Below are 72089 nucleotides of genomic sequence, written 5' to 3'. Positions count from 1 at the left end.
TACCACAGCCGACAATCTCAGCAGGGCTTCCGTATTTTCCCAATTAGATTATACCTGAACATCGGAGCCCATATGTCTTGCAAATGTATCAGCTGCACCTGCTTTCCTGAAAAGTTCACCAATTTTCTTAGTATACATTTTCCTTAATATTATTAATTATATTAATTATCCCACTTAATTAATTAATACCCAGAATGTATACTTTATGAGCACAAAAGTAATCCCCTTATTTTTGGCATTCCTAACTGGTTTGTTCAGTTTCCACCCCTTGGAATATAAATTTGCTGCAGTATTGAACAAACCTTTCCTTTTAAACTATTGCTATTGTGACTAGCCTTATTATTGCATGACTTGTGGACTTGCTTCTCACTTAAACCCCAGTAAGTGTCTTTTTTTTCTTGCTGTCTCTTCACTTCCTCTTCATGTCTTTGTCTTTGGTCTTTAGTCTTTACATGTTGTATCTTCTTTATTCTGCTATGTAAGCAGGTCTGCAAAATGGAAGGTGACAAAGCAGTTTCTGTCCATCTCATTTTTCTTGGCTGTCGACCTGGTGCCAACACTCAAAATTTGCTTCTAGGCATTCATTGGAACAGCTTAGCCGCTAGTGCCATGCCACTCCAATGTGCCAATGGTAACAATCTCCGCATGGATTTTACTCTGCTAATTGCCTTCACTATTTATTACCTGCACCAAACCAAAGTCCATAAAACCATATTTCATTGCCCGTGTGTCCTTTTTTTATTGTATGGTAACTGCTACCTGAAAGTGTGGGCTGTAGCCTCTCCAAAATCCAAGTGCTAAATCCAGCATCGCTTCTAAAACTGACCCATGCTTTTTACTAAAGACCAACTCACTTTTCTCCATTTTATTGCATGGAGAGTCATAGGCTGTCTTTTTGAACAACTGGTCAGTCAGGTTTCGAATTACTGAACCTAAGTGTGTGTGCTTTTTAATTACAGCTGGGCCTAGCAGAGCTGTTAGGACCTTCACACCCCTGTGCATTCCTGGCTTCCTGCCTGAGCTTGTAAAACTTCCTGCTGCACCATCACCCATCCTTTGTTCTTTGGTTTGTCCTGATCCATTCCAACCAACTCCTAAACTGGTGCACTTTCTTTCTAACTCAGCCACTCTTGCACTAGCACATTCAGAACTTTCACACACAAGCACTTGAATTCCTTTCATTTCCATTGTTCTTTGTTTTAATTCCACACTTTCTTTACTCAGTATCCTTAAGCCAATATCCAGTTCATGCCCTCTAGTCAACAATTGCCATTCACACTCACCAGCTCCTCTGCCTTCTATCTGATTTCTTTGTCCTAAATCAAATTTCAATGCAGCACTGGTTACCTTTTCTAACAGTGGTGAAATATCTATCAGTGTAGCATGTTCTTTAAATACTGGACAGGCCTCAGAATTACTTGGAGATTGTGGTGCAGTGGAGAATAAAGGAAGAAAACACCCTTGCTGTTTTCCCTTCCTTTCATCTCTCTCCTTTTCCTCACACTCACATTCACACTCTTTATCTGAGCACTCATCTGTCTCATGTAAGTCACCCACCCATGTTTTAGAGTTCCAGTCCGATCTGGTTACTGTTGCCCTAACTTTTACCATGGGTGGTTTTCTCTCTTTGTTTCCAGTTCTTTCACTGCTTTCTACTTTAGCAGCGGATGTTCTACATGCTAACACTTCACAATTATCACACCAACTGTTACATCTTTCAAAACTCTCACTCAACATTCCATAACTTTCACTTTCATTCACTTTGCTATTTTCTTCCTTATCATGATCTTCCTTATTACCAATAATACAAGCTAGTAAACCTCTTATAACAGCAGCTGTCTTCTTTAAACCTGATCTCTGTTTTCTTGCTTTTAATCCTTCCAGCCCCCTTCCATTTTGTGGCACACTCAGCTCAGCTTCTGCTTTCTCTACCTGAACTACAGGTTTCCTAGCTTTGGCCTGCTTCCCTCTGCCACTCCACTGGAAGATGGCTGACTTTAAAATGAACTTAGGCATTTCTAAGTCTACAATTTACTCTAATACAATTTGCCAAATTCGTTATGGGTTGGCCTACTTTTGCCCCTGTAAGCAAACATACACATACATACACAAAGATCATAAACGAATAAGTACCGTATGAATGACGAATGCATGTCCCATCACTCCCTAGCACTTTAACCACTTAAATGCCGTATGAATGACGCATGCATCTTTCACCACTCCCTAGCACTTTAATTAGGGACTCACTACGACCAGCACTAACAAACTTGCGGGTGTCCTTGTGACACACATGAAGTCTCTACACTTTGTTGGCTATATTCCATTCAGCAACCAAATAAAGTTTTACTTCCACCGCATTTGTACACTGGGTGCCCTAAAATTCACATACATAAACAAACACATACATCAAAACAGTATTTGCAAACAGGGTGCAAAACGTGGTTACCCCAAAATCCTGCCGACTACGCCAATTGTTTTATCTTGGTAGAGTAATATATGTATTGCTCTACTTTCCCCTATTGTATTATTAATATGTAGCCTTAGAATACCTAATCTCACAGACTTACCACTGTATATAACTTATCCCCACCTTCCCTTCAATATCTATAACCTCAGGCAATTAGATGTAGTAAAAAGACAAGCAGGAGTTAAGTTACACATAAAATAATGTATTACTGATAATATTCATAAATAATAACAAAATGCAAAGTACATTTGAATATTGGCAACCATACAACCTGATCAAATGGTGGTGTGTAATTCAGGTGGCACACAGACTTGCAGTTACTTAAAATGTCTCTAGTTAAGGCATCGTTGGTGCTCAGCTTTCAGCCACATGTCTGTTCAATATGGCTGCTGAGCTGTGCTCTTCATTGTGTTGTCTTCATCATCACAGGTTAGCAAGAGAGATGCTTCTTCATATGTGGGTCAGTTAGAGAGAGAGAATGTGGTTGAGCAAGTACATTTATAGATGTTCTCTCCAATTCCTAGAACCAATAGGATATCATGGTACTTGAAGGCCTCTGAGACAAGCCAATTCCAAACAGCCATACCTCAGACCAATGGGTGAAATAGAACATCTTATCTCCTGCCCAACCCCAAGACCATATATTACACTAACCTGGCTTTGTGTGGGAGATCAAACTGGTTTAAGACACATCCCCCCAAATCCTGTCATAAAATTACAAAGAGACAGTCGTAAAAAGGGGGATGGGGGAAGGCAAACATGAATACCTCACACCACTTGGTTTGCCTAAATTATAAATAAAGACATACAAAACATTTATCAAGTTATATGCAAAATCCTACATCACAACACTGAGTCATATCCTATTTCAGAACGGATTTGAAAAAAAAGACGACTATAGATTTAAAGGTAAATTTTTAAAAAATTAGTAAAGGGTTCCTTACGGCCTGCGTTGGTGGTATAGTGGTTAGCATAGCTGCCTTCCAAACAGTTGACCCGGGTTCGATTCCGGCCAACGCAACACTGCAGTTTTAATACGAGCCCTGGCCAAGTTAAATGCATTGCTACTAAAGTCTTACTAACTTAATTACGCGTTATGTTAAGTCTGTACTTGGTATACTGCATATTGGCAACAAATGCAGTCTTAAGTGTAACTATCAGCAGGAATGAAATATCTGACGTGTCAAATCACTCATAATTCTTTTCAGACGTTTTGAAGATCCTTAATACTACAACGAAAAAAAAATAAAATCGAATAAGTTACTTCTGCTAAATTGGCTAATTTACATGAAAGGTGAATTTAAAAATCAAGTCAAGTCAAGTTGGGGAGCATTCACTGGTACAGTGCATTGCCACACCCACTACACGATGAAACAACTTGGGATCCCAGAAATTACCCTCTATATGCCATATATGGTCCAGCCACTTTCGGGTCCCAAACAATGAGGGATCTTATCACCCTCCAGGAAACACGCCACATGACCGTAGTGCGTAACTGCAGGTAATGTGCCTCATTGAACTTAATTAATGAGCAACACAAAGTCAAACCAAAGGTTCACAAGGATTCTCCGAAGAGACACAGTACCGAAGGAGTCCAGTCTTCGTCTCAGGTCACCTTGCCCAAAACCTAGTCCATACAAGCATTGAACAGAGAAGAAGCAGAACACACAGCTACGAACTCCAAAATTAACTGGGAATAAAATACTGAGGTCCTGCCTCCACTCTGTACAGCACTCACGGTCCCAGTGTGCAGGCGCCATGATATCCAGCAACCTCGAGGGATCCCACGAACCCTCAGGATGTCCCACATGGTAACTCGATCTACTGAGTTGAACGCTTTGCGAAAATCAACAAAAGCTGCAAAGAAACTCTGCCGATGTTCGCGTTTGTGCTCCATGAAAACCATCAGTGTCAGGATGCAGTCGATGGTAGACTTCTTAGGCCAAAAACCAGACTGTTCTGGTCGGTGGTAGGGGAGCAAGTGATCACAGATCCTATTGAGGACGACCCTTGCTAGGACCTTAGCTGGCATCGAGTGCAGTGTTATCCCCCTGTAGTTGCTGCAATCCAGGCAATCAGCCTTCCCTTTCCAAATAGGGACGACAAGTCCCGTTTTCAAGTCAGTTGGGATGGTGCCAGTCTCCTAAATGGAAGCAAAAATTGCTTGCAATGCCAGGAAGACAGCCTTACCACCAGCCTGGAGAAGTTCACACGGATACCACAGATCCTGCAGCCCCACCTCCCTCAGCTGGTTCACCACCTGTGCAATCTCAGTGAGATTGGGTGGTTCACAGCTAATGGAGGATCAGCCTCAGAACCGTGGACCCAGAGATATCCAGCGTCCTAGCCGGAAGATCAGCTTTGAACAACTGCTCAAAGTAGCCAGCCCAGCGGGTCACAACTGCAGTGTCATCCGTAAGGACCGTTCCATCAGCTACCCTGACTGCGACTCTCCGAGGAACAGATTCAGATATGCGTAATGCTTCTCATTCCTCTGTAAGTGGGATGTGGATCGCTACACCACAGATGGTGTGTCACTTGCTCACAGACTCCTCTAACAAACACCCCTTTATCGGCCCTCAGAGCCCTTGCAGCCGTCCTTCTCAGTTCCCGGTACAGAGCAGAGTTGCCATTGAGCTGTGCGCTGTGACTCTTCTCGATGATATCCAGGATGCCCTCCGAGTTGAAACATCTCCTTCTGGTAACACCAGTAACACTACGTCCTGCATTCACAGTAAAAACAAAATCCATCCGGCCGTTACTGAGTCAAATCCTAAGTCAGAGCGAATTTGAAAAAAAAAACGGCTATAGACTTAATAGAAAATTTTTGATATAATAGTAATGACCTCCTTACGTTCCGCATTGGTGGAATAGTGGTTAGCATAGCTGCTTTTCAAGCAATTGACCCTGGTTCGATTCCCGACCCATGCAATTATATTATTCAAAAGGTGATATTAAAAAAAACTATTGTGATTATTCAACCTGTCGCTTAATCTGGATCGATTGCCCTTCAATTTTCATTGAAAGACTTCCTCCTTGAATATATATTCTGTCATCTCATACAATTTTGTTGGGAGAAGGTGAAACATCGGAGCCTGACTGGCAGCTACTCCCCTAACGTTCAGCTACACTGTGAAAAATGATGTGTTGGATTTACCAATTACGTACTGTATATTCAATATATGACTATATATTTAAAATATACCAAAAAAATGTGTTTGTGTGAGCTCATCTAAATCCAAAAAGCAACACTTTTTGATTTCAATTAACTCAGTACATTTGGTTTCCTTACTGCACTTGATTAAATCAGCCAGCCAACACAGGAACAAACCCTGGGCAGGGTGCCAGCCCACCACAGGGCACATACTCACACACAGCAGGGACAATTTCAGGATCGCCAATGAACCTAACCTGCATGTCTTTGGACTGTGGGAGGAAACTGGAGCAAACCCACACAGACACAGGGTGAACATGCAAACGCCACACAGGGAGGACACAGGAAGCAAACTCAGGTCTCCTTAATGCAAGGCAGCAGCGCTACCACTGTGCCACTTGTGCCAGCCTAGCACGGAACTCAAAGCTAAATTAATTTAGTAATTTGGACGCAAAGCATTGCTTAAATTTAAATATGTACTTCTAACAAGTTGTCTGTATTGTGTGGACTGCAGGAATAGTAAATGTCATTCCTATTAGTACTTATTGATATTAAAAAAAAACAATCACACAAACAATTAAAAAACTATAAACATAACAAAATAGCCTTTTATTCTTAAACAGATTTTCCATTAGATCAGATATTAAAGAAATAAAAACAGCAAATAACTTAGAATTTAAGCAAGAATAGTATGAAACCATTTCTCTGTGCAAACTTTATAAATACAAACTTTCCAAACTAAAGTTATTGATGGTATCTTTTTTTTTCTTCATAGATGACACTTGACTTCATTAAGCTTGCAGGCAGACCACTATTTGCATTGATTACAACTCCACTGTTGAGATTATTTCTATTGTGTTCACTCATTTTTTGTCTACCTTTTCTACTTCTGTCATAAACTTCTTCTCCTCACTTTTCCTACCTACAGTATGTTACATTTGTGTATTTTAAAAGAACTTTTGGAAAGTTGACAGTACAAGCCATAGAGTAAAATAGATTTAGGTACACAAAAAATACCTGTGTAAATTGACATGGTCTGGAGATAAAATCAGCATCTCAGTCGGCAAGTGTGATATACCCAACGACTAGAAGTCACATAATGTCACACTGAATTTACATGAACGTTTCAGTGATTTTTAACCATAGACTTTAAATAATCTTAGTGAGTTGCAGACAGCGCTGCTATATAGCGTACATGTTTTGTATCATTTTTGTAAATGATAATCAATAGACCAGTTTTGTGTTTCATAAACTTTTTAATATGAGGACTGAGATAAGTAAATCAGCACCATGCTGGGACCATGGAAGTGTATGTTTACCATAATGACAGCAGAGTCACACATAAATAACAATGGCTATATATATGTAAAGAGTAAAAATTTCGTTTTCCAATTAAAGCTCATTTCTCACATTCATAAAAGAGAAGAGGAAAGCAAACACATTGTTAATAAAACGATAAGCTTTCCAAACAGGGAACAGATTCCTGAGGTATATCACTACCATTGTAAATTCTTACTGTAAGCTTTAGTGATTGTGAGAGAAATCAGTTCTTCTAGCCTGAGGATATGATGAGGATATTTGAATGCATGTTGTCTATTTGCTATTGCTCCTGTTCTTGACATGTGTTGCTCAATCTTATCCTTAATATTTCCTTCAATTGATTTATCTGTGATGCATATTAAACTAACTGGTGTATTTATGTGGATCAGCCTAATCATCCTTTTAATAAAAAGTGGTAATATTTACTAGCTTCCAATTCTTAGGAACGTCTCTAGTGTGCTGAGATGTTTTGAAAGCTATGTGTCAAGGGTTTCTATCCACACTCCCTAACATCTTTAAATACTTGAGGGTAAGTGTTATTTGGTCCTTGGGATTTATTAGATTTTACTCAATTTAATCCCTGTAGCAGTTCTCCCTGTACAGTCTTCAAATTCCTAAATATCTCCTTAGCAGTCCATGTTACTTTTGGGAGGCTACTGTATCAGCTTTGTCACATATATAAACTTCAATAGAATGAAAATTCCAAACATTTTCTCTTTCACTGTTTGTATATTCTAGTTCATATTTACTGTTCTAAATACTCTTCACATTCTCCTTGACTGATGATTTGCTATTATTACTACTACTATATTCTGTGGAGGTGTTGGACAATTAAGTTCAAACTTGTAACCTCTCTGAAACCTTAGATGCTGTTACTGAATGTGACTCAAAAGTATATATACAACTGTTGCCTCTCAACTCATCACTCCACCTTCTCCCACACTGGAGTACACATAAAATTTGTCCTTACAGCCATGTCTTGCCTCCAGCTGCTACACGGGTCTGGGTATAAAGCCCTCTGTGTTGAAGAGGGTGCTGCCCCAAGCCGGATAGCCCATGGGTAGGGCACTGTTATATCATTGCTCAACAAAGGGAAATAGTTTATCATGTACAATTACACCAGAAGGCAAGAAACTTGTTGCTCATCAAGATTGGCTTGCACCATATTTGGATGCCAGTTAGTTTCCTGTGCAGTGGAGCATAATGATGGCAGGGATGGAACTCTGGAACAAGCCTCTTCATGACCCAGATATAGAAGAAGGCTACCAAGACATTTCTTGGATTTTGTGTTCTCTAGGGGCGAGGGGCTGCGGAGAGGACAGCGTGGTGTCTTATAATTAATGTTTAGGATGTTTTCTGTTTATTGTGTTCAGGGCACCACACATCTCTTAGAAGAGTCTCTGGGATGATTATGACAAAATAGAGAAACAAGAAAAGTACGCGCTGTAGGGTCAGAGACAGAAAGGAGGAGGTGTGAGTGTGTGTCTGGCTGAAGATAGAGAAAGAAGCTTTAAGAGTGAACAGGGAAAGTAATTAAATGTGCATTGCAAAAGTAAGGGGTGAAAACAGCATAGTGGTGTTTGTTGTTTAAGAGGTGTGCCTCGCGACCCCAGACAGCGGGCAGGGAAGGGTGTTTGCTGTTTTCTTTAGTTTCTTGTTTCTCAATAAATAAATATAGAGCACCACATTTCAAGGACCCATTTTGTGTTTTACTCTTGTTAGCCACTACATTATTATTGTGAACAAATGAAGTGTGAATTTATTGGACTTCCATGTACTGTAAATACAGTAGTTGTGTTATAATGTCCATGATATGTACAAGAGACGTGGTGTGAACACTGAAAGGGAATGACAGTGGAGTCAGTTTAAATTTAGTGGCGTACATTTCTTGTTGCTTCATACAAGGAATAAAGAATCAAACCAAGTCTGACTGCTGTCTGCATTTTACTTTTACAAAACACACAATGCAGAGGGCAAACACAAAGTGGTCTGCTACACCCCCAAAGTAATAAAGACAATCACCCGTGTCAATGAATAGCAGACCTAAAGATGTGGGAAGCACCACAAGATGTCCAGAAGAACAGACTTCTGATGAGTGATTATTGCCAAGTGTGAGGGAATGAGTGACAGACACACAAATTGACAGAAGCAACCACCTCATGCGTTTTATTTTTACATTATCTTAAAGTCTATAAATATTTTTCTGACATCTGATGAAATCCAGATTTACAAAGTAAACAACATTCTTTAAATAATCAAATTTAAGGCATAATTAAAAAAATTCTTTGAATGCCATATTTACAAGCTCACCACAGTTACTCCCCTCACCACTGACATTCAAACACCGTCGGTGTAGAGTATGCAGTAAGTTACTGCCTGCCAAAGATTACAATCCCACGACAGACATGACATTCATGTAAGTCATCATACACCTGGACGGCATGGAAGTCTTAGTTCAGAATTCAAGTTTTTGTTATAATAATTTAACGTCAATAGATTTGGTTTCTTGATATTCATGCTTCTCAGTATACTGAACATGGCAGATTGAACAGACTGGAGAAGACAGAAGGGGTTGAACAGAGCAAAAGGTTTAATACTTTAGGCATAGGAGTTAAACACTTTTAAAATACTTGTTCATGCAGTAAAATGCATAATAAAACTTATTTACTTAACTTGTCAAGCTTATGTATTTCAGTACTAGCTCAAGCCCTTGAAGGCACAGAATTAGCACTACAATTTTTATGTATCTTTTCCATGTAATACTTCAACTGGAAAATGCTTGCAATTTGAATGCCATTTCTTCCAAAGTCCTCAAATGGATCCATGAAATGAAACCTTCAGGATTTGTCTGGTGAATCCATTATGCAGGCATTTCATGGTAAATGATATTTTAGAAGGAAAGTTGCCAGTTGGCCATGGTAATGTTTTGTTTTTATATTTATTGTTTTTTACCTTCCTATATACTTTGTACCTGCCTATGTTGTAGTTATTTTAATAAACGCTAAAATACATACCTCACTGGTAATTAACAGGAAGTGCATTCAAGATGGAAACCAAGAAGCTTGGGTGAATCTGTGCTGATGGCGTCAGAACAATTATGAAATGTGGCTACATGAGCTACTGTGACACTTAAGCTAACAGCTAAACAAATTCATCCAATGGGTGTAATGGTCTACTCATTTTCAAACTTTATTATTTATCTTGCTTTTTTTTTTCTCTTTCTGGAGGCCTACTAGCTGTGATCTTCTGAACAGGTTACACTTTCCAGAAATTCTGGATCAGCATTAATTCTATTACAGTCCTCTTTTTTGTTAAATTAAAATATTATGACTTATTTTCTTCTACACACTCTGTTACACAGTAAGTACAAGGCAATAACACCTAGTTACTCTGTAATTATACAGGTAATTACATAGTAAGTACAGAAGCAGTGTGGTGTTAAGCTGGTGTCATGAAACCATGGGTGAGTTTAGCACTTGCATGTAGAAATCACTTATTACATGCTCTCCACTGATAATAACTCAGAAGTCAGGCTCTTGACTACTCAGATTTTCAAGATTAATAAAGGTTTGTAAAATCATCAAATATTCTGGGCCTAAAGAGAAAGCTGGGATGGTGGAGAGTGGACCCATAGTCGTCACCTTTCAAAACATATGAACTGCCTGCTGGTGAAGGCAAACTCATCTTATTTGAAAAGATGCTGTGTAAAGTCTATCCATCCATCCATCTATTATCCAACCCGTTATATCCTAACTACAGGGTCAAGGGGGTCTGCTGGAGGCAATCTCAACCTACACAGGGTGCAAGGCAGGAAACAAACCCTGGGCAGGGCGCCAGCCCACTGCAGGCTGTGTAAAGTCAATTTTTAAGTTATTCATTCAGAATATAAATAGGTAATAATTATGCATTTAAAATTCATAGAGAAGATCGTCAACAGATGATCAATTTGTTTATATATCACTACCTGAAAGCAGAAGATTTATGGACTCAAAACCCATTGCTGGCTTTGGCACAATCTCTGACAGTGGGTAGTTCATGATTACTGTTTTCATGGACACTTTTACTGGTCCTTACATTTTGTAATCATTTTCCAGGCTTAGTGTAACCACAAGGCACAGAAAAAGTATTTACATATTCCTCATATTTCCTCTTATTATTGCAAAGTTTTAAACCTGAATGTTTTTAGGCTTTCGCTTAAATTCTAGTATCAGATAAACCTAAGTGAACAAATCAGACATTTCTAATTGTCCCCTTACACTTAAGTAACTGGTTGCATTGCCTTTAGCTCATATTTTTTGCAAATAAACTGTTCCTCTAATTTGATGGCAAGCTTTCACGTTGGTGTGGTGGAATCTCAGTCCACTCTTCTATGCAGAACCACTTTAGTTTAGAGACATTGGTAGGTTTCTGAGCACAGGTCTGGATTGTGACCGAAATTAGTAAAAAATTAATTTTGCTTCTTTTCAGCGCATTCTGATGTGGCGGTGTATTTGAATTTTGGAACACTATCTTGCTTCACTCAACTATGCTTCATCTTCAGCTCACAAATGAACGATTGGACATCTTGATACAAAGTGGAATTCACATTTACTTCAGTTATTGCAAGTTGTTCGGAAAAGCACCCTATCCCACTACCACCATTACATTTAACTTGTGGTATGGTGTTCTTACTGTGGGATTCTAACATTTTGTCTTGCCAGACATAATGGGATCCACATCATCATTTGAGTTCTGCTTTATTTCATCTGTCCATAGAATCTTCTTCTCAAAGATCTTAAGAATCCTTCCATTGCTTTCTGGCAAAAAAATGACAAGCACTGATGTCTTTCTTGGGTAGCAAGTGCTGCTCTACACTGAAGCTCACTTTTGCCCAGGGCCTGTCTGATTTTAGAGTCATGAACACTGACCTTTGCAGCTCTCTGGGTGTGTTTTCAGGATCCATTGTGATTTACCGGATGATATTATTCAGCACCCTTGGAGTCATTTTGGTAGACTGGCCACTCCTGGGAAGATTCCATGCTGTTTTCTATTTGGAGATTACAAATTTAATGTTATTTTCGTGTTGTTTCAGAGGGTTCACAATGGCCCTGTAGCCCCCAGACTGCCACTGAAGATACTGTACCACCTTCTGGAACTTACTTTTATTGGGGAATTAATTGTTAATTCATTGTGCTGGTAACTTAGTTTTGATAGTAAGTGAGGTTCATGTTTAGCAGGGCTGGCTGTAATCAAGTGTCGACTTCCAGACAGTGTTCAGAAGCCATTAAGAAGGCTAACAGAATGTTGGGATATATAGCGCCTTGACGTGTGGAGTACAAGTCCAAGGAGGTTCTGCTCAACCTTTATAATGTACTGGTGAGGCCTCATCTTGAGTACTGAGTGCAGTTTTGGTCTCCAGACTACAAAAAGGACATAGCAGCACTAGAAAAGGTCCAGAGAAGAGCGACTAGGCTGATTCCAGGGCTACAGGGGATGAGTTCTGAGGAACGATTAAAAGAGCTGAGCCTTTACAGTTTAAGCAAAAGAAGATTAAGAGGTGACATGATTGAAGTGTTTAAAATTATGAAGGAATTAGTCCAGTGGATCGAGACTATTATTTTAAAAAGAGTTCATCAAGAACACGCGGACACAATTGGAAACTTGTTAAGGGTAAACTTCACACAAACATTAGGAAGTTTTTCTTTATACAAAGAACGATAGACACTTGGAATAAGCGACCAAGTAGTGTGGTCGACAGTAAGACATTAGGGACTTTCAAAACTCGACTTGATGTTTTCTTGGAAGAAATAAGTGAATAGGACTGGCGAGCTTTGTTAGGCTGAATGGCCTGTTCTCATCTAGAGTGTTCTATTGTTCAAATGTCTATAAAAAGTATTCACCGCTTTGGCATTTTCACATTTTCTTGCTAGATAACACCGAATCACAATAATTAAATTTTTTGTTGGTTTGTGCTCTTCTGGTGCAGATCATCAGAAAAAGTCTCCTTAATGTCATATCTCTGTGACATGGCCTGAATTAATTACAAATAACACACAATAATTGGTGGCATAAATATACACCCCTAGATTGGTTTCAGAAGTCATAGAATTAGTTTAATGGAGAATACCTGTCTGGGGTTTAAACTCATTTTTGTAGTCTAAATGCACCAGTGTTTGGAAGGATCAAATTTTGATAAATCAATATGGTGGGCAAATCTACACAATGAAGACAAACAGAACACGACAGGCAACTCCATGAAAAGTGGACTGAAGAGCGCAAGTCAGGGGATGGAGAGAAGAAAATCTCCAAGTCAAATAATATCTGCTTAAATCAGTCATGAAGAAATGGAAAGAGTTTGGCCTCCTAACCATGCCCTGTCCTTAAACGGCTAACTGTCTCTATCATCCCGTAACACCCTGCAGCTAATCCTGGGTTTCCCTACTTGCGCAAAATAGCTGCCATCGCATTAGCCAGGAGACATGACATGCGGGACATTTATGGTGGATGACGTGGCTCCCCGCTCTCTGTGTAAAGCGTTTTGAGCAGTCAGGGAACGTAAAGAATCGTTCATTTATTAATATTTGATTAAGATATTCCTCCACACCTGCCCCTAAAGCACTGTTGAACTTTGCATTTAGGTACTCCAGGTTTACGAAGTGGCTTATGGGTCATTTTGGTAGCTAATATGCTTTATTAAACAAATGTGGACTAATATAGCTCAGAGAAAACAAAGTCATTAAACTGTTTGATAGTATTCACAACAGATATTGCTATATGAAATATTTTTTTAAATGAAATCATAGTTTGGGAAAAGTGGTTGGAGGTTTACATTCTGCTATTAAAGAGCGACTCCGCAAAACACCCTGTAAATCCTCAATGCTTCTCCGTTAATTAAACTAAACGAATAATACATATACCTGTATAGTTAAGGTTGTTAACGTGGGATGAAGGTGCACAGTAGCTTTCGAGAACGAAGCAAAGTTGCGCCGCTGAATCGCGACTTAGAACGAGCTGTTTAAAGCAGACTACAGTGATCGCTATGTAGTATCAACGCTGCAACTAATCTAAAAGCCAGCTTTAGGCAAATACGTAAACTTTCCATTGTCAGTCGAATGCGTTGGTGGTATAGTGGTTAGCATAGCTGCCTTCCAAGCAGTTGACCCGGGTTCGATTCCCGGCCAACGCAACACTGCAATTTTAATACGAGCCCTGACAAAGTTATATACATTGTTACTAACGTCTTACTAACTTAATTACATGTTATGTTATGTCTGTACTTGGTAAACTGCATATTGGCAACAAATGCAGTCTAAAGTGTAACTATCAGCAGGAATTAAGTATCTGACGTGTCACTAATAATTTGTTTCAGACGTTTTGAAGAACCTTATTACTACAACAAAAATAAATAAAAACAACTTACTTCAGCTAAATTGGCTTATTTACATGAAAGGTAAATTTAAAAATCAAGTCAAGTCAAGTTGTGGAGCATGCTCTCGTACAGTGTGTTGCCGCACCCACTACACGACGAAACAACATGGGATCCTGGAAATGACCCTCTATCTGCTGCAGCCAGGTGTTACGTGGGCGACCCCTTGGCCTGGTCCAGCCACTAGGGACCTCAACAATGAGGATATTACGAGCCGGATCACCCTCGGGGAAACGCGCCACATGGCCATAGTTCTATAACTGACGCTCCCTCACAATGCGGGTAATGTGCCTCATTCGGGACTCAAGAGGTCATTAAATGCCTGGATGTTGTTTTTTATCCAGGATACTCGCAAGCCCAGACACTCAGATTCCTCACTCAGTCTCTTGATCGCCCCAATCAGAGCCTACATTGACTCCACGAAGATCACAGTATCCTCCGCAAAGTCAAGATCCGTGAAACTTTCATCAGCAACAGATGCCCCAGAGCTGCTGGACCCCATGACGTTGCCCAACACCCAGTCCATACAAGCATTGAACAGAGTAGGAGCAGAACACACCCCTGACAAACCCCAGAATCAACTGGGAAAAACACAGAGGTCCTGCCTCCACTCTGTACAGCACTCACAGTACCAGTGTACAGGCCAGCCATGATATCCAGCAACCGTGAGGGGATCCCGTGAACCCTCAGGATGTCCCACAGGGCAGCTCGATCTACTGAGTCGCTTTGCAAAAATCAATAAAAGCTGCAAAGAATCTCTGCGATATTCGCGTTTGCTCTCCATGAGAACCCTCAACACCAGGATGTGGTCAATGGTAGACTTCTTAGGCATAAAACCAGACTGTTCTGGTCGCTGGTAGGTGAGCAAGTGATCATGGATTCTTTGGAAGACGAACCTAGCAAGGACCTTACCTGGCACCAAGAGCAGTGTTATCCCCCTGTAGTTGCTGCAATCCAGGCGATCAGCCTTCCCTTTCCAGATAGGGACGACAAGTCCCGTTTTCCAGTCAGTTGGGATGGTGCCAGTCTCCCAAATGGAAGCAAAGATTGCTTGCAATGCCAGGAGGACAGCCTTACCACCAGCCTGGAGAAGTTCACCCCTGATACCACAGATCCCTGCAGCCCCACCTCCCCTCAGCTGGGTCACCACCTGTGCAATCTCAGTGAGCCTGGGGGGTTCACAGCTAATTGGAGGATCAGCCTCAAGAACCGTGGACCCAGAGATATCCAACATCCTAGCCGGAGGATCAGCTTTGAACAACTGCTCAAAGTAGCCAGCCCAGCGGGTTACAACTGCAGTGTCATTCGTAAGGACCGTTCCATCAGCTGCCCTGACTGTGACTCTCTGAGGAACAGATTCAGATGTGCATAATGCTTTGATTCCTCTGTAAGTGGGATGTGGGTCACTAGACCACAGATGGTGTCTCACTTGCTCACAGACTCCTCTAACAAACACCTCTTTATCGGCCCTCAGAGCCCTTGCAGCGGTCTTTCTCAGTTCCCAGTACAGACCAGAGTTGCCATTGAGCTGTGCGCTGTGACTCTTCTCGATGATATCCAGGATGCCCTACTAGATGAAACACCTCCCTCTGGGAACACCGGTAACACCAACACAACCCTCAGCAACCTTCTGGGTCTTTTTGCGAATAAAGGAATAAAGAATCAAACCTAGTCTGACTGCTGTCTGAGTTTTACTTTTACAAAACACACAATGCAGAGGGTAAACACAAAGTGGTCTGCTACACCCCCAAAGTAATAAAGACAATCACCTGTGTCACTGAATGGCAGACCTAAAGATGTGGGAACCACCACAAGATGTCCAGAAGGACAGACTTCTGATGAGTTATTATTGCCAAGTGTGAGGGGAATGAGTGACAGACACACAAATTGACAGAAGCAACCACCTCATGCATTTTATTTTTACATTATCTTAAAGTCTATAAATATTTTTCTGACATCTGAAGAAATCCAGCTTTACAAAGTAAACAACATTCTTTAAATATGCAAATATAAGGCATAATTAAAAAAAATTCTTTGAATGCCATATTTACAAGCTCACCACAGTTACTCCCCTCACCACTGACATTCAAACACCATCGATGTAGAGTATGCAGTAAATTACTGCCTGCCAAAGATTACAATCCCATGACAGACATGACATTCATGTAAGTCATCATACACCTGCATGGAAGTCTTAGTTCAGAATTCAAGTTTTTGTTATAATAATTTAAAGTCTATAGATTTGGTTTCTTGATATTCATGCTTCTCAATATACTAAACATGGCAGATTGAACAGACTGGAGAAGACAGAAGGGGTTGAACAGAGCAAAAGGTTTAATACTTTAGGCATTGGGGTTCATTGGCGTGCAATTTGTGTTATTATTATTAATATACAATTCTAAAATCTGCTTAATTGAGTTATTGGCTATCATTTGATTAATTGAAGGTGACGTTTTCATAACATTCTGTTTACACAAATACTGATCTGTTGTCATAGTTTGCATTTTGCTTTTATTATTTTTTACCACTTTAAAGAATATAAAAGAGATAAACACTTTTTAAAATACTTGTTCATGCAGTAAAATGAATAGTAAAACTTATTTGTTTAACTTGTCAAGCTTATGTATTTCAGTACTAGCTCAAGCCCTTGAACTCTGGATTTTGATGCACAGAATTAGCACTACAATTTTTACATTTGTGCTTGAAAGTTTGTGAACCCTTTAGAAGTTTCGATATTTCTGCATAAATATGACCTAAAACATCATCAGATTTTCACTCAAGTCCTAAAAGTAGATAAAGAGAAACCAGTTAAACAAATGAGACAAAAATATTATACTTGGTCATTTATTTATTGAGGAAAATGATCAAATATTACATATTTGTGAGTGTGTGAACCTCTAGGATGATCAGTTAGTTTGAAGGTGAGATGTCAGGTGTTTTCAATCAATGAGATGACAATCTGGTATGAGTGGGCACCATGTGTTATTTAAAGAACAGGATCTATCAAAGTCTGCTCTTCACAACACATGTTTGTGGAAGTGTATCATGGCACGAACAAAGGAGATTTCTGAGGACCTCAGATAAAGAGTTGTTGATGCTCGTCAGGCTGGAAAAGGTTACCAAACCATCTCTAAAGAGTTTGGACTCCACCAATCCACAGTCAGATTGTGTACAAATGGAGGAAATTCAAGACCATTGTTATCCTCCCCAGGAGTGGTTGACCAACAAAGATCACTCCAAGAGCAAGGCATATAATAGTCGGCAACGTCACAAAGGGCCCCAAGGTAACTTCTAAGTAACTGAAGGCCTCTCTCACATTGGCTAAAGTTCATGTTCATGAATCCACCATCAGGAGAACACTGAACAACTATGGTGTGCATGGCAGGGTTGCAAGGAGAAAACCACTACTCTCCAAAAAAAACATTGCTGCTAGTCTGCAGTTTGCTAAAGATTTCGTGGATAAATCAGAAGGCTATTGGAAGAATGTTTTGTGGACAGATGAGACCAAAATAGAACTTTTTGGTTTAAATGAAAAGCGTTATGTTTGGAGAAAGGAAAACACTGCATTTCAGCATAAGAACCTTATCCCATCTGTGAAACATGGTGGTGGTAGTATCATGGTTTGGGCCTGTTTGGCTGCATCTGGGCCAGGACGGCTTGCCTTCATTGATGGAACAATGAATTCTGAATTATATCAGAGAATTCTAAGGGAAAATGTCAGGACATCTGTCCATGAACTGAATCTCAAGAGAAGGTGGGTCATGCAGCAAGACAACGTGGCTAAGCACACAAGTCGTTCTACCAAAGAATGATTAAAGAAGAATAAAGTTAATATTTTGGAATGACCAAGTCAAAGTCCTGACCTTAATCCAATCGAAATGTTGTGGAAGGACCTGAAGCGAGCAGTTCATGTGAGGAAACCTACCAACATCCCAGAGTTGAAACTGTTCTGTATGGAGGAATGGGCTCAAATTCCTCCAAGCCGGTATGCAGGAATGATCAAAAGTTACCGGAAATGTTTAGTTGCAGTTATTGCTGAAAAGGGGGGTCACACCAGATACTGAAAGCAAAGGTTCACATACTTTTGCCACTCACAAATATGTAATATTCGATCATTTTCCTTAATAAATAAATGACCAAGTATAATATTTTTGTCTCATTTGTTTAACTGGTTTCTTTTTATCTGCTTTTAGGACTTTTAGGAAAATCTGATGATGTTTTAGGTCATATTTATGCAGAAGTATAGAAAATTCTAAAGGGTTCACAAACTTTCAAGCACAACTGTATGTATCTTTTCCATGTAATACTTCAACTGGAAAATGCTTGCAATTTGATTGCCATTTCTTCCAAAGTCCTCAAATGCACCCATGAAATGAAACCTTCAGGATTTGTCTGGTGAATCCATTATGCAGGCATTTCATGGTAAATGATATTTTAGAAGGAAAGTTGCCAGTTGGCCATGGTAATGTTTTGTTTTTATATTTATTGTTTTTTGCCTTCCTATATACTTTTTACCTGCCTATGTTGTAGTTATTTTAATAAACGCTAAAATACATACCTCACTGGTAATTAACAGGAAGTGCATTCAAGAAGGAAACCAAGAAGCTTGAGTGAATCTGTGCTGATGGCGTCAGAACAATTATGAAATGTGGCTACATGAGCTACTGTGACACTTAAGCTAACAGCTAATCAAATTAATTCAATGGGTGTAATGGTCTACTCATTTTCAAACTTTATTATTTATCTTGCATTATTTTTTTCTCTTTCTGGAGGCCTACTAGCTGTGATCTTCTGAACAGGTTATACTTTCCAGAATTTCTGGATCAGCATTAATGCTATTAAAGACCTCTTTTTCGTTAAATTAAAATATTGTGACTTATTTTCTTCCACACACTGTGTAACACAGTAAGTACAAGGCAATAACACCTAGTTACTCTGTAATTATACAGGTAATTACATGGTAAGTACAGATTTTCTTTGAAAGTGATGGAAGCAGTGTGGTGTTAAGCTGGTGTCATGAAACCATGGGTGAGTTTAGCACTTGCATGTGGAAATCACTTATTACATGCTCTCCACTGATAATAACTCAGAAGTCAGGTTCTGTACCATTCAAATTTGCAAGATTATTAAAGGTTTATAAAATCATACAAATATTCTGGGCCAGAAGAGAAAGTTGGGGTGGTGGAGAGTGGACCCATAGTCAGCACCTTTCAAAACATATGAACTGCCTGCTGGTGAAGGTAAACTCATCTTATTTTAAAAGATGCTGTGTAAAGTCTATCCATCCATCTATTATCCAACCCGCTATATCCTAACTACAGGGTCAAGGGGGTCTGCTGGAGGCAATCCCAACCTACACAGGGTGCAAGGCAGGAAACAAACCTTGGGTAGGGCGCCAGCCCACCGCAGGCTATGTAAAGTCAATTTTTACGTTATTCATTCAGAAAATAAATAGGTAATAATCATGGATTTAAAATTCATAGAGAAGATCAATTTGTTTATATATCACTACTTGAATGCAGAAGATTTATGGACTCAAAACCCGTTGCTGGCTTTGGCACAATCTCTGACAGTGGGTAGCTCATGTTTACTGTTTTCATGGACACTTTTACTGGTCCTTTCATTTTTATAATCATTTTCCAGGCTTAGTGTGACCACAAGGCACAGAAAAAGTATTTACATATTCCTCATATTTCCTCTTATTACTGTATTGCAAAGTTTTAAACCTGAATGTTTTGAGGCTTTCATTCAAATTCTAGTATCAGATAAACCTAAGTGAACAAATCAGACATTTCTAATTGTCCCCTTACACTTAAGTAACTGGTTGCATTGCCTTTAGCTCATATTTTTTGCAAATAAACTGTTCCTCTAATTTGATGGCAAGCTTTCACGTTGGTGTGGTGGAATCTCAGTCCACTCTTCTATGCAGAACCACTTTAGTTTAGAGACATTGGTAGGTTTCTGAGCACAGGTCTGGATTGTGACCGAATTGGTAAAAAAATTTAATTTTGCTTCTTTTCAGCGCATTCTGATGTGGCTGTGTATTTGAATTTTGGAACACTATCTTGCTTCACTCAAATATGCTTCATCTTCAGCTCACAAATGAACGACTGGACATCATGATCCAAAGTGGAATTCACATTTACTTCAGTTATTATAAGTTGTTCTGAAAAGCACCCCATCCCACTACCACCATTACATTTACTGTAACTTGTGGTATGGTGTTCTTACTGTGGGATTCTAGCTGCTTCTTGCCAGACATAATGGGATCCACATCATCATCTGAGTTCTGCTTTATTTCATCTGTCCATAGAATCTTCTTCTCAAAGATCTTAGGGATCCTCCCAGTGCTTTCTGGCAAAAAAAATGACAAGCACTGATGTCTTTCTTGGGTAGCAGTAGTTTACTCTTTGCTGCTCTACACTGAAGCTCACTTTTGCCCAGGGTCTATCTGATTGTAGAGTCATGAACCTTTGCAGCTCCTTAGGTGTGTTTTTAGGATCCATTGTGATTTACTTGGTGATGTTATGCAGCACCATTGAAGTCATTTTGGCAGGCTGGCTCCCCATTTGGTCACTGCTCACTGCTATTTGGTGTTGTTTCAGAGGGCTCACAATGGCCCTGTAGCCCCCAGACTGCCACTGAAGAGGCCACCTAAGTTTATTGTGACCACCTTCTGGAATTTACTTTTATTGGGGCATTATGACTCTGTTGAATCTTTGTGCTGGTAACTTAGTTTTGATGGTAAGGGTCAAAGTAAGTGAGTTCATGTTCAGCAGGGCTGGTTGTAAACAAGTGTCTATAAAAAGTATTCACCACTAACCACTTAAACATTTTCACATTTTCTTGCTAGACAAAATTGAATCATAATAATTTATTTTGTTTGTTTTTGCTTTTTCGTTGCAGAAAAATTCTCTTTAATGTCAGATCTCTGTGACATGGTCTAATTTAATTACAAATAATTAATTGGTTTCAGATGTCCTAGAATTAGTTTAAATGGAGAGTACCTGTCTGGGGTTTAAACTCATTTTTGTAGCCTAAATGCACCTGTGTATGGAAGGATCAAATTGTGATGAATCAAGATGGTGGGCAAATGTACACAATGAAGACAAAAAGAATACGACACGCAACTCCATGAAAAGTGGACTGAAAAGCGCAAGTCAGGGGATTGAAAGAAGAAAATTTCCAAGTCAAAGAATATCCGTTTAAATAAATCATGAAGAAATGGAAAGAGTATGTGACAGCTGTATATCTGCTTAGAAAAGGTCGTAAGCAAAAACCGAGTGATGAAGAAGAGTGAGGGAGGTCAACAAGAGATCTATGAAACTTTATAGCAGTTCCAGGCAACAATGAGTGAGATTGGAGAGGCTATGCAGATAACAACCATGACCAAGTACTTCACCAGTTTCAGATTTATGGAAAGTGGTAAAAAGAAAAAATGCACAGGAGAACTTGGTTAGAGCTTGCCAGAGGGTACATGGGAGACTCTGAAATCAGCTGGAAGAAGGTTCAGTTTTCTGATGAGACCAAAACTGAGATTTTTTTTGGCCATGAGGATAAACATCATGTTACACTGAACATTTTTTAAAACACACCACCCACACAGCGAAGCATGGTGGTGGCAGTATTAAGCTGTGAGGATGATTCATTGCACCAGGACCTGCAAGACTTGTGAGCATAAACCTAATGCTTTATCACAGGCAAATTCTGGAAGAAAACCTGATGCAGTCTGCAAGAAACTTCCATATTGGGAGAAGATTTGTTTTACAGGAAAGCAATGAGCCCAAGGCATAAAGCTAAAACTACACAGAAATAACTTCATAACAACGTTAATGACTGGGGCCTCATGTATAAAGCCATGTATAGAATTCACACTATAACATGGTGTAAGCAAAAAAGCAGGAATGTGTGTACGCACAGAAAAATCCAGATACATAAATCTGTGCGTTCGCCAACTTCCACGTTCTTCCGCTACATAAATCCGATCAGTGTGAAAAGTAACGCACATGCACACGCCTACTGTCCCACCCCAACTCCTCCCAGAATTATGCCTCTTTGAATATGCAAATCAATATAAATAGCACTTAAGCTCAGCCACACTGGAACAGTAGCACTGCTTTGATGCTGGGTGCCACCAGTCTGCAAAACCGAGCGCAGAACGTGTGTACCACAGGGTATGAGCTACCATGGAAATGTGCGTGGCTTTACGCCAAGTTTAGGTTTTATACATCACGATTTGAATGTGGAAACGTTCTTATGCAACATTTTTGTGCGTACAGACCATTTCTACAAGTCTGGTTCCAGATTTTAATTCAATGGAGAATTTGTGCCTGGACTGGACAACGGCTGTTCACTGCGATTCACAAGCAACCTGGCAGAGCTTGAGCAGTCTTGCAAAGAAGAATGAGAAAAAATGACAGAGCTAAAAGAGAAAGAGACCTATTCACATACACTTGTGACACATGGTTGACATCTACTTAATACTGACACAAACAGGGTGAACACTTATGAGAGTGATTATTTTGTGGTTTATATTGGAGGCAGGCGCGTGAGTGAGGAGAGCTCTGCCCGACTCCCCACTCCTATCGTCACGCTTCCCCCTCCCCTCAGCCCACAGCCACTGTCCCGGATTACCGCGAATAAATCGCTCCTGCAAGCAAACTATGATACTTTGCGCAATGAGAGAAGTCGCAACCAGAATGTTCAAGCAAATTATAGACAGCAACCCAATCTAATCCACTAAGTAGTTCTCTCGTGAAATGCGGACAGAGATACAGGCAGACAGACATTGGATTTTACATATATAGAGATTAGATCTTATCTGAAGACCTGAAAACATTCAGTGTCAAAAATTTGCAATAAAAGAGGAAATCATGAAGGAGGCAAATATTTTTCAGGGCTGTAAATCACAACTTTCCTCCATTATTGGGTGTGAAGGTGCCTTTTCAGTACTAATGTATGTCTGCATTCAGTACATTATGGAAAAGCAATCCTTTCTGTGATAATCTTTCCATATTAAATACAGATGTGGTGATTCCAGATTTCATTGGATGTCTTTTGAGTAATACTTTTTGTCTCCAGTTTGACTTCTTTACTGCCGTGGAAGAGTAAATTTTTCTCCATACCTTTTTCCACATTTTACACAGCAGCATGGCTTCTCTGCCGTGTGAATTTTCTGATGTGACTTCAGATAACGTCTCTGCAGGAACTCCTTTCCACATTCGTCACAGCTGTATGGTTTGTCTCTAGTATGGATTTTCTTGTGTGACTGAAGATTATGTTTCATGGTGAATCTCACGCCACATTCTGGGCAGGAATATGGCTTGTCTACTGTATGAGTTATTTGGTGACGATTGAGACATGTTTTGTCTTTAAACCTCTTCCCGCATTCGACACAGCCATATGGCTTTTCTCCTGTATGTGATTTCTGATGTGAATGAAGGTAACGTTTCTGCACAAACCTCTTCCCACATTCTGCGCAGCAATACGGTTTTTCTCCTGTATGAATCCGCTGGTGAGAAATAAAACTAATCTTGTTTGTGAACCTCTTACCACACTCCGAACAACAATACGGCTTCTCTCCTGTATGAATCCGCTGATGTGACAGAAGATTATGTTTCATTGTGAAACTCTTTCCACAGCTAGGACAGCAGTATGGTCTCTCTCCTGTATGAATCCTTTGGTGTGATTGAAGATTATGTTTCATTGTGAACCTCACCCCACATTCTGAACAACTGTAAGGTTTCTCTCCGGTATGAATTATCTGATGTCGTTGAAGAGCAATTTTCTGTGTGAATTTCTTTCCACACTGAGTACAGCAATATGACTTCTCTCCTGTATGGATTTTCAGATGTTGCTGAAGCGAAACCTTCTGAGTGAACCTTTTTCCACATTCGATACAGCAGTATGGCTTTTCTGGAATAATAATGCTGAGTTGGTTGTGAGAACTGTCATTTCCTCCATGGAGGCTTTCTAGGGGTCTCTCTTCAATGTGGATTATGTGGTGACTTTCTATGACTGCTGGCTCAATGGCCAACTGTTTAAAGTTCATGCAAGGGACACCTAAAATTGTAGGGCTGCTGTTGAGCAGCTTAAGATTGACTGGCTTCATGAACACTTCTCCAATGTCGGGGCAGCAGTATGGAAGCTTTGTGATAAAACTTCTGCGGATATTTCCAGTGATATCGCTCCATGTCACCATTACTAAAAGGAAGAGGGAAAAGACAAAAAAAAATCATTAGAAGAATAATAAAACCTCCAAAACTGCTTTAAACACAGGCATTACTGACTCTCCTAAACTGGAAACTAGTAGGCACTATGAAAAAGTTGTCCATTTATCAATTGTCAAAGCTATTTAATCTAGTTCAGGGTTAAGGCAGACGGGAGCCACTCAATAGCCCATTGTAAGACATTTTCATGCATACACATACATTCACTTATACCAGCCCAACTGAGTGGCCAATTAATCTATATTACATGTCTTTGAGATTTGGGAAGGAAAGAAAACATTGACCCATATTAATTATATTCATTAAACGTCTTCAGCAGAACCTACTCCTTTAATTTGGTATAACATCTTTCATATAAAATATTTAAATATTATGTATTGAAAGTATCAATGTTTCATAGATACAAATTGTTCTGACATATTGATCATGATCATACCACATACAATATGCATTGAATATAATTAGTCCAGTCACCAATTGAAAGTAATGGAGGATTCCCAGTACAAAAGACGCATAACTAGCATTAGAATATTCCAAGATAACAGTTAAGCCCCACTTTGGTGTATCATCCTTATATATAATTTGATACTATCCATATGTATGGTGTTCACATCAATACCCCGTATGTATTATGTTCGTGTCAATACCTCGACTCAATATAAGTTAGAACCATGCAATGGGACTCTGCCTCTGTAGTTAGAACATAACGTGGCAAACACAGACGCAGTATTACATAATTGCCTAAGAATATCGAATGCTACAGTGACGCCACTGGATGGCCGAGTATGGTAAGTCGGTGTTGGTTCGAGCAGAAAACAGTAAGTTCAGTTGGTTTTTGGAACGTTGGTTTGGTGGAGCGTACTTTACAGGACTAACATCGTCGACTGACTTAAACCCTTCGACAGCTCCAGAACCGTAAGTAATTTAGAACGTATCGCCATTCCCTTGGTACGTCGAAATCTATCTTTGGGCAGTTCAGTTTTGGCATCCATCCTTCTGACATCTATTGGCAAACTGAGTAATGACGGTTGGATATTAACAACGGTCATTGCTTAAATTGTAGCCGATCTCAGATTTAAAATGACCATGCCAACATAATTATTACTCAGACTCCGATTAGAGTCGTAAAATATGGTTTGTTTTGAAAATGTGTTTGCCGGAAAAAATCAAATGAGGTGCGCGGAAGAGCTGAGTTCACGTCTCGCAGCCCTGCTTAAACAGGAAGCTCTTCATTACATCGGCCGAAAAGGTCTATTTTGAGCAAAAATCAGTGCCATCATAACAAACTCATTTCAAGGACTTAAAAAAACAAATAATTCTTTGCAAAGAAAGTATGGATTTCACAAATGTAAAATTTGAAGCCCGATTCGATCGGGCTCCCAGTCGCTATTTTGAATAAGTTGTAAGCAATGGATACATTTTTGCGGGATGATAGAATAGCATTACAGTAATCTATACGTGAGGTGACTCGGGCATTAACCAATACTTCAGTACTGTGTTGCGTAAGAACAGGATGACGTCTAGAAATGTTTCGGAGATGGAAGAAGGTAGTCCGAGAAATGTTACTTATATGGGAGCAATTATTTAGTAATAATAATAATAATTATTATTATTATTATTTAATCATTGCCATTATTAGTGTATATATTGATATAAATAATTGCATGTAAACGATTTGCCAAAATCTGTTGTATGAAAATGATACTGTTTTAAATGTTATTGTTTTTTAATCAGAAAACCCGGTTTCCGCGTCTACCTGTATTAGTTTAAATGGCACTTTTGCCACTTGCAATATGGCAGACACGCTGACGTATCGTGCCGACTGGGCAACACAGTGAATGCGGCGTCTATCTATATATGTCTACGTTTTCCGTAGCCTGCTACAGGAAGGTACTCTCTTAACCATTGGCATTGGTTTTGCTCGTTGCTATTGGTTTCGCTCCTTGCTATTTTCGTTATACTGCAATGGTTGTTTCCTAAGCCTTTGCATACTGAATTCCTTTCTCACTGTTTTCCGTTCCTATTCTTACACCGCCGTATGCTACGGTGGGCGTCAGCTAGTTAAATATTATTTCTGGCAGCTATTTGTTTTCTGTTCCATTAATACTCTAATATATCGTTTAATAGAGGATATGGATTGTCTGGCATCCTGGTTGGGATGGATGGTCCATTACCCAGACTGCAGCCCTTTACAATTGATGGTCCCCATGAACAGAAGGGTGCCCCAGATGGGATAGTGGACATTCTTTTTCCCAATAGTAATGAAACATCATTAGAAAAATGGTAGAAGACTGCCTCATGGGGTTATGTGCTTCCCCAATGTGCTGGCTGGCAGCATCTCTCTGCTGGAAGTTGTTGTCCTGATGGTCAGCCCTTCAGGGTTCCTGAGGTACTTCCAGTCAGGAGGAGGCCCTCTCTATCTTGAGGAGGCTGTGCCTGACCCAGTGGAAATTCTTTGGTGCAATATTGCAGCAGCCAAAATACTCTTGGGTCTGACAAAAAAGAAATCGCTTCACCTAACCCAGGAGGGTTGGTGTCTGGAAAAGAAGAGCATTACTAAGCTCACCTGGGGAGAAGTGGAGAAGGAAAAAAATCTGTAGTAGTAATCTTGGTGGAAAAGAAACCTTGTGTATGATTTTTTTCAACAAACAAAATCTTTTTGAACTGGGATTTATGTATGAGCAGTTGCGTCTGGGCTTTTGGTCACAACTTTGAAAAGATGGTCAAAAAATACTCATCACTATGTGAAATTCTGTGGAGGACACCAGGTTTCTCAAATGAGTTGGATGGGATAAATTAAATGAGTCCTCCTCCTTTGTAAAATTTCTCATGACCAAGAATATTTCCCTTTAACATGCCTTTAAACATACTATTTACCAAAGAAACAGCGTCTTGCTTACCATATGCAGAACATGGAAGTAGGATGTCATGTTTTTTATTATCATTGTTGCATGTGGGACTTTAGTATGAGCATAATGGGCTCTGATGTAATGGACACATGGAAGATTGTAAAATTAGAAAAACTGTGATGAAAACAGGCCATTCAGTCCCACACAACCTATTAATTCTATTCAACTAATTTCTCCACAATAACATCAGATCAAGTTCTGAAGGTCTCTAAAGCCCTGCACACTGCCACACAACTTTGTAATTTATTCTATGTGTCTGTGGTTCTCTGTGTGAATACCTGCCCTTAACAAGTTTCCGTGTGTGTTCCCATGTTCTTTTTGCAGACTGTATTTTAAAATAATAGCTGGAATCCACTGCACTAATTGTCTTCATAATTTTAAACAGTTGGCACTTCTTAGTCTCCATTTGTATACACCAAAAAAGGTTCTGTCATTCCTCTTTCTTCATATTTTGCATTCCTGAACCAGCCTAGTTGCTCTTGTCCTTTTTGTAATATGGAGACTAAAAAAAACAATTATGCCGTACTCCAAGTAAGGCCTCACTAGTGTGTAGTTGTAGATAATGATGAGCCCACTATGACTCCCAGGTCCTTCTCATAAGGGGCACTTTCAGTTTTGAGACCTCCCACTATGTAACATCTAACATTTCTACTTCTTATGTGTATACCTTACATATACTTGCATTAAAAGCCATCTGCCATAGATCTGCATCAGCCTGTGTTGTGGGGCAGGCCTTCTGATTCTACATTATCTGTTATTTCTTCTAGTTTCATATTATCTTCAGACTTACAAAGTGTGCTATTTATATTTTTTTCAAATTTATTTTTGTAAATAAACTACAGAGGGACAGGACTGACTTCTGATAGATGCCACTTTTATCATCACTTTATTCTGTAAAGGTTCCACATATAATAACTGTTCCTGGTGTTTAGGCCAGATTAGCAGCCATCTACTACTCACTGTATTTTAAACTCCCACATCTTTTGGCCTCTCACATTGGACCTTACTAAAAGCTGTCCTAAAATCCAGATCAATAATATAATATGCACCTTTATGATTGTCTTCTATTGTGGTTTCCTGATAGAATTCGTTCAAATTAGTAAACATGATCATCCCCGTTTGAAGCCACATTGACTGCTCACCAACACACTTGTTCTAGTCACATGCTGCTTGATCTTTACCTTGATAATTGTTTACATTAATTTACCTGTGATGCGTGTTAAGCTTGCTGGCCTGCTCATTGAACCATTTACCTTAAGGGATAATAATTGGTAGGTTCAAACTTTTTGGAATTCTCTTCATGTCTGTTGATTTTTGCAAATATAGGCATCAAGAGTTTATATAAAGTGTGTACTTACTAACTTCATTAAGCATGGTCCTGGGCCCTCATGTATAAATGGTGTGTATGCACAAAAATGTGGCGTACGAAAGTTTCCACGCTCAAATTGCAATGTATAAAACCTAAACTTGCCGTAAAGCCATGCACATTTTCATGGTAGCTCCAACCCTGGCATACGCAAGTTTTCTGCTTGGTTTTGCAAACTGGTGGCACCCAGCGTCAAAGCAGTGCTACTGTTCCAGTGTGATTTCCCTTTCTTTTTTAGATCCACATCCCTGACGCGGCTTTATAAATACACTGAAATTACCCACATACTGTTTATTATTTGAATTCATCTGATTGTAATTAACCTGTAACAATATAATTGTCCAGAGAGTGGTCAAACTATTCCAAATATCATAGCTGCTTTAGCGTTGATACTCTCACTGCACCTTCTTCTTCTTTCAGCTGCTCACATTAAGGGTTGCCACAGCGGATCATCTTTTTCCATATTACTCTCACTGCACCACTCGGAGTATTTATATCACTGTATCTGGGTGGGGAATCACAGCTATACAGCAGCTGATCGAAAAGAAAATTATCGGGATACAGCATCAAGCACATGCTGCCTCAGTCATGCTGCCTATTGAACTGCACTCATATGGCAAATGTTTAAGAGCCTTTCCTCGCGGTTAAGAAACAGTTTCATCCTAAGAACTATAAACGCACCCAATCAATCCAAGTGCTCCTTGTAGAACTGTTTGTACTTATAAGTACAATTACCTCACTGTAAACTTACACTACAGTTATAATATTGCACAACCTGAGCCAGTTTATAAAGCGCTTATTTACATATGATGACGATATCATTTTAAAGATGAAATGCAGCAAAATATGTTTATTATATTATACAGATAAAACGTTAACTTCATTTAGATAATCTATATTGTTAATAATTAAACATGTGAGGACACAGTGCCGCAGGGCTAGCGAGTCGCTGGTGCTCCGTTCATGGATTGTTCCTGCCTCGCGCTGTATTCTTGCTGGTGCTGGCGCAACACTGGATAGATGGATAGATATGGCGTTATTTCAGTGCCACTATTCTGAGCACACGTAAAAAAATATTGAGCGCACGTAAAAAAAGATTGCAAGTGCAAGTGTTGCATTTTGAAGAGAAATTTATTTTGAGCGTACAAAAGCTGAATTTGAGTGAACAAAATTCATTGCTGCGTGCAAAAAATGTATTTCAGTGTTTGCGCTTATCCATATACACACACACAATAGCACCCCCTCTCGCTCAGTTTTTCATTTGCGCTTGCTGCAATGTGTTGCTACGCTCACAACATTCTCTGCTGCAAGCGCTCAACTCTCTGTACACCGTTATAAGTGTGCCACAAAACCAACCAATCACAGACTTGGTTTCAAAAATTCTGATTGGCCCTTACGGTCTCCAATCAGCTCGCTAGCTGCTGCATTCCGGACACCGGAAACACTGTCCACTCAGCCTCGCTTCTTGCAGATAGAGGGAGTTTTGATTTACTCTGCAGCCAAAGAAGAGATGGCAGATGTAATAATAATGTACAAAATGATTTTATATTACTTACATGTGGCCGGGACATGTTGTTTTCGTGCTGCTGTTCAGTATTCGACGACATAAAAGAGAGCTACTCAAATATAATTTGGAGAGTCAGTTGGCATGGTTGTATAATGCAACTACATTATACTACACCAACGATAGTCTTAACAAATAATATATTTTAAAATAAAATAATTAAAGATATTATCCGTAAATTGGGGTTTAATTGAGTTTAGCTGGATTTAGCTACATTTCGGACTGTTTCCGGAATGCAGCAGCTAGCGAGCTGATTGGAGACCGTAAGAGCCAATCAGAATTTTTGAAACCAAGTCTGTGATTGGTTGGTTTTGTGGCACACTTATAACGGTGTACAGAGAGTTGAGCGCTTGCAGCAGAGAATGTTGTGAGCTGCTAGCACATTGCAGCAAGCAAATGAAAAACTGAGCGAGAGGGGTGCTATTGTGTGTGTGTATATGGATAAGTGCAAACACTGAAATACATTTTTTGCACGCAGCAATGAATTTTGTTCACTCAAATTCAGCTTTTGTACGCTCAAAATAAATTTCTCCTCAAAATGGAACACTTGCACTTGCAATCTTTTTTTACGTGCGCTCAGAATAGTGGCACTGAAATAACGCCATAGATAGAATAATTAAACATGTACTATGAAGATGTTCCTTAAAAGTTTTGAAGAATCTGCGTTCTAAGCTTACAGATGGCGTAACGTCTATTATAGAGCTGATTGTGTGGCAATTGGGTATTTGGAGAAAGAAAAGGAAGGACAGGAATTGGAGGTTAGTATGTTTGAAAGAGACAGCACTGTTGCAATAAATTATTTCATCGAAGGTCGCGCAGAGCAAAGTAAGCATCTTGCATGAGGCACGAACAATCACTGCGCCGTGAAACCCATGTTTAATAACGTGCTTTAACTCCTATCATCATGAAAATGATATCACGTATACATCTCAGTATTTTAATTATTCAGAGAGCTGTAATATTACAAATGTAATAGATTCTGTGTCCTGTCGGAGGAAGAGAAAGCCCAGAAGCATGTAGTGATTCATACACATAGAGCACATAGAAGATCAAATACAAAACAAAGCATTTAACGTGCGACTTTAGTTACGATGGGATTTGAGAAACTAGTGAATTAAACGATTTTAAGATGAAGTTTATGATGTTCTACTTTAATGACAAAATAAACTATGTGATTAAAGTGGAAATTTCTAAATTAAAGTTGATGTTTCGTGCTGCCCCCCACACTGTGTGCCTATTTTTTTTTCTCTGTACCCTAATAAGTTTTCATATGACACTCAGACAGTGGGCTACGACTCACCTTTTCACGGCGACTTTGATATCTGACAACTGACACTGTGCGGCTTTGTGAACTTGAGCTTTCGAGTTTCTCCGACACTCTATGTCACTTGAACAACTTCCTTTTGTTGTTTATACCACTTTTTAAACCAACAAATAATACGTTTTTCTTTGCCTCCACTTGGTATTCACTGAAATTCTTTATTTCCCTCCGTGCTTTTGCCATTGTCTTTTCACAGAAGGCTGAGCTTAAGGGCTATTTATATTGATTTGGATATTCAAAGAGGCGTAATTTTAGGAGGAGTTGGGATGGGACAGCAGACGGGTGCACGAGCGTTACTTTTCACGCTGACCGGGATTTATGTAGCGGAAGAACGTAGAAGTTGGCTACTATTTAGATAGGCTCTGTTCAGGCACTTGTGAGCCATGCATTCAATAGATGGAAAATTCTCTCGTCAGACTTATATTGTTGAAAGGCCAGAAGGGGGGTGGTCTTCGGAAAAATGACTTCATCTGACTTTGTTTTTAACTTTCTCCCTTACAATTGACCATTGACCACCCATAGGTTTACTTTTTCCAGGGATGTAGCTGACTGGAGATTTTGTTTTACTCTCCTCCATTATCAAAGTTCATCAATTTCAAATAATGGACATACAGTGCCCTACATAATGTTTGGAACAAAGATACATTTTCCTTGATTTACCCCTCTACTCCACAGTTTACAATTACAAATAAAACAATTCAGACGTGATTAAAGTGCACTTTACAGATTTTCATTTAAAGGTATCTGCATACATTTTGGTCACCCCATGGTCACAGTAACATTATGGAGGGAACTGTATATTGTTAAGTTTCATTTATGCTAACCAGTTTTGAACTGCTTTGTGTTACTGTGTGTAAATTAGTCTTTATCTTTATGTGTATTCCATATGTTATTAGTAATTTGTAAAGTATGTAATTGTGTTGACCTATGTACTTGTTGCAGCGCTTTCAACCTACACATACTGAAGAGCAAAAACAAAAATAAACTGAATTGAATTGAACTGAATTGTTACTCTTGCAAAGTTTTCAACTTCTTCACAGAACTTTCACTATTTCACCAATACAGTTATAAAAATAATGTTCTTCTTGTAAATGTAAAATCTCTGTAACAATATGTAACAATATATTACTTTAAGAACTGAAATGAATGATATTACAGTTCTCATAAGATGCTTGCCTGTCTGACAATGCTACTTGCAAATTCCTAGCATCCTCACATAGTGTATGAGCCCAACTTACCTACTCCTGGGTGAATTGTGGAAAGTGATATTAGCTCTTCTTCTTGCTCCGTGCCAGAATTGCCCTCCAGAGTAACCTTCAAGTTCCTCTGCTGTGACTCAGGAAAATTACCAGAACTGTCCCTCTTGCCACTCAGATCTAGATTTGACTGTAATTTATTCATCTCCTCACTTACAACATGGCCACTGTCACAGCCATGTATATGACTGGGTTCATAACTGGGATCTGGGTTTTCATCTTTAACAGGTTCATAGCCAGGATCACACACCTCTTGCTTGACCAGGATGTGTTCCCATTCATGTTCCTCCTCTTTAATAATGACAGACATGTACTCCATAGACTCTTCTGCTGTGGGATTTGAGCTCAGAGTGCTCGCTTCCTCTTCTTCAGAGAGATCTTCTCCATTGCAGCCCATCTCTAAAAAACTATGCACAAACACTCTGGGCTCTTCTTTCATGTCAGCCATCTATTTTCTGGGTGGGGAAAGAATGAAAAATAACTTTATGGGCTGAAAAATAAATATATATATCAATGTGGCTTGAAGATTATTCCACGTGAGTAACATAAGATTGTTTCAATGGACAAATTGATATTATTGGCTGTTCACCATAAACACCCATTCTATCAGACTATTGTTATCTCCATTCTCCATGAAAACATGACATTAAACATATTTTAGCCATCATTATCAACTATGTGGGATAAATAACATATAAAACAAAATATGTTTAGATGTAGTGTACCTTTAATTGTACCACCAGCCAGAAGAGTTCACCACGGTTCATAATATTTCTGAAACACTTTTCAACCTTGAAGTAGAACAAACAACTGTGAGTCTTAAAAAATATACAGAAAATAACCTGCTAACTGCTGATATGCTCATAACAGTATTCAATAACAAGGATATGTAACCAAATGAATAAAAATAAAGAAAAAAAGGAAACAAAATGCATTAAATATGGGTAAACTGTAAACCCAAACGTTAATATCAAGATATACTAAAAACAATCTTTTACTTAATAAGTTTGTAAATAAAGTGAAATTAAAAAATTAAAATAGTCAAAAGTGAGAACGACCAAGTAAATATGTTGAAACAATTCTATATTGTTTTGAACAGAAAAAATATAACAAACAAACATTAATCAAGAAATAAAAGAAATGGATAATAAGATTCTAATAATAATAATAAGAAGAAGAACAACAAACTAAATAGCCGACATACTTCATTATGGATAAGATTGGATAACAGAGTACACTAATAGAAATGAAATAAAGAAAAAATAACAGCCACCACTGAGAATGACTGAATGTATAAAATAAAGGAGAAACAAGGTAAAAAACTGAAACAACAGAAAAAATAATAAGATACAATGTAATCATAAAACAATACAAACCTAATATATTGGGTAATACCTAATATATATTACTTTAAATTGTTTATAAATCTACAAGATAAGAAATGTAAGGAAATATATAACTGTATAATGAAACATGAAGATGACGGTAATTGAATAATTATTTTTTAACAGGCAAAAAAAAAATATATATATATATATATATATATATATATATATATATATATATAATGCACTAGAATAACAAAATAGAGAAAAGTATACACATATAAATAATGGAAAGAAAAAACAAATACAAGTATAATGAAAAGAGAGTGTAGTTCAAAAATAGTAACAATGTGAGTGACTCAATGGTGCAATCAGTCCCCAGCTTGTAGTTTGGCATCCACTGAATAGTCTTAATAAATATTTGGCATACTGTATTTCATAGGTGATTTTGATAGGAATAATGGATAGTCAGAATATTTTGTAAAATCAGAAATGTGTTTCATAACCTTGTCAAAGGTAAACACATGGGAATTTCACAAAAGGGACCCCAACTCTACTGTCTCAGTTTTGTTCTTTTTACAATTGATTGATGGATATATAGATATGAAAGGAACTATGTGATACTGTAGATAGATAGATAGATAGATAGATAGATAGATAGATAGATAGATAGATAGATAGATAGATAGATAGATAGATATGAAAGGTACTATATAACAGATAGATAGATAGATAGATAGATAGATAGATAGATAGATAGATAGATAACTAGATAGATAGTACAATGAAAGGCACAACTTGACTGTTAGATTGATGATGAATGGATAAATTGCTTTGGATAAATGTATATGATAAATGTTTAATTTTTGTTATTATATGTAACATGTATATGTAAAATGCATTATACACAATTACAGTTGCACAGTATGTTATTGTTTTTATCAGTATACTGCTGCTGGAGTATGTGAATTTCCCCTAGGGATTAAAAAAGTATCTATCTATCTATCTATCTATCTATCTATCTATCTAATCTATTAATTAAACTGGGCTGGTATTCCTCCCCAATGGAAGACAGCCCATAATGTGTTTCTTTCAGATGTCAACAGTTTAACATGTGCACCATGCATATTAAATCTTTTCTAAAAGCAGCGCTCATTTAACACCTCTGAGTGACCCAGACATCTCACGATGAGGATCACATTTGACTAGCAACACATCCTGTTTGTGACATTGCAGAGTGGTGACGTGTTGCTCAGACTTGCGCTTGTGAATTTTGCTGTACTCTATACACATGACAATAAGTCTGAACTTCAATTACAAGTCAATGAGAGTAGCTCCAGACTACAGGAGATGTTGTTACTTTAAACCTCTCAACAGGTGGCCATCCAAGGCTGGATTGACTTGGATCACGATGGTTGAAGTGGTTTCAGATTTTCATTCCAGCCAATCAGAAAAAAATTAACCATTAAATTAATATCATGATTAAGCAAACTTTTTGTAAGTGTGATTGTTATTTTAGTTTTCTATGGAGTGTTACCTTGTTGAGATCATTTTTTACTCTAATTTGATTTAGACGTCCTCACAGTAATAAATTGCTACAAAATGTTACAATTCTGATGTACACACTTCAAAGTAAAGAACATTAAATTGTTACCTTTTATTCACAATAGTATCCTCTCATCTAACATGACTTTACCCTTAGCAAAAAGAGTAATGTGGTGAAAGATGAGCAGAATAAATATAGTCCTGCAATTTCAAAAATAACAGGAATACAAAAATCCACCTAGGCAGGTTGTTACTGTAACGCATTCTTGTTTATCATATTTCTGGCCATGTTTTGTACGATTGTCAGATATGCAGGTAAGAATTTCACATGACAACAGAACTAATGCAACAAATGCAATAGCAGGAAAATGAGTTCTATCAAACACAAGGTTCCCCCTGAACTTCAAATAATCTGCACTGTTTGCTCAAACCTACTGTAACGTTTTGTTCGTTTTGGTAAAAACTGAACAAGACTCATCTAACACAGCTAAAGTGTAGTTTAATGTGAGCAAAAGGGCCTTGAGGTTTAGATTACCCAGTATTTGGAATGAATGAAAGTGAAGTGAGTTTGAAAAATGATCACACCATGGTTCCCTGCACAATTAACTGGAGCCAAGACTGTTGCATATTGATAGTGAAGTGTGTGTTTATTCTATTTATTTTCCCAAAAACGTTGCAAAACAAGATATTCTGGCACTTTCAAACAACTTATTTTGCCTTCGGGGTGCCATGCTTGAAACTTCATCTAACTCAATTAAACTTGACTGTACTCTTAGATTTTGCTGTTTATTTGTAAAGGGGTAACACTGCATATTCCAATAATCTATTTATTTCCGGAACCTACATACTTATTCCAGTTAGTTGTTTCAGGCTCTCTGAGCAAAAGGCAGGAATCTAACTTAGGTAAAACCGCATAGCATCCATGCCATGCACACACCCAAATTCACAAATAACGAGAGGGCGTGCATAGTCAGCTGTGCCACCTTTTATAAATGAGGTATTTAACATGTACAGTTATAATAATGAAACTGCAAGACTGGTTTAGGTGGTGAAATGCTGGAAAAAGCACTCGAGCTCATGTCTACTCATGCAGAACAAAGGGAGGACAGGCAGGATGACATCCGTTATTTATGTGTTAAAAGGCGTAACGAGTTTTATGTCATGCTAAGATAATTTTATCAAGAGTATTTTCATACCGCACCTTGTGAAATTTCAAAGTCAAAGACTCACCGAAGGCGAAAGGAGGCGGAGACCCGCACGCACGCGTCCGGATCAAAAGAAATAAATCACGACTTAAAAGTAAGTCGACGTCGTAATTAACCGATATCTAAATGGTAGGAATGTGTTTTATAGACTGCCCATTTTTATTATCTTTTTCAAAAAATCGGAATTAATCTGAAGTTCTGCGTATCTGCGCATCTGCGCTGGCCTACTGTACAGGTGGCGCCATATTAAGCAAAGCGCATGCTCGTCATCGTCACTGCGTCTGCTAACCGGGAACGTTACATTTAGTTTTAAGCGCAGGGGTAGGTTTGACCGTCAAGAGAAAATATTTCAAAGTTTTCCATCAGTAGTGCTTGCAAATACCTGTATGCGTAAATCAATGTATATTTTACACATGTGTGATCAAAACAAATTGAAAAATATTTTGCAAGCGAAACATCAGAAAGAAATAACATTAAGTTACGTAAGGAAGAAGTTTTTTTGCGTGCGTTGGTGGTATAGTGGTTAGCATAGCTGCCTTCCAAGCAGTTGACCCGGGTTCGATTCCCGGCCAACGCATGTTTATTTTAATAGGAAGATTAAACCCCAACACAAACATGTGGAATAGCTGCATGAAATCTGAATTTGTTAAAGTAATATGTCACGAGCGCCGGAGGTTGAACGTTTGACAGTATTGTGGATATACAGTGGCGAACTCTTAAGCCCCACGTATGAGGCTAAAATTGTCTTCTCTGTCGGATTTTTCCACTTCCTGATACTGTATTTTATTGTCAATCTAAATCAATCTCAATCGTCATTACTTTAGGTAATCCATACTCCTCTGTACGGATTTCTAATTTTGATAATTTGTTAATTGGTAAGTGAAAAAGGACTTGAAACTATTATAAGTGGGAATCGGGCTGGGTTAAGTAATTGAAATGTCAAACTTTGAGGTTTAATTACTGTATATGACAATCCTTTTGTTTTTTTTTTATTTTTGTATTAACACTTTAATATTTTCTTATTAGTTTATTAGCGTGACATCTGTTACTTAATAAAAATAATAATAAATTTTATTTATATTTCACTTACATCACAATATCACATACAGTATAATGCATTCAGAACGGGCGGCACAGTGGCGCAGTTAGGAGACCAGGGTTCGCTTCCCGGGTCCTCCCTGCGTAAAGTTTGCATGTTCTTCCCGTTTCTGCCGGGTAATCCGGTTTCCGTCCACAGACAAGCAGGTTAGGTGCATTGGCGATTCTAAAATTGGCTCCCGTGACCCTGTAGTTAGGATATAGCGGGTTGGATAATGGATGAATGCATTCAGAACGATTTTAAACCTCTTCAGGTTTTTTACATCTCGTCATATTGCAGGTTTCTGATAAAATTGTTTAAATTCATTCTTCCCAGTTTAAGCAAAACAATACCAGAGAATGACAAAATGAAAAATGGATTTTAGATTTTTTTTTTTTCTCTACCCTTTCTTATGTAGTCCTCTGTGTTATGAGGCCAGTCCAGACTGTCATTTGATGTAGACCCCCAAGCATCTCCATAGCCACTACCTGAATAGTAACCAGGCACAGAGGCTCTTTGATGCATAGAAAGTCAATTAGTAGTTGGTTTCTTTTGTTTTTTTCACTCAGCTAAACTATGTTTTAATTACATACAAATAAAAAAATATATATTTTTTTTATTGCAGTTGGGTTTTACATGATATTGACACAAGACATCTACATTTAACACAGTGTTCAGATTCACTTGTACTCGAAGATGTAGGGTGCAAAGACCGGACACTGGATGGGGCGACAGGGCCCACGTGCCCATACATCCATACTCACTCTGATTTTCCTCGCACATCTCATACCTGTGCATTAGCTAATAGGATAATTGGTGGTGTTGTGAAAACACAAGGAATCATGGGAAATGGTACGCTCATAAAAATAATGGTTTCTAAATGACATTTTATTGGATGGTGTGTTCCTCACAGAACTCTTCTTTGACAAAGAAACAATTCATTTTCAGGAGGATTCATTGCATATTAAGTTGGTTGGTTGGACTTTACAATAGGTTTACAATATATGTACACAACAGAAATCTTAAATGCATAGTATGCCTAGCAAGATGCTAAAAGATCAAGAAAATCTGAATTTACCATGTATTACTGCTTACAGTGGCAATCATTTTAAAATCAGTATCCCATTGCTGTTTTGCAGATTTTTTATGAAGCTTTTATGGGTCTAAATAAACGTTTTGTGTAGATCCTTCATGTGGATGGTTCTTTTCAGTCTCAGTATGTTTCCTCTGTGGCATCACTCTGAAGAACCATTTTGTCATCTTTATTTATAAAGGTGCCAGAGTGGTTCTTCAGAGCGATGCCACAGGGGCATGTTCATTTATTTAGATACATAACAGAATCCTCATAGTGAATAAATATGGATGGATGGTAACAGATCTGTGAAGTACCAATTGGTCATGGTTTTAAAGAACTATTGCTGCAGACAATAATACATGCTATGTCAAGGTTTTCTTAATCTGTTAGTGTACTGCTAAGTAGCCTACAACACATCAGAGATTTCCTTTTTTCTGCACAAGAAAGGTTTTCAAAGCACAAACTTAACATAAAAAAAAACTTCCCAGAATGAAATGGTGCTTTGTCAAGCAATAGTTCTATAACGAACCACACAATCCAGTAAAGAACCATAAAGTGCCATTAAAGAGCCAGTGTTTTTAAGAGTGTAGGGTTTACAATGTACATAAAAATACAATTTATTTATATAGCGCCTTTCCCATGCTCAAGGCACTTCACAGAGTTTAAGAAAGAACAGCAGGGTACAGTATATAGCATTGTACTAAACCAAATAAATAAATAAAGAAGATTAAGACAGTAAATTCAGAGAAAGCCTAACAGACAACATAACTGATGGTCTCGCACACACACACAGGTTACATGAGCATCTTGACATGGAGGTAAACTGAGAGAAGGGTAATGAAGTGAAGTAGAGCTAAAAGCCTTCCTGAACAGATGAGTTTTGAGTTGTTTATTAAAAGATTTCATGGAGTCCGCTGATCTGATTAATTTCGGTAGGTCATTCCAGAGTCTGGGCACTATACAGCTGAAGGCCCTGCTGTCACCCGTGGAGTGTAGATTAGTGTGGGGTACAACAAGATTGCCAGAATCAGAGGACCTTAGTGGGCAGACAGGCACATAGTGATGGAGAAGGTCACTGATGTAGTTTGGCGTGAGGTTATTTAAGGCTTTGTAGGTTATTAGTAGGATTTTATATTCAATTCTGTAAGACACAGGGAGCCAGTGAAGACGGAGCAGGATGGGTGTGATGTGCTCGCTGCTGCTGGTTCGAGTAAGGACTCTTGAATAAGCTGGAGCTGTGATATAAGATTAGAAGGGGCACCTGCCAGTAGGGAATTACAATAATCGATGCGGGATGTGATAAAAGCAGGGACAGGTTTCTCAGCGTTAGAAAAGGAGAGGAAGGAGAGAACACGTGATATGTTATGGAGGTGAAAGTAAGAAAGTTTCTTAATGTGATTTATGTGGGGGGAATAAGAGAGGGAGGAATCAAAAATGACACCAAGATTCTTTGCAGTAGAGGCAGGTCTGATGAGATCACCGCCAAGATGGACTGGGAAGGAGCTCATTTTATTAAGTTGCACTTTAGTCCCAATTTGCAGGAGTTCAGTTTTGTTGCAATTTAATTTTAAAGAGTTCTGCTCCATCCAGGTTTTAATTTCACTGAGGCAAGTTGTGAGCTGAGAAAGCTCTGATGAAGTTCCACTTTTAACATTGAAATAGAGTTGAGTGTCATCTGAAACAAAATGGTAGCCCAGTCCATAGCCATTAATAATATGGCCAAGGGGAAGCATATAAATACAGAAGAGAAGAGGGCCGAGGACAGAGCCCTGAGGAACTCCTTGTGTGACTGGCGCTGTGCTGGATCTGCTGTTGCCAAGACTAACAAACTCTTGTCTATCAGTCAGATAGGACTTGAACCACTGGAGGGCAGTGCCAGAGATACCCAGCATGTTCTCCATTCTGGACAGTAGAATGTCATGTCTGACCTGTGTCAAATGCTCGCACTGAGGTCTAATAGAATTAATATGCTGGTTTGTCCAGAGTCTGCTGCCATAACCAAATCATTGGTTACCCGTAGCTGAGCAGTGTTACAGCTGTGCTGCACCCTGAAACCAGACTGAAAAGGGTTCCATCAAATTATTAGACGTTAAGTAATTGGTGAGCTGGGAGGCTACAATACAGTCAAGAGCTTTTGACAGGAAAGGTAAGTGTGAAATAGGACGAAAATTGTTAAGATTGTCAGCATCAAGACCAGACTTTTTTAACATTGGGGTTACAGAAGCGGCACAGAGTCAGTGTCAAGGGGTGAGTTTATTATTGTTGTAACAGTCGGGATTATGGCATGAAGGCAGGATTTAAGTAGTGTGCTGGGGATGGGGTCCAGTACACAAGTAGTCGGTCTCATCTTACAAAGCAGGTCATTAACAAAAGCAGATGTGACTGGTGAGAACTTAGAGAAGGAGCTGGATGGAGTGGGAAAGCAGGGAGAGTTGTAAACAGACGATGTATTTATGTTAGTTGAATTACTTAGATCTTTAATTTTGTTGCGGAAAAAGTGGAGGAGTTCCTTACAGACTTCAGTAGAAGAGATAATTGGGCCAGATGCAGGTTTAAGTAGTTTATTAACTGTGGGTGGAGTGGTGGCTCTGAGGTTAGGGATTTGCACTGGCAATCAAAAGGTTGTTGGTTTGAATCCTGTAAACACCAATAGGGACTCTGCACTGTTGGGTCGTTGAACAAGGCCCTTAACCTACAATTGCTGAGCATTTTGAGTAGAGAGAAAAGCGCTATATAAATGCAAAGAATTATTATTATCATTACAGAAAACAAAACCCTTGGGTTATCTTGGCCACTTTCTATTATTTTACCATAATGGGTGTTCTTGGTAGCAGTTAGTGCTTCTCTGTAAGCTTTTTGGTGGTCAGAGAAAGCCTGGATGTGCACGGTGAGGCCAGACGTACGTGACATTCTCTCAAGGTGTCGGCCAGCTGCTTTCATAGAACGCAATTTCTGAATTATACCAAGGAGCTGAATGCTTAAAGGAAACCTCCTTATGTTTTAAAGGAGCCGTTTTATCTAATGCTGAATGAAGGGCTGAGTTATAGCGGTCAACAAGACTATCTAGTGTTGACGGAAAAGGTGCAGACAGTAAAAGATCAGTGGTTAGCATATCTGCCTTCCATGCAGTTGATTCCCAGGCAACGCAATAGCCTAGCATTTCAAATCCACTCACTTTCCATCAATGTCTAAATCATAAAGGAAAAATCAGATTTTTCATGGTGGTTTTCAAGTTTAATGCTTAGTTTTCAGTCAGGATTTGTTGACATTCAACATTTTTCTGTTTAAAATGCAACTACATGGATTTAAAATCTCACTCTATAAATCTTTGAACAGCACTACAATTTAAAGCAGGACGCTTCTGATTATGAGAAGTATTAATGTCATTGTCCAGAAGGGTCAGTCAAAATTTATTTAAAAAGGTGCTTTTCATCTAGATGCAAACAAATAACCTCCTCAGAATTTGGCCCTGTGCTTTCATTTAAGACCCAGTCATAATACTAAAATGTCCTGCCATCACATTAATGCTCTTTAAAACAAACAAAAGAAGAAGAAAATGCAAACGATGTTTGCCCACGAGACTATTGGAAAATAAAATATTAATGCTTGATACCCCCAGCAGTGGGATGGCAGAAGATATGAGATAAGATGTCAGTAAATCTCACTCGCTTGCATAATAGTAATCTTTAGACTCCTTACTTCCAACAGCTTGCATCCCATTATTTTACCCTCCATCGTTTTCCTGTCCCTTATCCTGTGGCAGAGGCGATTCTCGGAACTCTGGGGGTCCTAAGCAAAAAATGCAATGTGGCCCTCCAACTCACCCTCCCCCAAATCCCAACATGGTACATTTTATTTTATATCAGCACAATATCAAAATGAGTAAGATTAACAGAGAAATTTTGATAAACACATATCTACAGTACATAACAGTCTCCCAGCACAATACCAGCTCTTGTCGTCTATAGACATTTTCAGATGGCTTCTCCATCACAGACTGCATTAATAATGAAGACTTAGTCAGAGTACAGGAAGGGACAGGGACTTTGTCTTGTGATGCATAGACAGCAACCTGCAACTCCCCCCTCAGCAAAAAAAAAAAATAGCTTGTGGTGGACTTCCGGTGTGCCAAGGAACCTCTGACACCAGTCACCATTCAGGGGGAGGATATGAAAACTGTAAAAAACATCCATGAATTTTGCAGTGTAAAATAGTGAAGGTGAACAACTGTGTGCAACGGTAAAGCACTTTTTCAGTAACGCCGAAAATTGTGGAATTTAACGTACAGACCAATATAATATTTTTTATATTGTTAACCTGTAAAAAACGTATTCTTTTTCTGTGAAAAAACAGCCACCAAGGTACCACGAACAAGATAAGGCCATCAGAAAGGAAATGGCATTATACCATCCATTTTACTACACCAAGAGAGTTGCTATTTGTTGACCGTGTCTGGTTTGCTCTAATGTACTGTCACGTGCAACCAAGAATATATATCTTGCAACTTTAAACAGCTATGTTGCATTAATTTAACTCAAAATGATCATATGTGCTGGCTTTATGTAGCTGTTTCTTCAATCTCACTATTTAATTAATGAGCACCCAACGTAAAATAATTTGTGTGGTTGCCATATAGGGTATTTGGATAAGGCGCTATATAGGCACTTGACCCAACTGAGATTCACACTGAGGCACGTGTAAAATAAAAGAAATATTTCTTTTTCTCTTCAACCGTGGGTGCATGTCTTCACAGGCAATACACAGTGCTTGACTGCTGTGTTCCGGCTGCTCTTCCAGGTGTGGTGAATACGTTCCCCATAGGGGCTCTGGAGTCCCAGCTGCAGTACCCCCTGGCGGTGCCTGCAGGACCCAGCAGGGCTGCACCCAACTTCAATTCCCGTGGAGCCCTGGGCGGCATCTCTCCAACCCAGGGGTGCGGCCATTTAGCGTCCAGGGGGAGGTATTGCACTGTCCAGGGCTGCTCCCCCTGAAGAAACAGTGCAGAGGCCTCCTGGCTGGGCATGAACCCCAGCCACCTGCCACAAGTAGAATGCAACTTTTCAAAACGTCAACATTTTCTTTGTTTTTCTTGGCACCTATTTCTAAATTTGCATCCATTTATGATATTTGCATAACGGAATGCCCCCCCTTACCATATTCTTCTGCTCAGTTTTGCACAGTTGGGGAAAAAAAAAAACTTAAAACAGAGTGCTGAAGGTTTTTTGAGGTTATGGAAGCAGATTTATGGTGGCAAACCTATAATACACCATACACCACAAAAGCAAACGTTCCTTCTCCACGAAACAACATGACATAACTTTATTAAGCATTGAAGATGTTTTTAATGTATGGAATCAAAAGGCCCAACATATTTGTTACTAAATGCTGTTATTTTATCTATGCTGTTTATTGGTCTGAGCTTCTGACAGCATTTCTTATGGTTTACTGATTTGCAGTGTAAATTTCAGTTTATGGTAAAGCCTTAATTTTTAATGGAATGCACTGCAAATAGTTATTTATTGTATAAAGAGCTTCAACAAAGATATGCCCTAGTCCTACAAATATTGTCATCATATTTTTTATTTTAAAATTCTGGCAACCACAGCTGCCAATGTTTTTACTGTAAATGTAACATTTTTTTACAGTGTGGTGCAGAGCTGCAAGTACCTGGGGGTTCACAAAATAAAAACCACAAACTGGACTGGTCTGACAACACAGAAGGGCCAGAGCAGACAGAACTTCCTAAGTAAACTCAGGCCTTTTGATGTGTGCAGCAAGCTTCTGGAAACGTTCTGTCAGTTCATAGTAGCCAGTGTGGTGTTCAACGCTGCAGCGTCCTGGGGAAGCAATGTAAGCTCAAAAGAAGCACAATACCTGAATAAACATATTAAGACAGCCTGCTGTATCATAGGATGAAGCCTGCACACAATGTTGTGGAAAAGAGGAGGGTGATGGAAATTTGGATGCCATTGTGAAAAATACCTCCTCATACCCCTTCAGGAGCCATTCTCTTGTAGCACTTTATCCTCCGCTATCAGGCAAGTTAATTAATGCTTCCTCCGAATGTACTTGTTTACATTCATTTTGAAATATCTGCACAATATACATTGATTGATTGATTGGCCACTGTGTATTATTTGTCCTGTGAGTCTATATCCTTGTATTTTACGTTTCTGCTGATTTATGCATCTGAATTTCCCCTTGAGATTAATAAAATTTATGTAATCTAAAAATCTTATATAATCCTTTATTTCTATTTTGTGAAAAACAGACTAGGTAAAAAAGCAATAAAATAAATACATCTGTAGAGAAAAAAAAATAACAGAATAAAGTACATTTTAAGAATATTCATATGAGCTTTTTAAACATAAATGTAAAAATATATGTACCTGTACATTTAGTTTATCATTGTCTAGGTGTATTCCGTTGCTTCTGCTTCTGTGCCTTCAAGATCTCACTGCCGGTTGGACAAATGGTTTTGCACCATTGGTGTCTTCTCCTAGTCACATGTCAGCTTTTATCCATCCATCCATCCATTAGCCAACCCGCTATATCCTTATTACAGGGTCACGGGAGTCTGCTGGAGCCAATCCCAGCCAACACAGGGCCCTAGTAAGGAAACAAACCACGGGCAGGGCGCCAGCCCTCCACATCAGCTTTTATTACAACTATGATTTTTGTTTTACTGATGAATTTGATTGCTGTCTCGCTCAAGATCATTTATAAACCATTCTCCTCTGCTGCTGTTAAAAACTGTCTTTCATTTAAAGTGTGTGAGATGGAGCTGTGCTTCCAATTCTGCTTCAGCAGTTCAGCTCCAGGCACCTTCAAAGCTGAGTCAACATTGCAGATGTGTTAGTACTTGCCGCTGTCCTGCTTCTTCTTTTCCTCATGTCCTTGTTGTTATCTGCTTTTTGTTTTGGAATGTAAATCCTCTTCATGATTTATGAGGATGGCATGGATTAAGTGGTTAAGGCTTTGGACTTCAAACCCTGAGGTTGTGGGTTCAGATCCCACTACTGACACTGTAGACCATGAGCGATTCATTTCACCTGCCTGTGCTCCAGTTGGAAAACCAACAGAAAAGTAGTTCATCATCATATCATAAATGTTGTAAGTTGCCTTGGATAAAGGTGTCAGACAAATAAGTAAATGTAAAAAAGTAACATTCACCACAAACAGAGACTGAGGCCCATGTTGGAAATGTTTCTGTGTTGTTGTATCATTTATGCTTCATGAGGGGAAGGTGTCCCACTGATTTATCATTGCAGTTAATACCTATGCAAATGGATGCCTTGGGGGGGTCCCTCATTTTGGGACCCCAGACAATTGCCTGCCAATCCTTTTGCTACACTTCTGTGCCATGGGAAGTGTGTCTGTCCGTAACAACGAAAATTTGTTTCACTCACAGATTAACTAATGATTGCCTGTACATCACAATACCTTACTTTATGAAAAGATACCCCAGCAAATGCAGAGCTAAAAGAAAAAAAAACATTGGATTTAGAAAGTATTCAGACCCCTTCACTTTCTGCACACTTTATTGTGTTGTAGAATTAATTTTAAATGGATACATTTGCCATTTTTTCCCATCAATCTATACCCATGTTTTCAGAAAGTCTTGTAAATGTATTAACATTTCGAAACTGATATCTTTCTTTCATATAGGTATACAGCTCTTTTTCTGTGGCACTCCACTTTATGTGAATCGTGTTTAGTTTAATTCTCCCCAAAAAGCGCGCAAAATTTGACTGGAATCCACCAGTGGCAAATTGGATTGACTGGACATCATGTCATCATCTTGTCCCTGCTTTTATTACATCCCACATCAATTATTGTAACTCCCTACTGGCAGGTGCCCCTTAATATCTTATATCACATCTCCAGTTGATTCAAAACTCTGCTGCAAGATTCCTGACACAAACCAGTAACACTGAGCACATCACAGCCATCCTGCTGCACCTTCACTGCCCTCTGTGTCTTACAGGATTGGATATAAAATTCTATTATTACCCTACAAAGCTTTAAATGGCCTCACACTGGACAACATCAGTGACCTTCTCCATCGCTCAGCTCCTGTTTGCCCACTAAGGTCCTCTGATTCTGGCCATCTTGTTGTGCCCCACACTAACCTGCACTCTATGGGTGACAATGCCTTCAGCTGTATAGTGCCTAAACTTTGGAATGACCTCCTGAAATTTAATAGATCAGCTGATCCAATTCATTCCTTTAAAAAACAACTTAAAACTCATCTCTTCAGCAAGGCTTTTAACTTAACCTAGCATTCTACCCCTTCTTTAAGTTTGCCTCTCTGTCCAGATGCTCAGGATAATTTGTGTGTGTATGTATGTGTGCGTTATATCACAAATAATATCGTTTGTTCAGGGTTTCCTTGTAGTGTCGAATTTAGTATTTTACTCAGGTTTATTGTTTTTTTTATTCTTTAATGCTTTGCATCTCCTGTATTTAGCTGTTTAGTGTTCTATGTAGAAATATTACTTGTTACATATACCCTGCTGTTTAATTAAACGGCTTGAGCATGGCAAAGAAGCTATATAAATACAATGTATTATTATCATTATTATTAAACAATGACCAAATGCATACAACCAAGACAATGCTAGGATGGCTTTGGGACAAGTCCACGTCTGCTCTCCTGGGGAAGTTATTCATGCCATTCCTAAGACTTTACTCAAAAATTCATAGGTACTGGAATGAAAAACATAACGTTTTGTGTATTTATCATTATAACTTTTTAGTATTAGGTATCTTTTTTTAATCATAAAATGTAGAAATAAAAAGTCACCCCCTACTAAACTCCGGTTGAATGAGCGCTACCGAAAGAGCCCGATTGCGCATGCGCTGGGTTAAATATGGCGACGGCTGTGGGGGAGCCGGGAAGTTTAAACAACGGTTTTATTCGTAACTTGAGCTATCTAGGCGTGAGTTCACGCCTTTAACTGGGATACAGAAATTAGATGGTGTGATAGCTTCACGTCTGATGTTCTTGCTACGTGACTGGTGAGTAATTTGGCATTTGCAAAACAGGCGGTGTTGGTATGCGTCGGTAGCTCTGAAGAGGAGCTCGGTTATTGTTAAATTGTGCTCTTCCTGGGGTTTGTGAGATGGGAATAAGCGACGAGCCAGAGTGTCAGCCTTTAGTTAGATCAGTTTATCGACAATCATATAACCACGGGTCCCTCTGTTCTGCTTATTACGGTATTGCCCTCGATTATTTTATTAGTACTGTAGTTAATTACAGTGTTATCTGGCCAAGTTACATTTTCACGAACAAAACCACGTGCATGGTAAATCATAAAGGAGTTTTGCTAGTTTGGGTGGGAAAATGGGTTTAGTGTCACTGTTTTTCTGATTTGTTGGTCTATTTTGTACGGTGAATTGCACGTGTGAGCATCTGGAATTTTCAGATGATGGTACAATAAATGTGAAAACTGGGGCTAACTTAATCTGGACCTGCACAAATGGTAATCCCGGCTTCATTCGCCCAGCAACCTCTCTCTTAACATCGACAAAACAAAGTTGGTCATTGTTCACTTAAGCTAAAAACAACAGCAGACACACTCCACGATGTAAAATAACGAAGTACAACTTCATTACTTAAAAGTCAAAATTTCAGCAGTTTTTACTTGAGTAAATTTTATTCAGAGCTGCTTTTACTTTTAACCCACTACATTTTTACAACAAATACCAAAGTGTTTACTGAATTACATGTTACATCAAGTTCTCGTTACAGAGCGTTCACGTAATTTCAGGTCTGACTATTGATAAAAATGAGCGATCGCTGTTGATTGGTTTCGTAGTCTGCAGAAAAGCAATTTAAGGACAAATGGGTTGTTTGTAGAAATAAAGTGCAAAGTAAACTTATGGAAAACAATATGTATCACTTAGCTCTGAATGCATTTCGACCAAAAAAAATGGCGTTTCGAGCTATACAGGTTATATGTTTTATTTTTAAACGATCGACTAAGGTGAAAGGTCAGCGTTATGTTACAACTCGGACCCATAGGACAGTTTTGTTGTATCCGCATTGTCTGAGCTGCAATTCCAGAGTTCATCGAGCGTTCACGTGATTATTTCAGACTCGACAAGTCGGATTTACAGTCAGTCCGAGAGCAGCTGACCGTACTAGCAGCAGCAGAGCAGACTATTTTCAGTTCATAAAAGATGCCTATCAGGTGTGCAGTCCATCAAGGTAATACTTCCAACATTGCTTAGACACAGCCAATAAAACACCGTGTGTCACTAAGAAAATGAGAGTGCAACATGGTGGGTCCTTCCTCCGCTTCCTGCTCACTGATGAGACATGAAGGCTGATTGTGTACAGTCGTGGCCGAAAGTTTTGAGAATGGCAAAAGTATTGGTTTTCACAAAGTTTACTGCTTCAGTGTTTTTAGATCTTTTTGTCAGATGTTTCTATGGTATGCTGAAGTATAATTACAACCATTTCATTAGTTTCAAAGTCTTTTATTGACAATTAAATTAAGTTTATGCAAACAGACAGTATTTGCAGTGTTGGCCCTTCTTTCTTTTTCAAGATCTCTGTAATTCGCCCTGGCAGGCTGTCAATCGAGTTCTGGGCCAAATCCTGACTGATGGCAGCTGCCCATTCTTGCAAAATCAATGCTTGGACTTTGAAAGAATTGGTGGGGTTTTGTTTGCCCAACTGCCTCTTGAGGATTGACCATAAGTTCTCAATGGGATTAAGGTCTGGGGAGTTTCCTGACCATGGACCTGAAATTGCTATTTTTTGTTCCCTGAGCCACTTAGTTCTCACTTTTTGCCTTATGACACGGTGCTCACGGAGGCATTGTTCATTACCAAACTGTTCTTGGATTGTTGGGAGAAGTTGCTTTCAGAGGATGTTTTGGTCCCATTGTTGATTCGGTGGGCCTCTCTTGAAGTGATGTTAGCAGCCCAGCACACCCAAAGCATGGAAAATTATACTGGCCTTCACAGAGTTATATAAAATGTGAAGGATGTCACTTCCCACATTGAATGAACCCAGTCTCATAAGGATAAAGCACCTTTTCTGGCCTTTCTTTTATAGTTTCTCTGTGTTGAGACCAGTCCAACCTTTCATTAATGTGGACCCTCAAGTACTTGTAGGTTTGGACCATGGACAAACTCTGTCTACTCCTTGTATAGTGACCAGACAAAGAGGCACTTTGGTGCAGTGAAAGTCAATAGTCGGTTCTTTGGTGTTGCTGATATTAAGATCAGACAATTCTCTTTGCACCAAGAAGGCAAACTTCTCCACCTACCTCCTATATGCTATCTCATCCCCTTTATAAATAGGCCTCATAAGTGCAGAAGCATCTGAGAATCTCTGCAAGTGACATGACCCTGTGTTTGGTTTGTGCTAACTCCTCTGACTAATATATAAAGTATATACTAGCAAAATACCTGCGCTTTGCAGCGGAGAAGTAGTGTGTTGAAGTAAAGAAAAAGAAAAGGAAACATTTTGAAAATAACGTAACATGATTGTCAAAGTAATTGTTTTGTGTATTTGGCGGCAGCGTCACAAAGTTGTTTTCGTCTGACACGCCTCCTTTTTAGTGTTTTCTCACAGCTTGGATTGCTGCTGTTATAATCGGTTTGAGTCTATGGAAAATTATACTCTGCGTAAACGGTGTAGTATGGATGAAACAAATTAAAAAAAAAAAAACTTTTCCTCAGTATATTTTATTTTACATTCTGTACATTTTTTAAACTATTTTAATATAAAAGTTAATAGTTTTAAATGACAAACTATTTCAAACTGTCTAAAAACGATCTACTCAAAAATGTATAAACTCTTGTAAACGTCAAAGAATAAGTTGTCACATTAAAAGATGCCTGAAATATTAATATCTGTGCTTTTTTAACTGTGGGGTTTCCGTCTCCTAGAGTCTCAAATCCTTGGGGAGTTCTCCCTCCTAATTTCAAAACTGAATTTCAAGCCCTGGACCTTGATCCTTTCTGAGCTGAACCCCTGAAGACACAGTGGGCAGTTGTGCAAGGATGTTGTAGAGACCAGCTTGTAGTGGTATCCTTCAATAAGGGCAGGTAAATAAAGGCGAGCATTAAAAGGGCGACCTCAATTGGGCGCAGCAAAAAAGGCAAACGCAACAAAATGATTACAGAAAATGTATTAGATAAAGGCAATGATTGAACGTATAAAAAGGCGAAAGCAAGAATATTAAAACATCCAATTAATTAATGCAGGAACTTTTTGACGAATAATCCATTTTTGGTATGACCGCGAGACGGACATTTTCCAATCCTATATTCAGTGCATTTCCAGATGTTTTCCGTTGATAGTTTTCTCCTTTCTGAATGTGTAGCCTTCGACTACGAGTAGATCTGCACCTTTGTTGCTCTTCACATATATTCCAGAGCCATTTGAACTAAATTATCTACGAACGCCTTTATTTGCTGCTCTCAATTGAGGTCGCCCTTATGAAGCTCGCCTTTTTGTGCACGCCCTTATTGAATAGAGCCGCATGTAATGGAGGTTGGTAACTATCAGGTAACCTTTTCTGGTAGGAAAGAGTCATTTACTGTATAGGCATATGCTTCTCTGTATCCTTCCTCACATTTATATCCCTATTCTGACCACTATAATCCAGGTTGTCATCTCCCCAGCATTGGGTGCAGTCATAGGTAACCTTTCAGTTTGTACCGCTGTTAGAACTAGTGATATTTAGTTCTTCTTGTATGTATCAGGGATCCCTTTGCAGTATGCTTCCTTATGCTTTACTGAAGAAGATTTGCTTACCTTTTATATCCAAGTCACTTTTTGACAGGACATCTATTCCCAACTGTTGCAAACAGACAGAAAGTTACAGATTCCAAAAGTACTTTTTGTGAAAATTGGCAGGATTGGTATTTCTGCTTCATAGCCTTTGATTGCATGGTTTCATCAGTTTGGCTGGTTTTCCTGCTAGTCTGGGCATTCCCTCAGGAATGCTTAAGTCTATCAGTTTTGCTTCTGCATAGATCACAAGAATGATTTAGGTTTCTTCTGTTGTTCCCCCTCAGAATTGGCAAGTATCTGTACATACTCTGTTCCGAAGCAAAGGCATCACACGTGTGGATGGCCCTTTATATGACCAGTCTGACATGGCAGCATCGATTTAGTGCCAATTTCCAGACGCATGTCTCGTCCTCTATCACTACTGAGGAAGTTAAGGACATTCAGCAAGTTACTACCTCATAGAAGGTTGTGTTCTCCAAGATCTGACCTGGATTAATATCCTAAATGTGCAACCCCCAGGGTTCTGTTGGGTTGGGCACATTTCTGTTCTTTGCCAAAAATGGTTCAGACTTCTGGTTACCCAAATGGCTCCTCAGCGTATCATTGTTCTCTTTCCTGGGCATCCAAAATATATGGAAACATGTGGCACTTTCACTATTCGTGAGATAATAACAGGAGACTACAAACTGCTTTTTATCCTGTTTGTTATACCCAGCGATGGCACATACCTTGGTGTCTAACCCGTTACTAAAAAAAAAAAAAAATATATATGTGTATATATATATATTTATATATGTGTGTATGTATGTATGTGTGTGTGTATATATATATATATATATATATATATATATATATATATATATATATATATATATCTTTTCAAGTTTGAAACGGAAATTACATGTGACCACGCGATGTGGAAATTACGTATTAAGTAGTGTGCCCCGCGTCGCCCTCTCTCAGCCCTCCGCTCTGGAGTCCAGCTCTGAGAGACAGACAAAACTGCCACATTGTAACTTTTTTTTTTTTTTTAATTCCCAGTACTTGATAGTAGAAGAGATGAAGAAAACAGGTTTGCGTCTTTACACTTTTTAACTGCGCCAACCCGTAAACTGCCTTCACCGGTGACGGGCCGTAACAACAAAGTGGACGCTGGGAGGTGCGGTTTACTAATCACTTAATGAAAACAAGTACATGGAAACACGCCGATTTATCCCATAGATGTGCGCCCCGCATTGTCCTCTCCCAGCCCTGCCCTCCGGACTCCAGCGCTTAGAGACAGACATTGTAACTTTTTTTTTTTAATTCCCAGTACTTGATAGTAGAAGACATGAAGAAAACAGCTTTGCTCCTTTCCACTTTTTAACTGCGCCGAGCTGTAAACCGCCTTCAGCAGCAACGGGTCGTAAGAACAAAGTGGACGCTGGGAGGTGCGGTTTGAATTTGAATCACGTGGGATGTGTTGTTCAGATGCCAATGTGAAATTAACACCTTTAAGCCATCCACCTGTACCGTTGTTGTCTCTTATTTCTGGCGCAAATCCACATTAAACTCATTTTCTACAGAACATTACGAAATACAATTCGTGTTTTCAGATGACATGGTTTGGCAGCATGGCTCCTACCGAACAGTCTTGGTTTATGCTGACATTTAAAATACCCGGGCAAATTTAAAAAAAAAAAAAATTTTATTGAGGAACTTCAGGAACCGTCAACATCGACAAAAAGAGTCAGGTTACACAGAGAAAGTGAGACACAAGCAGATCGAGAGAGAAGGTTCGCTGATTAACGTATATGACAATCACAATTGAGGGCCTCACAAACACCCAAACAACGTGCTGAACAGAATCGGAGTCGATGGATGCTGTATTCACAGGCTACCACAACACAGGTATTAGTTGCCTGATGTGAGCCACAAATTCCTCCTGATTTTGCATTTTATTTTTTTCCCTTCCGCTCAGTGAGCGAAGCCACTGGGTAATCTTCTAGTAATCTATTAAAAGAGATTTTTGTTTAAAAATGTTTTACTTTTTTGTTAATTCTGTTTTAGGTTTTGTTTTTGTATATATATATTTTTTTGGTATTGCATTAAGTATTTTGTTTATATATTTTTAAAAATATGTTCCTTGTGTTCTATGAATGGAACCCCAAGGGGCAGGCCCTCCCTGATGTTACTGCTACGGGTCCACCCTCCGCATTTAAATTTAGGGTGTGGAGATTGGTCTATCAGACTGTGAGGAAGAGTTGTGATTCGTGGATTCAAGACAAATTTGTAAGTGCTGTTTTGATTTTCTGGTTTTGTGCATTATTTATTACTTCTGTCTTTGGATTTAGTCACTGGATTACAGATTGGACTTGTTTGCCCTGGGTTGTCATTTTAGGCGTACTATTTTGCTTTTTCTTTCCTTTTTGATTTTGTTAAATTCTTTAAATATCTAAGCAACTGTTTTGTCATTTCAAGCCAATGGTTTTGGACATTCTCTCCTTTGGAGGACATTTTTCTGAATTTGGGAAATTTTAAAAGTTTCAACATTTTTGGCCTAAACACTTTTAGGGCCTGCCTGTTGAATTTGGAGCTAGGCTTCCCGAGGTAAGGCCTGTTTTCTACGTAAACCAGTAAAATCCAAGTCTGGGTTGTGGTTAATTTTTTTTGACTAGTAATCAGAAATATTCAGGGGATTTTCTTAATTCATTTTTTTAAGCAATTTTTTTTTTCTTTGCAGATACCTCCTTGTCATAGGGAGAGGGTGGTTATGAAAGAGGAGATGTGCGAGTCTGTGCAGAGCCGTACTGAAGGTGAAGAAGAGGTGTCCCATGAATCATTGACATGTGCTTGGGAGAAAGAGGTTGCAGTGGATTCTATTCCTATGGCTGTGTCAGTGGAGTATTGCTCAGTTACAATTAAAAAAGAGTTTGAACCTGAACCTAATTACGACACTATAAAAGTTGAATTTAGTGATTCAAGATCGCAGGAAGCCTTTGAAAGTCAATATGAACTTATTAAAGTGGAAGTTGTAGAACCGCAATGTGACCTTCTTAAAGCAGAGTTTTATGATTCAAAATATGACGATGTTCCAGGGAACAGTTTTGAATACCATTGTGGACTTGTTAAAGAGGAAGATGTTAAACCACAGTGTGACCTCATTAAAGAAGAAGTTTGTGATCCAACATATGACCCCATCAAGGAGGAGATTTTTGAATATCAATATGGTTTGATTAAAGAAGAGGCAACTGCTTCCCAGATTGACCTCTTTAAAGAGGTTTATGATTTGAGGCATGACCTTACTCAAGAAGGGGGGTTTGAGTACAAATATGTCATTTGTAAAGAGAAAGCTGTTGAACCTTGTGGTAGTTTCATTGAAGAGGACCTCAGTCCAGTACTCGTTACAGATGTTCTTGATTCATCGCTTGACCTTGTATTAAAATGTGATCCTGCAAAAAAATTGGAGAAAAACACATTACATCAAGAGTCGTGTTCAAGTAACAGATACACAGCTGCTCTGAGATCGTCTCAGAGGAGATGCAACTGCCCTCAACAGACAGAATCATTATGTGACAAGAAAGAAGGATCTGGTGTAGATGTATCAAAGGATAAGAAAGAGACAACTTGTTTTGGCCGTGGGCCAGGAAAAAGTAAGTTGAACATAGCTAGTAACTTTGAGAATTTGGCTTTGGAAGTTTTGTTGTGCTAACAGTTTTTGGCCATAGTGTCAACCTTATGGTAAATCATTTGTACACCAATTTAATCCACCCGAGGATCTCCAATGTACTGAAGCCAATCCCAACAGCATTTGGTTCAAGATGTGGTTCATTGTCCATTGTGCCTTCTTGCCGTCATAAGATACACTCCTGCATGTTTACCAGTAGGATCAATTTATAGTTCCCTATTAATGTACCCGACTCCTCTTTAGGAGTTGGGGGGGCGGTCATGTAGACATGGAAAAAATTTCCAAACTAGACATAGACAAATGGGTGCATGTTTCAAACCCAGGATTCTGGACATGCTAGCTATTAGAGTGTGATATTGACATGCATTTGCTGCGACTGCTTTGTGGCGCAACGGTATCAACTGTTGACTTTTAATCAAAACTTTCATGGGTTTCACCCCGGACAAGTCCGTTTTGAGAAGTGAGCTGCTCGTATTCTTACTATTTTAGAATAAAAACATACATTTGATTCCAGTCTGTAAGAGCCGGTGTAAATGTATGATACTTGTAAAGGTTAGCTTTGCTTTTTTTTTTAAATTCAGTTTTATTCTCTGTCATGTTCACGATCCCAGCTCCGGCATTTGGCACTGCTGTTTTCACATAAAGACGCACTATAACAGAGGTGAACTCAGATCATGACGACTGTTCTAAATCGGAGAAAAAATGCACTTTTGCCATCGCTATACTTTGTATATGTACATGGGAAGCTCTGCACTCTACTTGTGAGTTTATGCTGTAGGAAGTAAGTAAGTAAGTAAATAAATAAAGGTAAATAGGTAAATAACATTCGATCTGGCTCTTGAAATCCTGGAGAGAAACCTTTCTTTCTGGAAGACAATCCATAGCGTAAAGCCAAAGCAGCACTGTTAACATCCTGCAGTGACTAAGTCAGAGTCCAGACATTAATCCAATGAAGAATTTGTGGCTGGGCTTGAAAAAAGTTGTTCGCTCATAGTCAACATGACACCTGACAGGGCATGAGCAGTTTTATAAAAGAAGAGTGGTGAAAATGGCAGAGGTGATGGAGAGACCTGTGAATACAAACCCAAGGCTGTCTTGGCTGCCATCTACTAAATGCTATTGTTCAGGGGGAATATTTATCCCATCAATTGTTTTAAGTTAGACACTGCATTGTGGAGATCTGATTTCACTTTGAGATGAGTTCTGTTGATCAGCGTCAAAACAGCCAAATTAAATCCACTATGATTCAATGTCTGTAACAGTAAAATGTGAAATCTTCCAAAGGTGTGAATAGTTTTAAGTACTGTAAGAATATATATTTTCATTAATGTTTTGATGTCTGTTAAACTTTATGATCTACAACTAGTCAATGTTTCAGATTTGTGCTGTCTTTATGCAAGACATGACTAGGTTTGAAATAGTATGACTGAGTGAATTCTAATTTATCCAATAAGACTCACAAATGGGCTTAAAATTTTCCCCTATATTTTACTATTTTATATCTATCTTGCCTAAGTGGAATATGGGGATAGTAGTGTAACTTGATTTTTCGTTGCTGTTCTGTACAAAATGAAGCATGAGCAAATGACAGAGAAATGTTTTCTCTTTACATAATTGCTTCATGCTGATCATCCCTTCCATGCTTCTTTAGAGTTTCATACTGTGGTTCTGTTGCCAAGTCTTTTGTCTCCTCCTCTCTACCATCCTCCTGATTTGCACCTCAGTTATAGCTTCTGTCATATTTTGCCACCTCTGTATACACTTAGCCTTGCAACATTTTTCCTGTACCTAATTCATGTATCGTGATTAATGATGATGTGTAAATCATGGCATCCGAGAGTGACAATGTGTTTTGGTCAAACAAGTGAGCAAGCAAGAATTTCACTGTACTTTGATCATAAAATGCCAGAGTTGTTACCTTCATTCTTCCTACCTACACATTTACTGGCTGTAGACATACATACATACATACTTATCACTCATGGAATGGCAAAGCCTTCCAGTCCTTTGTCAGTAATGTATTAAATATGCCTGTTTACAGTTTGGCAAATCAAATAGTAATTAAAGGGTGACAGCCTTTCATAGTCGGGTGTTGTGCTGTGTTAGTCATTATGGGTGCAATGAGAAATCCAACAAAATGACACCTTCTATTGGCTAAAAAAAAAATTACAATATGCAAGCTTTCGAGGAAACTCGGACCCCATTTTTCAGCAAAGATGTCTTAAAACATGACTAAATATTACCTTATGTTTTATGTGTTTTAATGACTTGCTTTTATCTTTGTCCTGCACTGCTTGTCACCTTGTTCAAAACAGTAAGACACAGTTTTTCCTCCCAGCAGAATTTGCTTAGTACTGAAAACTTAACATTTATTAAAGCGGACTTTAAAATAGAAAGTACACCCCAAGAAATAAATATTTTTAAAATGTGCTCATATAATGGTGTGATCTTCATTTAAACAGTGTAGATAAGGATTATAAGATTAAAATGAAACCTTTGCAATAGGCTTATCCAGCAAAAAATGAACAGATACTCCATTTTCGTCTGTTGAGAATTGTTAAGTCCACCCCACGGCTCTAATAGCCCCCTTAAGTTTGGTGTCTCCTCTGGTATGGAGTGGAAGAAAAAGTTTTTCGCAACTTCTCCATGCAGAATGTTTTTATCTATCTATCATAAACTTATGACTTGTGTTTTGTAGTGATGAGGGAACAAGTTTTAATCTAATGTTTTCAGCGAGATGAAGATAAGTTTGTTCACCACTAGATATGCGATATGGTGTCAAACAACATGAAAAACTTCCATGTGTGGTGGGGGAAGAGAGGTAAACACAATTATGTCGTATTCTGCATCTGTCGCTTATTCAGTTGTTTGCTCACAACATGCAAACCACTTTTTTTTTGCTAAAATATTGTTAAATGCTTCCAAAGGCACACAAACCTGAAAAACCGTTTGCATGGGACTAAACCTTTGAATTGAATATCTGCAATTGCTCCCCACTCATTGGTCAAGAGCCCTGCCTTAACATGTGATGGTGCCATAACCATCTCCCCTGGCCTTGGGGGGTAATGGTGTATTTTTGTGTACTTTATTTATCTAAAACCCTGTATATTTGATGCATCTACAGTACTCACGTTATAGTCTTCAGGTATAGACCATAAAACTGCCCTGCTATTACTCGCCCCTTTGGTCAGGTGCCAATTTTATTCCTTGTTCTTCTGTTGCACCAGACTTTAGACAGTCTCTCTTGTAGAAATTATAAAGCACAATGTTGACTACTTTCTCTGGAACTGTTTGTCTTGCATTTTTGGCTGTTCTACACACAGCATATAAAGCACAGCTGGGTGATGAAGTACAAGTCTATATATATCTATATATATATATATATATATCTATATATCTATATATATATCTATATATCGATCGATCGATCGATAGATATTGGCACAAGAATGGCTACCGTTGCATCATCCAGGTGGATGTTAAACATGAGTGGTGGTTGAGGTGCCTAACCACACACTATGTAAAGTACTTTGGGTAATGAGAAAAGCACTATATAAATGTGAATGGTTATTATTATATTCAGAAATGGATGGTCGACTTACAGCTATTAATACACTATGATACAAGTGAATGCATCTAAGCTGTGGAGTTTGAATAAATAAAGTTCACAAATGCAAAATTTTGCAGATGCTATTGAAATCGGTTATGGCACACTCGCACATCTTCTCTTGACTAACATCAAGATGAAATGTCTTTCTTGGCTGGTATCTGAGCTTTTGAATTGAAGATTCACATCTGTCCCTTTTTCATTAGTGAGGGGCTCTCTCCTCAAATCAAAAACTCAGTCCCATGTGAGTTGCATTTCCTGTGTATGATGTATTGTGATTTTTATTTTCCAGAAGCATTTATTTAACAATATTTTTGCATAGAATGCCAAGTGTTTCACATGTAGTAAGTAACTGAGCCATGGATTATGTGACACATGTGGTGTGTGGGTTTTTAGTCTTTGTCCTCACTGAAAACTTGATTTAAATTTTTTTTCTCAGTCATTCTAAAAAACTTTAAGCACTCAATTTTAATAATATGTTACTTTACCCCATGTATCATTTTGGGTGGAGTATTCCTTTAATGGGCGGCACTGTGGTGCAGTGGGTAGTGCTGCCGCCTCGTGTTAAGGAGACCTGGGTTCACTTCCTGGGTTCTCTCCTGCATGGAGTTTGCATGTTCTCCCCGTGTCTGCGTGAGTTTCCTCCCACAGTCCAAAGACATGCAGGTTAGGTGCATTGGTGATCCTAAATTGTCCCTAGTGTGTGCTTGGTGTTTGTGTCCTGCGGTGGGCTGGCACCCTGCCTGGGGTTTGTTTCCTGCCTTGCCCCCTATGTTGGCTGGGATCGGCTCCAGCAGACCCCCGTGACCCTGTAGTTAGGATATAGTGGGTTAGATAATAGATGAATGGGTATTCCTTTAATGAGTGGCCATCTTGAAATTAGTTGTGGTACAGGAACTAATCTTGAAAATGTATTAAAACAAAACCACTTGGGTATAATTCTCAATAACTGTTTTATTTTTGTTTATAGTAAACGTGACTTGCAAATATGCAACTGAAGACCAGCAGCATATTCATCTCATTGAGGACCCCCGTTATACTAAAAGTGATACTTTGATTAAATCAGAAAATCCAGAACTACAGACGTATACAAAAAGGATCCAAAACAGTAGAACCAAGGTTTTGAAGAGGGCCACCAAGTCAAAAGTCCTGAAGCTTCCTTCTAGAACTAATATTACAAAGACAGTAAATGACCGTGTCTGCTATGAGAAGATATTTAAAAGGGGAAATGTTACTAAGCAGCAACAGCAGAGTATTCACGCAAAAGAGACTAACCCCCAAAAGAGGCAATATCATGGCACACAATGCCCAAAAAGCTTCACATCTTCAGGTCTTCTTAAAAATCACCAGTTATTTCAGTCATTGTTCTGTAGTGAATGTGGAAAGAATTTCAGAAGAAAACATGATCTTCAAAAACATGAGAGAGTTCACACAGGAGAGAGGCCATATAGTTGTGTACAATGTGGCAAAAGTTTTACACAAACAAGTCACCTTTACCAACACCAGAGACGCCATACTTCTGATAAGCCGTGTCCTCCTATCAAGATATACAACTGTACAGAATGTGGAATGAAGTTCACCAGTAAAAATGCGTTTCAGCTGCATCAGAGAATACATACTAAAGCAAATATTTTCTCTTGTGCAGAATGTGGTAAGAAGTTCACAAGGGAACATGCTTTTCAAAAGCATCAGCAATTTCACGCTGGAGAAAAAACATTTATGTTAGGGCAATATAAAAAGAAATTCCCACAAAAGGGTCTCCCTAATTATGAAAAACATCAGAGTACGGAGAACCCATGCACGCGGGTTACAGATAAGTTGTACTGCTGTACAGAATGTGGAAAGACATTCACAGTGAAGTATACTTTTCACCAGCATCAGCGTATCCACACTGGAGAAAATCTGTTCTATTGTGCCGATTGTGGCAAAAAGTTTATTAGGAAACATGATTTTCAAAAACACCAGCGGGTGCACACTGGAGAGAGGCCCTATTGTTGTGAACAATGTGGAAAGAAGTACAAACAAATAAGTCATCTGCGTCAACACCAGAGGTCTCACACAGGTCAGTATTCTAACTGGTATACTATCGAGAGCGTGCACTGCTGTCGCGAATGTGGAAAGACTTTCACATCAAAAAGCGGTATGCAAAATCACCAGAAATCCCATCGCAGCGAAGATTTGTTTTCCTGTAACGATTGTGGAAAGGAGTTCAAGCTGAAGGCAAATTTCCAGAAACATCTAAAAGTTCATTTTGATGGAAAAGCCTATTATTGTAAAGACTGCGGGAAGACATTTGTACTGAAATCTGAGTTTCAGAAACACCAAAGAGTTCACAATATGGCAAAAGCACATTGCTGTACTGAATGCGGGAGAAAATTTACAAGGAAATGTGAGCTTGAAAAACACAGTAGAATACATGATGAAGAGAAGCCTAGAAGAAGCAGTAGGACACGGGTTTAAAGAAATGAGCAAGTGATAGAAACTACATTCACTTCTTAAACTAAGACTTGTGGTAAGTGAAGCCTTTGATTACACTGGACAACCTTTTTGAAGAGTTTTGCTTCCTGAATCATTTTGGTGATTGTTAAAAACTGCTTCAAGTTGAACACTAAAATATTGTGTACAATTTGGAGAAGCATTAAATTATCCTTTGAATTTAGAGTGTTTTAATTGTTAATTGATGCTAACAGTTTTTCTGTTGATTTTAAATTGTTCTCTGCATCTGAAGATTCTAGTTTCAATGTCCAGCAACAGTTGTTCAGCATTTGATGAATTCCCCTTGCCCTATTACTGCTTCTGCATTGTTTCAATCTCCTGGTGAGTCTTTTCACTATTTTCATCACTGACTACTGCACCATGATTAGCAGGGAAGAAGCCCAAGTGTGAATGTAAAAAATAAATCTTTAAGCTGCATGCTTCACAAATGCAAAAACCATGAAGTCCGACATGTTCTCAGCTAGCTGGATGTAATTTGATACTCTGTAGTTGCTGAGAAAATTCTTAACATCCTTTAATGTTTTCCATGAGATTTCCTCCAGGCCCACTTACATATCTTCAAAGCACTTGGATGTGTGGACTAACAAAAATGCCTTCCTTAATCTTGGCATCATTTTTTGTGGAAGCTTCTGCCTCAGATATTGAAATCCTTCACCATACGTTTTTCATAAAAATGTTGTATATGAACAAGAGGTGAAAATATCTTTATGGGGTCAACAATATGCCATTTGTTTGTCCTAGAACCAAATGCTTATGAAGTGTTCAGTTCTTTTTAATATACCATATATACTCGCATTCAAGTTCTCCCACAAATAAGTTGGGTACTTGATTTTTACCGTATAGTTTCCTGTATTTTATCATTTCGATCATATAAGTTGAATGCGGAAAACTCGCGCCATTGGTCCAAGAGATTATGATATGCTAACACCCACCGGAGAGTGTAACCACGGGGCCACACTGCCTTTTTTTTCCCTATGTATTGTGTCTACGTGACCACACGGTAATACTCGAACTCTTCCGAAGTGACGTTTGCACTGTTTTGTGTTTTTTGTATCTCGCACCCTCATACACCTTTATCGTAAGAGCATCCCTTATCTACGATCAGAAGAAAATATGGAGCTGGTTTGAAATTGAAAATCGTAGTGGCGAAAGAAATTGGTAACTGCACTGCTGCAACATAATTCGTTGTGTCTAAGAAACTGATGCGAGACTGGAGAAGGCAAGAGGATGGAGAAAAAAACCATTAAGTGTTGCATTTTTGAACAGGCGTATAAGTCGGGGACTGATTTTTATCATCGATTATTTATTATTTTTTGGAGGAGTTTCAAGACCTTACTTATAAATGAGTATATACTGTAATGCGACTGTTTAGGACAGCTGTCCTGTTTGTAGTACATGGTGTAACCGAGCTACAGTGACATTACATTCGGATTGCTGCGGATGTTTCAGATTGTATTTGTACTGTATATGTATACATATGAGAGGAACGCACAAAAATAGGCAATTTCAATCAAATGGTACATGCCCAAAAGTGTTCAAGATGCAAAACATTTGTTGTCCAGTGTTGCCTTCATATGGTGGGCTTCTTTCTTTTCTACATATTCTTGGTAAAATGTTTCAGGCTAATTTTATAATAGAAAGTGACAGAGGTGACTCCTGCAGTATGTATGTATGTATTAATGTTGGTAGTTTGAGGAGGACCACCTCTTCATAGCCCAACTGACCTGGAAGAAATCCAACAAAAGCGAAAAAGTATTTAAATTAATAGTTTGTCAGCTGATGTGTTATGTACTCGTCATGCATGCAGTTATTAAAATATGCTGTAAAAACACAACTATTCACATGGACTCCAGTTCTTTCCTCTTTTTCAGTTAAATAACATCAGAAATCTTGTAAGAGAAGTCACCATGTAGTCCATTAAGTATGCTTGCTTAGCTAATAGCCTTATTGTTCTGGCATATCATTTTTAGTTTGAGACTAAGTGTCATTTTATGTTACATGGCTTGGTAGTTGGCTGCAGCCTCCAAAGACCCTTTAGGTGGAAACCACTCCTAGTTTTAATGCGTTGAATGAACTTGATACCAATTTTCCAATTGTTTGTCTGAGTGCTACCTCATACCTTTACAATGGTAAGTACTTGTTTTAACTTTTCTTTGGACACCTTAAAGTTGATGATTATACATTTTTGGATGGTTTTCTATGACTGATGTATGTTTTACATTTTTGTTATTGTGTATGTATTTCATATCTACTACCAAATGACAGTGATTTGTAGATCTCCATCCATTGTGTGAATGAGCATTTCCCTTTGAGTGGCATTAACATCAGCCACAGAGCAGGAAGCAATAATAGGCGGGACACCTATCCATTGCACTGAATATGTCCTGAATTGTTGTGAGAAAAAGGGACCAAGAGCTATGAGATGAACTAAAAGGTAAGGCAGAATTGTGGTGAGAAGACAGGCTAAGGTCTAAACCAGGGAATGAAATGTCAAAAGCAAAAATAGTCTTTAAACAAAGAGAATCTGAACTTGGACTTTTGTGCTCCTTAAATTTAAAACCAATGAAATTGATCAAAGTACTCCTCACACATGACCAAAATTTCCTAGTAGTCAAACCAACCAGGTGACTTTCCAAGAGGACAATGTTACAAAATAGTGTCCAAAATGTGACTAAAAAAAGTAAAAAAAAAAAAAAAGTGTGTGTGTATGCAGTCATATGAAAAAGTTTAGGAATCCCTCTCAGCCTGCATAATAATGTACTCTCCTTTCAATAAAAAGATAACAGTGGTATGTCTTTCATTTCCTAGGAACATCTGAGTACTGCGGTGTTTTCCGAACAAAGATTTTTAGTGACGCAGTATTTAGTTGTATGAAAATAAATAAAATTTGAAAAACTGGTTGTGCACAAATGTGGGTCCCCTTGTTATTTTGCTGATTTGAATGTATGTTACTGTTCAATGCTGATGAATTGTAACATCAAATTGGTTGGATTAGCTCGTTAAGCCTTGAACTTCATAGACCAGTGTGTCCAATCATGAGAAAAGGTATTTAAGGTGGCCAATTGCAAGTTGTGCTTTCCTTTGATTCTCCTCTGAAGAGTGACAGACAGCATGGGATCCTCAAAGCAACTCTCAAAAGATCTGAAAACAAAGATGGTTCAGTCTTATGGTTTAGGGGAAGGCTACAAAAAGCTATCTCAGAGGTTTAAACTGTCAGTTTCAACTGTAAGGAATGGAATCTGGAAATGGAAGGCCACAAGCACAGTTGCTGTTAAACCTCAGGTCTGGCAGGACAAGAAAATACGGAATCGGCACATGCCCAAGCAGGATTGTGAGAATGGTTACAGACAACCCACAGATCACCTCCAAAGACCTTCAAGAACATCTCCCTGCAGATGGCGTATCTGTACATCGTTCTACAATTCAGCACAATTTGCACAAAGAACATCTGTATGGCAGGGTGATGAGAAAGAAGCCCTTTCTGCTCTCACGCCACAAACCGAGTCGCTTGTTGTATGCAAATGATCATTTAGACAAGCCAGATTCATTTGTGAACAAAGTGCTTTGGACTGATGAGACAGAAATTGAGTTATCTGGCGGAAGAACGACACCTGCTACCAAATTTGGTGGAGGTTCCATCATGCTTTGTGTCTAGTTCAGGGACAGGGGCCCTTGTTAAAGTCGAGGGTCAGATGAATTCAATCCAATATCAACAAATTCTTCAGGATAATGTTCAAGCATCAGTCACAAAGTTGAAGTTAAGCAAGGTTTGGATTTTCCAACAAGACAGTGACCCAAAACACAGTTTGAAATCTACAAAGGCATTCATGCAGAGGGAGAAGTACAATGTTCTGGAATGGCCCTCACAGTCCCCTGACTTGAACATCGAAAATCTATGGGATGATTTGAAGCAGGCTGTCCATGCTGGGCAGCCATCAGATTGAACTGAACTGGAGAGATTTTGTATGAAGAAAGTTCAGAAATACCTCTATCCAGAATCCAGACAGTCATCAAAGGCTATAGGAGGACCGCGTCAAGAGGCAAAAGGAGGCTCAACTAAGTATTGATGTCATATCTTTATTGGGGTGCCCACGTTGTCTAATTGTTATGATGCCTATTGCATATTTTCTGTTAATCCAATAAACTTAATGTCACTGCTGAAATACTCCTGTTTCCATAAGACATGTCAGGTATTAAAAGGAAGTTGAAAGCTCAGCCAATGAGAAACAAAAATCCAAAGAATTAAGAGGGGTTCACAAACTTTTTCGTGTGTGTGTGTATGTATGTGTATAGTTGTAATATGAAAATTATAAAAAATAAAAAAAAAAAAATCTTAAGAATTATGCCATCCGTCGTATGGTAAACTCTTTCTGAATCAGAACCTCTACATAATAAAACCAGCATTTCAGGTTTTGTGTCAACATGAAATAGTAACCAGAAGTCACAAAGACATTGATTTATTATGGTGTCACCTACCAACGAGGCTAGAAATGCAAATAAAACTTAACTCTATCTTCCATTTAAGGAAGCCAATATATCTGATAAAGGATAACTATTTTTTGTGTGCATTCCCTTTTAAATTGTGCATTATTGATTTTTACCCTCCAATAATTGCTTACATTTAGCTTTATCTTCATGGTCCAATTGGCATTTTAGGCTTACTGGCATATAGTTATTTGAATCGGTCTGATCACTCTGTTTATGTGGTGGTATACTTGCTTGCTTCTAGTCCTTGGGAATTTAATCAGTATGGGAATTTAATCAGTATGCAGTTATTTTAGAAAAATATGAAACAAAGATTTGTTAGCATTTGTCCTTGACTACTTAAGGAGGTCTTGTCCTGGTAATTTGTTGGATGTCAGCCTATTTAATCTAAGCAGCACTTCTCTAAGTACCTCCTTATTAGCCCCTGATACTTTTATGAGGTTAGACTTCCTCACATGTGAAAACCTCATAATTCTGATTTAGACCATTCACTGTTACACCGCATATTTAAATTCACCAGTTCTATTCCTAATGCTCTTTAAGTCTTCCTTGGTTTCTTTTACTATTTAAATACTGAAAGAATCTCTTAGAGTCACATTTCACCATTTTTGTAGAATTTCTATCCAGCTGCCTGTTAGCTTTCCAAATGTACTTTTCACTGTTACTATTGTAAGCTCTTAAGTGTGTGCTGGAATTGTGTGTGTGCCCTGTGGTGGGCTGGCGCCCTGCCCGGGGTTTGTTTCCTGCCTTGTGCCACGTGTTGGCTGTAATTGGTTTCAGCAGACCCCGTGACCCTGTGGTTAGGGTATAGCAGGTTGGATAATGGATGGATGGAATTATACTGGAATTTTACAATTATATATTAAGTTATTCTTAGTTAACAGCTTTAGATGTTGACTACATATTCTGTTAAAACTCTTGAAATGTTCTGAATGTCTTGAAGGTACATACTTGATAAGCGCACCATTTCAGTTGCTCATTAAGGATTCTTCCATAATTCATGGGTAAGTGTTCACAGTTAAAAATTGTACTGATCCTTATTTACAGATAAATTAAGCAAGGAATAAAACTGATGAATGTTTTACTTGTCTTTATAAAATCTATTTTGCAGAACAAAATTAACAGGTCAACCAGTGTGCATTCTGACTGAAATTGACTCCAATGCTGATTTAAGTAATGGCTCTAATTAACTTATCATCTGAATATTTATATTTTTAATATCCAACAAATTATCTGTGATGTGTTCATGATGATTTCATGCAGACACTGTGGCTAGTCCATCAACTGAAGGTTCTGATCTTGCCTAGCAAGCATATAAAGAGTGAATGAAGTGCATTAAGCAATGGGCAAAGTCCGTTATAAACGGTCTCTCTCTCTCTTTTAGATTAATTTGTTAAAAAGCAAAAGGTAAATGTTGCAATTTTTTAGTATTATTCTGGTTTGTCTGCTAATTATCCATGTACTTAAAATATTTGTTGTTTGCCTACACCTTTATGGGGACGTGTTAGGAAAAAATATATAATTAAAAAAATGTATGATTTTAAAAAAACTAATTAAACTAATTTAATTAAAACTAACTAAAAGATTTTTGCAGACAGAAAACGTCACAGCGACCTCGCGTCCATCTTAAAATCCACGTGTTCGCACCGAAATGGAATAGTGAAACGTCACAAGCTGGGGCTCCGAATAGTCCGAGAGCTCGTGAGCGCAGGAGGGTCAGGCTGCGAGACAATTTGCAGGTGTTCGCTATAAGCGTGTGACCCGTCTGCAGACGATGATAGCGAAAGGATCACCTTTACCTGATGATCAGCTACAGAAAAAATACTTACCCTGGGCAAGGCGTATCATCCCCTAAATCGGACATGAGAAGTAAAACACGCAGCGAAATATAAACATCATAGCACAGCCGCAAGAGTGCCATCAGGAAACAACGTTGTCCAATTTAAACCGTTATCACCAAGTCACGCCTTGTTTTGGCGCGGGTACATAGGCCGTGATTTCTGGCAAAACTTCCTGCTTCATTTCATTTACCTTGTCCTAGAATATGCAGGTTTTTGTTGGGGTAGTGACGTGTCTTTCTCTAAGTTCTCCTAAGAACAGCATTGTACCAATTTGTTTTGGGACTATAACAAAACACAACTGTAACGTCCCTGGGTGGGCTCGAACCACCAACCTTTCGGTTAACAGCCGAACGCGCTAACCGATTGCGCCACAGAGACTCTTGTATGTACCACATTTTTTTACGCATTTTGTTTTAAATCAAGGTAGACAAGAAGACTAATCGAGTGTCTATTTCTTTATCAATAAGCATTCAGTAGGTTTGAACAAGTGAAACTGCTTTTTATTCTTATTTTTATTCTTATTTTTTTTTGTTAATTTGCTACTTTAACTGCATGTGTTACTATTAAGGAATAGTTTTCTCTTTTAGTTTAGTTTTAACCTTCCCTTTAATTAACGTGTCGGGTAACATTGATAAACAGAGATAATGGCATTGTTATGTGATTATGTAATGTTGCAGTGTTGTTTTCCTCTGTACATTGGCTTGCCTACCCTCTAATATATTTTTTTAAACGGAATTATATATATATGTATGTGTGTGTGTGTGTGTGTGTGTATGTATGTATTAGTTTATTTAGTTTTTGTTCAGAAATGCACTAAAAAAGAAAGTTTTTTTTTTTCTTGTACTAAGATTTTGTTGGTCACATGTGACTAAAAATAAAATGGTGGAGCGCCCATTTAATAAAGTCAATTAAAATGCATAGATTATTTAAAGTGAAATTTCTAACTAGCTTAACTATGAAAAGAAAATTAGACATCATATAAAACTTGATTAAAGTATGTAGGATAATTGTTATAACTGGAGAAATTCTCATTGTACGATTTTATTTATTTTGCAGTCATTTAATAAATGTATACATTTTAATTGAATTAAATAAATTATTTTATGGGCGCTCCTCAATTTTATTTTTAGTCACATGTGACCAAATCTTAGTTCAAGAAAAAAACAGTTTCTTTAACTTTTTAGTGCATTTTTGAATGTAGTGAGAACTCAAGCAAAACGACACCTTTTATTGGCTAACTGCAAAGATTAGAATATGCAACCTCTCGAGGCAACATGTAATAAAGATGTAATGTAAGATCATATATATAATATAAAAATAACATGTGGGCTTGCCCCCTAGTGTGTTTGTTCCTGTAAAAGAAAGTTTACTCGATCAAAAATAAAAACCACAACTTTCATGATATTTTAGTTTATAATTTAAAAATGGAGTAAGAATCTGAAAATCTAACAACATCACATTAAAGTTCGATAAATTCTGAAAAGAATGATACCAAATATATGTAGGTTTTAAAATAAGCCCAATGTAAACCGTGACAAAAAAAGTCACATAAAATCGTTGCAATTGTTTAGGCTTTGGATTTTATATATAGTGAGTAGATATGTGTGTCTGTTGGCTAAAAGCACTATACAGTATATGTGTGTGTGTAATCGCTAAAAGTATAATATAAGGAAATGAGAAATTTTAATGTACAGATTCCGGGTCAAAACTGATGAAATATTGCTTTCCACTGGAGATCAGCATGCATGCAAAGTTTGAAGGAATGGTTTGTAAAAGTCGGTAGAATATTGATTGCAAAATTTGACCCAGACAGTGGGCAAGCTGAAATAATATTGTATATTATTAATATTATTAGTTAATAATAATAATAATAATTAGTCTGTACTCTAATGATAAGTAACCAAAAAGAGGCGAAGGACGAAAAGATGTACCAGAAAGGTATAAAGTGAAATGCGCGGGTTCTATCCCGACACGTGTACCTGTAAATGCTGAGGAAATTTGAGAAGACTCCATCAGCAGAAAAAGCAAAACACACTGAGGCGTCGAGAAGGCGCTACTCATCCCCACCGACAAATGAAATGCAATATGTAGTGAGTTGTTATTAGAACATGTGACGTCACTCCGAATTGTTCATGATAATCATGCCGTTCTTTCTGACATGCACAAGATGTAGAAAACGGGCAAACCACAGCATAAATGTACTTTTTTTTTTCAAATGATAATTTTTAGCATTTTAAAACTAACTTGAAATTGCTTTATGCAGTTCTTCTTGGCACAAAATAGCAACAAAAAATAAACTGCTCAAAAAATTTAAAGGAGCACTTTGAAAACATATCAGATCTCAATGGTGGGGGTGTCGGGGAATCTTGCTGAATTCAGAGACACCCCGAAAAAAACAAAGTGGAAAAAATGATGTGGCAAGCTCGTCTATTTTGCCGAAATTTAATTTCAGCAACTCCAAATCGTACTCTGTATGACCCCCACGTGCTTGTATGCATGGCTGACAACATCCTTAGGAGACGACAGATGGTGTCCTGGGGGATCTCCTTCCAGATCTGGACCAGGGCATCACTGAGCTCCTGGACAGTCTGAGGTGCCGGATGGATCAAAACAATGTCCCACCCAGATCGAGTGAGCCTGGGGGCCAGTCAATGATATCAATTCCTTCATCCTCCAGGAAGTGCCTGCTTACTCTCGCCATCTGAGGCCGGGCATTGTTATGCACATTTCTGAATGTTTGGCTCTCAGATTTGTTAATTGTCTTTGCAAAAGCTATTCTAATGGGAAGCTGTTAACGTTTTAATATGAATGGCATATCAAGATCTGCTTTGTTGTCTAATGTTATCCGCAGAAGATGTAACTTTACCTTTCCTGGATACATCCTTCTTTCAACAGTAATTCAGCCGGTGGAAGACTGTACAGTGTTAACAGTTGTAGATATACTTCGTGATATTATAAGTTGTTGTTTTTATCTTACACACCATCACCACCAACTGTTTCAGCAGAGTCTATTGATACACATTTAACCAATTTGCTGTGTAACTGATCGACAATTTTCGCATTAATTCATTTGACTTAATTTCCCAGTGCTAGGATTGCCCGGGTACTCATTTCTTCTGTTCATAACCCTTTGTGATTAAATTCTTCAATAACATTTGGACAAAATAAGTCTTCTTTTATTGGGAACTTAAAGTGAGGAAAACGTAAAAATTTATAAGAGCTATTAGAACAGGAACTGTGTCTGAGAAAAGCATTCACACAAATGAGAGGTGAGAGGACCTTGTGGGTGGTTGAATATGGTTAAGAGGTGGGTGTGTCTTGAAAAAATCTCATGGCCAAAGTCTCATCTCATGGGACTTAAAATGATCTCTTTGAAAAAGTAACGTCTCGGGATTTCCTTTTATAATAGAGAGATATTTCTAGGATGTTTTAAACCAGGTTAAAAGGATAAAAAGGGGAGTGGGAGATAAGTCTCTGGGGTCTGTTTTATGGAAGGCAAAGTGCCAACATTCAAGTCCAAAAATTGTTCCTGCCTTGTGCCTGATGCTTATTGGGTTAGGCTCCAGATTACCTGTGACTCTGCCCAGGACCATCTTAAAAGTATAATAGGCTCCCATGCAAATTAATGCACTAGAGCCCTGTTGCGATAGCAAAACAGAAACCTACATAGGCATCAGAAGTATCATGGGCTCCTATGTCCCTGGGGCCCCCAGCCAGTGCCCATATTCCCCAAACCTTATGACTGCCCTGGGTAAACAGCTTTGGAAAATAGATGGATGGATGGATGTAATAACTCATGATCACACGTGATTTGAAGGTAGTTGTACCCACAACATTTTCATTTTTTTTTTCATGTCACACACTCATGAGGCAGCTTCTATTAATTTGAATATAATTTGAGCCATCATGTGCTGTTAACCATCAACTCAACATAAATGTGAAGAATGACCAATGCAAATGTTATGTGATTGCATGACAGCCCGGCCAGATTAAGACCCTCACAGCCTGCTAGGTGCC

At 38.6% G+C, this 72089-nt stretch overlaps 2 protein-coding genes and 3 non-coding genes across 9 annotated transcripts; 3 read left to right on the top strand and 2 right to left on the bottom strand.

Moving 5' to 3' along the window:
• The first annotated feature begins 14034 nt into the window (after positions 1-14034).
• trnag-ucc lies at positions 14035-14106 on the top strand. The gene has a single exon. It is a non-coding gene; the product is annotated as a tRNA-Gly (tRNA).
• An 8907-nt stretch (positions 14107-23013) lies between these two features.
• Positions 23014-37293, bottom strand: LOC120528666 (gastrula zinc finger protein XlCGF26.1-like). 2 transcript variants are annotated; one of them, XM_039752825.1, is made up of 4 exons: positions 37063-37293; positions 33717-33782; positions 32974-33446; positions 23014-24549 (listed from the first exon to the last, which is right to left on the bottom strand). In XM_039752825.1, the coding sequence occupies exons 3-4, from the start codon at positions 33437-33439 to the stop codon at positions 23438-23440; spliced, it is 1578 nt and encodes a 525-aa protein (XP_039608759.1). In that variant the 5' UTR covers positions 33440-33446; positions 33717-33782; positions 37063-37293; the 3' UTR covers positions 23014-23437. The 2 variants fall into 2 exon arrangements, with proteins under 2 accessions (XP_039608759.1, XP_039608758.1); XM_039752824.1 differs by having other exon boundaries at positions 37092-37293.
• A 278-nt stretch (positions 37294-37571) lies between these two features.
• trnag-ucc lies at positions 37572-37643 on the top strand. The gene has a single exon. It is a non-coding gene; the product is annotated as a tRNA-Gly (tRNA).
• Positions 37644-48090: 10447 nt separating this feature from the next.
• On the top strand, positions 48091-62775 carry LOC120528068 (zinc finger protein 502-like). 4 transcript variants are annotated; one of them, XM_039752062.1, is made up of 4 exons: positions 48091-48240; positions 54128-54247; positions 54699-55608; positions 60221-62775. In XM_039752062.1, the coding sequence occupies exons 3-4, from the start codon at positions 54729-54731 to the stop codon at positions 61708-61710; spliced, it is 2370 nt and encodes a 789-aa protein (XP_039607996.1). In that variant the 5' UTR covers positions 48091-48240; positions 54128-54247; positions 54699-54728; the 3' UTR covers positions 61711-62775. The 4 variants fall into 4 exon arrangements, with proteins under 4 accessions (XP_039607996.1, XP_039607994.1, XP_039607992.1 ...); XM_039752058.1 differs by lacking the exon at positions 48091-48240 and adding an exon at positions 54530-54565 and having other exon boundaries at positions 53508-54247; XM_039752060.1 differs by lacking the exon at positions 54128-54247.
• A 5601-nt stretch (positions 62776-68376) lies between these two features.
• On the bottom strand, positions 68377-68450 carry trnan-guu. Its single transcript has one exon. It is a non-coding gene; the product is annotated as a tRNA-Asn (tRNA).
• Positions 68451-72089: the final 3639 nt, after the last annotated feature.

The sequence above is a fragment of the Polypterus senegalus genome, chromosome 4, assembly GCF_016835505.1.
Source record: "Polypterus senegalus isolate Bchr_013 chromosome 4, ASM1683550v1, whole genome shotgun sequence".
NCBI lineage: Eukaryota > Metazoa > Chordata > Cladistia > Polypteriformes > Polypteridae > Polypterus > Polypterus senegalus.
This window is presented reverse-complemented; position numbering and strand designations above follow the sequence as displayed.

Coding starts and splice junctions, on each gene's coding strand:
- LOC120528666 (XM_039752825.1), bottom strand. CDS start 33,439: ATGGCTGACATGAAAGAAGAGCCCAGAGTGTTTGTGCATAGTTTTTTA. Junction 24,550..32,973: donor CACAATTCACCCAGGAGTAG/GTAAGTTGGGCT, acceptor TCTTCCTTTTAG/TAATGGTGACATGGAGCGAT.
- LOC120528068 (XM_039752058.1), top strand. CDS start 54,095: ATGTTCCTTGTGTTCTATGAATGGAACCCCAAGGGGCAGGCCCTCCCT. Junction 54,248..54,529: donor CGTGGATTCAAGACAAATTT/GTAAGTGCTGTT, acceptor AAACACTTTTAG/GGCCTGCCTGTTGAATTTGG. Junction 54,566..54,698: donor TTGGAGCTAGGCTTCCCGAG/GTAAGGCCTGTT, acceptor TTTTCTTTGCAG/ATACCTCCTTGTCATAGGGA.